Consider the following 72,089-nt stretch of genomic DNA (forward strand, 5'->3'; position numbering starts at 1 on the left):
TTCGTGTGATTTTTAAAGAATATTTTTAGATTTCAATACTCCACACTTAGAAACTTTTTGGAAAAAAATTGTTAATGTTATCCTATGGAGGAAAAACAGGGGTCCCCCAGGGTCAGTGATGCACTCTTGTTACACCCTCAGCTGCACTAGGGCGGCCGGGTGCAGAGTGTTGAGGCTCTTTGTTATCCAATGGGGGGCAGGGGGCCTCCGGTTGGTGGCTGCTGGCAAGCCGGGTACTGGGTTGTGGGAGCAAAGCTCCTAGGGTTTAGGTCAGGGCAAAGGGGGAAACAAATTAGCACTAAAGGGGCACCCTCAGCGCCACTGAGGCGGCCGGGTGCAGAGTGCTGTTTCGACGTCGGGTCCCTGTTGTTTTCAATGGAGGAACTCCGGTTTGCAAAAGCACTGCAGGCAGGGAGACGAAGGACCTCTGGGTGCGACCACCACTTCGAGAGATAAGTTGGGGATTGGCTAGGCACCATCGGTTTTGGCACACAAGGCAGTGGGGTGTCGGGTGCAGGGTTGCCTTTTGGGGTTGAATCTTCTTACCAGCTCCTGGTCGCGGTTAGGAGGGCCTTTGGGATTTAGAATGCAGGCGTCAGTTGGAGGCTTGAGGCAGGTCAGGGGTCACCGGATTTTGGGCAAGGATCGCTGGGATGACCTCCTCATGGTGGTTTTCCACTCGAGCTTGGGCCGGGTTCGGCGGGTGCAGAGTGGGCTGGAATCGCGGTCTCTAGCTTCTGCCAGAGGTTGCAGTTGAACAAATCTGGTGTTCATGGGAGAAGCACTCTTTGGAAGGCAGACAGGTCCTCTGGGGTTTTTGAGGTTGCTGGCTGTAGGATACAGCAGGATTTTGCTTGAGCATGTTCAAGGGGAGATAGGCCCGTAGGGCTGGGGCCCAGGCAGTTGGCCTCTTCAACTTGTTAGCTGGCTGCGCGGCTGTTCGGTCCTTCTTCTTCTTTTCTTCTTGTTGTCAGGCTGGAGCTGAGGAAGCAAGGTTCAGGGTGACTCTAAACACTAGATTATGGGCCATTACAGGTAGGTAGAGGGCAGGCACTAATGGGTCCCTTCCCTGGGGTGGGAACACCCCCTATTACGCCACCCTCCAGTGGGAGTGGGGCAGGGGCCTGTCCCTGGTTGGTTGGGTCCCCCCATCCTCAAGATGGGAGAGACTCGGAGTTCTGCTTCAGCTGAGGGGTGGAGTTGGCAGAGGTGGTCACACCTCTCTCCCTCACTTGTTTTTCCCGCCGGTACTCCCACCCAAAGTGAGGGAGGTAGAACCAGTGGGGACATGTTGCTAAAAGCAGCAAGTGGCCTGGGCAAGCTCACAAAGGAAGCATGCTTTTGAAGCTTCCCTTTCGTGAATTGTGCCCATCTTGGGGGAAGGGACTTGGCACCTCATCCCAGGATGTGCATTGTTTCAAGCCCCCGAGAGCAGCAGAATCGCGACCCAGGGGTCCAGTAGCATGTCTTTTGATGGCAGCCTAGGCAGCCACTCAGTCAGGACACTAGAGGTGGGTTAGTTTTCAGGAGGCAACTCTGAGATGCCTTCTGTGTGCATAATTCATTAAATCCCACACTGGCATCAGTATGGGTTTAATGTGCTGAGAAGTTTGATACCAAACTTTTCAGTGTAGTCATTATGGTGCTTTGGAGTTCGTAATGACAAACTCCCAGCACTCTTAATGGCAGCACTGCGCTTACAATGTCTAAGTATGGACTTAGACACTGTAGGGGTACGGGGCTCATGCACCTGTACCTTCACCACTGGTATAGTGCAGCCAACTAGAGGGGTTGACTGATCAATGCCAGGACAGTGGGTTGTGTACCATATAGATTCCTCACTTTGTTCTGCCCCAAAACACGCAGCCTGCAAAGGCAGTGTGTGAGTGTAGTTGTACAGGACCTCTAAGGGTGGCATAGTAACTGCTGCAGCCCTTAGAGGCCTTTTCTGGCCACAGTGCCCTGGGTACCTGTGGTACCATTTAACAGGGGTTTGCCTGTGGCCAGAGATGCCAATTGGGTTTAGTTTTGGGGAAAGAACACAGGCCCTGAGTACCTAATTGGCAGGGAGCCACGGCACACCCAGTACAAGTGCATCAGTAGTCTGGCAAAAAGTGGGGGTGTTACTGCAACAGAAATCCACTTTTCTACACAGGGTATGCAGGAGACTTCATAGAATCCCTTGATCAAGCCATAACCAGAAATGCATTAGCAATGCAAACATCACCATTCTAGGTTACTTCAACGTACACCTGGACAAGACAGATGTTCTGGGAAAAGTAGATTATCCCTAAAGGAGCAAGGCTAACAATTTTGGAATAAGGTGTCCTTACCTGACCTCAAGGGAATCTTGAATGGCTCTAGACTAGTGCTCACCTCCTGGCTCATAAAAGCGTCTGACAAATCGGCTCCAAGGTTGACCTCTCGGGAAAGAAATGATAGCCCTCTCAGCTTGCTGGTTCTCTCAGGAGCTTGCCTTGGAGAGATCATCATGTAAAAAGCTGGAGTGAGCTTGCCCTCTCGGAAGAGAATTATAGCTGCCACAATCAGGAGGCAGCAAAGACAAACTAGAAACTGCCCCTCAATGCATATCATATAAACACAAAACTATCTCATTGCTCTTTTTACTCCAAATGTATTTAACTCTCCGACAAGAATGGGAAGGAGATCTTTAAGATTGTCTCAGGCATTGTGGACCCAAAGACTACTTCTCTGCTACCTAAGGCCAATCAAGTCCTATGCTTGAGACTTTGTGACTTCTTCGATGAGAAGATCTCCAAAATTCAGGCAAACCTGGGGGGGACTTAACAATTTGAATTATGTTCCAGGGCCTGGAGATATGGTGTAACCTTCATCAGAAATAAAGCTGGCACTTTTCACACCACCCACTACAGAAGATGCAGTTTGTAAACTGCATATCAGGGTCCTCTGATGATCCTTTATCACAACGTACATGAAGGTGATTCCAGACAATATTGCCCACACTTACCAGAAGCTATTCTCTGCCTCTTTTCACTCCGGATTTATGTTGCTCTGGTGCTGTTGGAACTGTAATTTGACATGGTGGACCACAGCTTCTTGCTACATAGGTAGGGACATTGGGGGATGACTGGATCAGCCTTAGGCTGTCTGGGCTTCTTTCTGGACGAATGAGAGCATGTAGTGTGGATGAAGCTATTCCTCGCCAGAGCTGAACCATTTAATTTGGGGGGAAGGGTTCCCACAAGATTCCTCCCTGAGCCCCACACTTTTTCATATATATATGACCCCATTAGCACTTCTGGTCGAATCCTCCAGTATAAAGGTCATGTCATATGCAGAGGACGATATACAGCTCCTGCTCACTCACAATGGGGACTCAGTGAGAGCAAAGGAAACATTTATACTCTGTGTGAAGGCACTATTTGACTGGCTCAGGGTAACAAAATTACAATGCCACCCAGACAAGACAGAGATCCTATTGTTTGGGTTTAACCCTCTTCCAGGATGGAGAAGCCTGGCCACATAGCATCTCACTCCCACCACCCAATTGTGGAGGCTAGAAGCGTGGGCGTTATGTTTGACTCTCAACTTTTCTTTGGAGCCAAAGTTTCTGCAGTAGTAACATCATGATTTTGGATAATTTGCATGCTCAGGAAATTCCTGAACTTTATGCCTCATGATTCACAGGCCATACTTGTCAGAGCACCAATTGTATCTAGGATGGACTACGTCAATGTTCTGTACATGTGTCTCCAGATTATTTGGTTCAGGACGTGCAAGTGGTTCAGAATATGGCGGTCCACCTTCTCTATAAATTACGCAAAAACCTCCCAGTCTCTCATTTCCAAGAGGAACTAAACTGACTACTTGTGTGCAAATGCATCATGTTTAAATCACTCACACTGACCCGTCAATCCCTCCACAACACCGGCCCCTCCTATTTGAATGAGAGGAATATGGAATACAGACCATGAAAGGAACTGCATTCCAGCAACACTGGTTGGCTGCCAGTACCCTGTTTTAAAAACACAATGAAGAGGGGGCTCCTCCGTCACTTTCTTTGCAGCAATCAAGTGGAATCAGCTACCTGGCCATCTGAGAGCAATTACTGATGAAGTAACGTAAAAAAAATGCTGAAAACCTAACTATGTAAACTTAAGGGCAAGTGTGACTCCTGACAGAGTCTGCCCCATCATTCAATGGGTAGCCGAGTGCTATACAAAATTAATTAATTCCTTCATTCACTAATTCATTCAATATATAGCTATGTCTTTTGAAAAGAAATGAATTCTTTTCTCTCTTTCAATTGTGTATTGTCTATAGTATTGATGATATCTGCAGGTACAGGAAGGTTAAGAAAATGCATGGGTCTCCAACCTTTTCTAAAACAGGAGCTACTTTTAATAGATGAACATAGCCCAGTCATAGCCATAGCACAGCTAAAATAATATCTACACCAGATATATGTGACAAAATCGAGTGAAAATATTGCTGTGACAAAATATCATATCCTGAATATTTACTAATATGATAACATAGCTGTGCATATTCATATAAGTATCAAATTAATGTTTCCTAATTTCAGATCTAGGTACCTTGAAGATACATTTATCTTCAAGATAAATAGATGTGGATTTAAGACTACAAACACCTCTGTTTCTCAAAACATATGTTTTTCCATCAGATATGCAGTTTCCATATTGGGTTAAAACATACAAAGACTGTTGTCTTTTTACTGAAAACAAATCAAAATTTTTGCTACAAAAATCATATTTTATGCATGGCACCAAATGGCAACTTGTGATCTTCCTAGAGAGAAAGCATCACATTGACAGATTCTGTTCCTCCTGCCCAGCTACTCATGTCAAGGCAGCAATTGTGCCACGAATTTCCAACACTTCCTGAAACCCATGGATATTATTATTCTGAGAATGGCTACAATTATGTAATAGATGGGCACATTTAGGCTAAGCATACTCACAACAATATAGAAAGAATAGCTGCCATAGTTAGGCCAAGGATGACCAACATATATAAAGATGTACCAACATCATGCCAGGAATAGTCCGAATTATACCAGAGAGGAACCTCTCATTTTTGTGCAACATATACATTTTGTGACACCGGGAACGTCTTCCATGGTGAGAAAGTATTCTTCAAGGAGTGACACAACACCAGCTTCATATAAAACATGCACATATATGCACAGGTAAGCATTCAATCAATCAATCAGGGGTTTATATAGAACGCTACTCACCCGTGATGGTCTCAAGGCGCTGGTGGGGGGAAACGGCTCTGGATCAGTCAAAGAGCCAGGTCTTGAGGTCCTTCCTGAATGTGTGCAGGGTCGGGGGGTGTCTGATGTTCACAGGGAGCACATTCCAGGTCTTGGCTGCGATGTAGGAGAAGGCTCTCCCTCTGGTTTTGTTTCTGTGGATGAGGGTGATCTCTGCTAGGGTGAGGTTGGCGGAGAGGAGGTTCCTCATGGGTACGTGGAAGAATACCTTTGCGTTGAGGTATTTGGGTCTGATATTGTTGAGTGCTTTGTAGGCGTGGGTAAGGAGTTTGAAGGTAACGCTCTTCTCGACGGGGAGCCAGTGGAGGCCGCGTAGGGGTTGGGTCATGTGCTCGTGACGAGGAGTCCCGAGGATGAGTCTGGCTGCGATGTTCTGGATGTTTTAGAGTTTGTGTAGAAGAGTTCTGTTGATTCCGGCGTAGAGGGCGTTGCCGTAGTCCAGTCTTCTGGTTATGAGTGTGTGGGTGATGGTTCTTCTGGAGTCAGAGGGGATCCATTTGAAAGTCTTACAGAGGATGCGATAGCAGTTGAAACTAGTGGAAGTGACAGCCTTGATCTGGCGGTTCATGGAGAGGGAGGAGTCGAGGATGATGCCTGGGTTCCGAGCATGGTCGTAAGGGGTGGGTGGGCTCCAGAGGGCAGAGGGCCACCAGGTGTTGTCCCAGGTGGTGGTGCATGGTGCGAGGATGAGGCCCTGGTCTTCTCTGAGTTGAGCTTCAAGCAGCTGTCTTTCATCCAGGCTGCCACGTTCTTCATTCCTTCCTGGAAGCAGAGTCTGGTTTCTTCGGAATTCTTCATGAGTGAGAGGATGATCTGTGTGTCGTTGGCATAGGATACAATGCTAAGCCCATGCTGTCGGACGATGGCGGCTAGGGGGGCCATGTAGATATTGAAGAGTGTGGGGCGGAGTGATCCCAGTGTACTCCACAGTTGATTTCCGTGGGTTCGGAGAGAAAGGAAGGGAGTCAAATCCTCTGGGTTCTGCCAGAGAGGAAGGATTGGATCCAGTCGAAGGCGGCTCCTTGTATCCCCACGTCATGAAGTCTGGTTGTTAGCGTGCAATGTAAAACGGTGTTGAAGGCTGCAGAAAGGTCTAGAAGGTTGCGGGCCGCAGTGTGTCCCATGTCCAGTAGCATGCGGATGTCGTCAGTGGTGGTGAGGAGGGCGGTCTCGGTTCTGTGGTTGCTGCAAAATCCAGACTGAGAGTCATCTAGGATAAAGTTCTCTTCGATAAAGGTGGTCAGCTGGGCGTTTACGGGTCTCTCAGCGACTTTGGCCGCAAAGGGGTGGAGAGAGATGGGCCGGTAATTTTTCAGGTCCATTGGGTCGGCCGTTGGTTTCTTAAGGAGGGGTTTCACCTCCACCCGTTTCCAGTTGTCTGGGCAGATACCGGATCTGAGGGAGGCGTTGATAGTACCTCCTAGTTCAGGTGCGATGATGGTGGCGGCCCTGTGAAATATGTGCAGTGGGCAGGGATCCTTTGGTGCTCCTGAGTGTGTTTTCTTCATGGTCGCGGTGATGAGTTCGATGGTAGCGGGATCCCAAGACATGATGGTCGGCTTGTTGGCGGCAGTGGGTAGGGGGGTGCTGTCCGTGGCAGGTTCCCCGAAGTTGTTGTAGAGGGCCTTGATCTTCAGATGGAAGTAGGAGTTGAGCTTGTTGCAGAGATCCTGGGAAGGTGTGACGTCCGTGTCTTTGCAGGTGGGTTTTGCGTACTGCTGTATGACGTTGAACAGTTCCTTGGCGTTAGTCACATTGGTCCGAACTTTGTCTCTTATGAAGGTCTGTTTGGCGTCTCCTATGTGCTGGTGCTATTCCTTCAGGGCGCTCTTGTGCATTGTAGCATTTAGTTCTGAAAGCTCTGTCAGAAGATATTTTTTATTTGTGCTGTCGTTTTAGGAATACTTTAACCTTTTAAATGAGCTGGAATCACTAGATAGCAATGTAAAGGTGACTACGGTCAGGGGTGTTATTAGCTCACTGAGCGGCGCCATTTTGAGGGCGGGACACGTACTAGTATCCTGCACCTAGGAGGAGTCCTTCCCTTCTATATCTTCATGGCCGCAGCGTTGATGCACAGTGGACGCACCACTGATGCGCTTAGGGGCTAGCATAAGACAAGCCCATCTAGCACAAGTCGGTGCCAGTTTGGTTAGAAATGGCTGTACCAGCCATGTATACATAGCGTCGCATTCCGTCTAGAGTGTGCAGTGAGGCAGTATCAGAAAACAGTGTTAAGCATTTGATGTACACACTCAGTCAGCAAATGAATTCACACATTCAAAAACTGAACTCTAGACCAATTATTTTTGCATAAAAAGATACTGTTGTTTTTTTTTTAGAACCAAGCAATCCTAGCACAGGTAAGCATTACATCGTTACAGTAATAAGTTGCTGAATGTAGAAGAGTTTAAAAATGCAATAGGACTTGTACTTTGTTTGATTTACAGGGGATGCAGTATATTGCAATACTTGGCAAATACGGTACATTGAAATGAATAGGCTTTTTCAGCAAATTACAGGTAAGTTACTTTTTACGTTACTTTTCTAACTTGGTGCTGGATATCTAGATTCAGCACTTGAACAGGTAACTAAATACGTTTTGGTTATTCGTGTGATTTTTAAAGAATATTTTTAGATTTCAATACTCCACACTTAGAAACTTTTTGGAAAAAAATTGTTAATGTTATCATATGGAGGAAAAACAGGGGTCCCCCAGGGTCAGTGATGCACTCTTGTTACACCCTCAGCTGCACTAGGGCGGCCGGGTGCAGAGTGTTGAGGCTCTTTGTTATCCAATGGGGGGCAGGGGGCCTCCGGTTGGTGGCTGCTGGCAAGCCGGGTACTGGGTTGTGGGAGCAAAGCTCCTAGGGTTTAGGTCAGGGCAAAGGGGGAAACAAATTAGCACTAAAGGGGCACCCTCAGCGCCACTGAGGCGGCCGGGTGCAGAGTGCTGTTTCGACGTCGGGTCCCTGTTGTTTTCAATGGAGGAACTCCGGTTTGCAAAAGCACTGCAGGCAGGGAGACGAAGGACCTCTGGGTGCGACCACCACTTCGAGAGATAAGTTGGGGATTGGCTAGGCACCATCGGTTTTGGCACACAAGGCAGTGGGGTGTCGGGTGCAGGGTTGCCTTTTGGGGTTGAATCTTCTTACCAGCTCCTGGTCGCGGTTAGGAGGGCCTTTGGGATTTAGAATGCAGGCGTCGGTTGGAGGCTTGAGGCAGGTCAGGGGTCACCGGATTTTGGGCAAGGATCGCTGGGATGACCTCCTCATGGTGGTTTTCCACTCGAGCTTGGGCCGGGTTCGGCGGGTGCAGAGTGGGCTGGAATCGCGGTCTCTAGCTTCTGCCAGAGGTTGCAGTTGAACAAATCTGGTGTTCATGGGAGAAGCACTCTTTGGAAGGCAGGCAGGTCCTCTGGGGTTTTTGAGGTTGCTGGCTGTAGGATACAGCAGGATTTTGCTTGAGCATGTTCAAGGGGAGATAGGCCCGTAGGGCTGGGGCCCAGGCAGTTGGCCTCTTCAACTTGTTAGCTGGCTGCGCGGCTGTTCGGTCCTTCTTCTTCTTTTCTTCTTGTTGTCAGGCTGGAGCTGAGGAAGCAAGGTTCAGGGTGACTCTAAACACTAGATTATGGGCCATTACAGGTAGGTAGAGGGCAGGCACTAATGGGTCCCTTCCCTGGGGTGGGAACACCCCCTATTACGCCACCCTCCAGTGGGAGTGGGGCAGGGGCCTGTCCCTGGTTGGTTGGGTCCCCCCATCCTCAAGATGGGAGAGACTCGGAGTTCTGCTTCAGCTGAGGGGTGGAGTTGGCAGAGGTGGTCACACCTCTCTCCCTCACTTGTTTTTCCCGCCGGTACTCCCACCCAAAGTGAGGGAGGTAGAACCAGTGGGGACATGTTGCTAAAAGCAGCAAGTGGCCTGGGCAAGCTCACAAAGGAAGCATGCTTTTGAAGCTTCCCTTTCGTGAATTGTGCCCATCTTGGGGGAAGGGACTTGGCACCTCATCCCAGGATGTGCATTGTTTCAAGCCCCCGAGAGCAGCAGAATCGCGACCCAGGGGTCCAGTAGCATGTCTTTTGATGGCAGCCTAGGCAGCCACTCAGTCAGGACACTAGAGGTGGGTTAGTTTTCAGGAGGCAACTCTGAGATGCCTTCTGTGTGCATAATTCATTAAATCCCACACTGGCATCAGTATGGGTTTAATGTGCTGAGAAGTTTGATACCAAACTTTTCAGTGTAGTCATTATGGTGCTTTGGAGTTCGTAATGACAAACTCCCAGCACCATATACTCTTAATGGCAGCACTGCGCTTACAATGTCTAAGTATGGACTTAGACACTGTAGGGGTACGGGGCTCATGCACCTGTACCTTCACCACTGGTATAGTGCAGCCAACTAGAGGGGTTGACTGATCAATGCCAGGACAGTGGGTTGTGTACCATATAGATTCCTCACTTTGTTCTGCCCCAAAACACGCAGCCTGCAAAGGCAGTGTGTGAGTGTAGTTGTACAGGACCTCTAAGGGTGGCATAGTAACTGCTGCAGCCCTTAGAGGCCTTTTCTGGCCACAGTGCCCTGGGTACCTGTGGTACCATTTAACAGGGGTTTGCCTGTGGCCAGAGATGCCAATTGGGTTTAGTTTTGGGGAAAGAACACAGGCCCTGAGTACCTAATTGGCAGGGACCCACGGCACACCCAGTACAAGTGCATCAGTAGTCTGGCAAAAAGTGGGGGTGTTACTGCAACAGAAATCCACTTTCCTACACAGGATATGCAGGAGACTTCATAGAATCCCTTGATCAAGCCATAACCAGAAATGCATTAGCAATGCAAACATCACCATTCTAGGTTACTTCAACGTACACCTGGACAAGACAGATGTTCTGGGAAAAGTAGATTGGTTCACTGAAGTTGTCGTAGAGGGCCTTTATCTTTAGATGGAAGTAGGAGCTGAGCTTGTTGCAGAGATCCTGGGAAGGTGTGACGTCTGTGTCTTTGCAGGTGGGTTTTGCGTACTGCTGTATGAAGTTGAACAGTTCCTTGGCGTTAGTCACATTGGTCCGGACTTTGTCTCTTATGAAGGTCTGTTTGGCGTCTCTTATGTGCTGGTGCTATTCCTTCAGGGCGCTCTTGTGGTTGTTCCTTGCTGCCGTGGTTTTCTGGTTTTGTCAGGTTTTCTCTAGGTATCCGCAGGAGCATCTGGCTTCTTGAAGTTCTGTGGTGAACAAGGCATCATTCAGAGGGTGCTATTTGGCGGGGAGGCGGAGGGGTGAGTGTTTGTCTGCACGGCAGGAAACCCAGGGGTGAAATTCCCTGGCTGCAGTGTTGGTGTTGGTCATGGCGACAGGGGGGTTTGATGGAGGGTGGTGTTGAGGTGTTCCTCTGTGACCTTGCTCCAGTTCTGTTGTGGCAGGCACGGGGTGGGCTTGGGTGCAGTGGTGGTGTTGAAGGTGAAGTGGACGTAGTGGTGGTCCGTCAAGAGGGGCTGGCTGGTGTGGCTGAAGCAGGTGTTTGTTCCTCCTGTAAAGATGAGGTCAATGGTGTGACCCACTCAGTGGGTGGGTGTGTTGACGAGCTGCTTCAGTCCTAGGTTGGCGAGGTTGTCGAGGAGAGTGATGGAGTTGGGTCGTTGCAGTTGTCGAGGTGGAAGTTCAGGTCCCCGAGTAGAATGTAGTCCGTGTAGGTGATGGCGTGGGGTGCGGTGAGCTCTGCAATGGTAGTTGCGGCCCAGGTGCGCGGTCATGGCAGTCTGTAGATGAGGGTGCCACGTAGCGAGGACCTGGGGCTGGTCTGAATCTGGAAGTGGAGGTGTTCTATGTTGGAGTGGGGGTAATTTGTGCTGGAGGTGGAAAGACGGAGGGGGGTAATGTGTGCGATGGCGAGTCCTCCTCCAGGGAGTGCACGTTGAGACGGATGCAAGTCAGGGTTTCGGTGGTGCTTGCATCAGGAGGGCCTTCAGCGGTCGTGGGAGCTTTGTCGATGGTGAAGGGTCTGTGGAAGGGTCTGCATTAGAATTGCCCATGGGTGGTGTTCGGCGAGGATCTTGCGCAGTCGGTGTCTCCTCAGGGGTTGAGTGCATGGAGGGTGGTTGAGTTGTAGCGTAGTGTAGTGCTTAATTTGCAAAAAATATTAAGTGCAGGTGCTCAATTTTTTTTAGGTGGCCACACCCACTCTTGCGGCTCTGCCCACTTTCTCCATAGGCTCCACCCACTTCCTTTCTTGGTTCCACCCACATCCACAAGCCTCAAAATATCAAAGCAACCTCCTCACATCTTGATTTGCGCAAGAAGCTGAAGACCTGGCTCTTCAGATAAGCACCTCTGGGATCTCACACCTACACAGCTGCCCAAGTGCCTGAATACCCTCTTGGGTGACTAGTGTGATTGAGTGGGTCGATCCCTATAAGTGGCCTATTTATTTCAAATACCCAGATCTCCTCCCAAGAGCTCCCCCTCATCAACGTCAATATTAATTCAATACCTTCGACTTCTGGGGATTTGGGTCAGGAAAATAATTTCTTTGGGGATAGCTGAAAGCAGGACATGGGCTTACTAACTAAGCGAGTCCTGGTCCTCTGAGTGGGGGAAGGCCGCCACAAGGCTTCACAAATACAAATACAAATGGCCCAGTGTCTGGTACTCAGGGTGGGCGGGGTGGGCGGGGTGCATTCTATACTTTAGATCTACACCCAGATTGCACACCGTACACAATTATCTTGACAGGGGTCCCCCAAATCCCCCCTGGTCAACAAGAAAGTTGCCAGAGCCTCATCAACAAATCTGCACATTGTTTTTTTAGGGAACAAATTCGCAAAGAAATTGACCTGGACATATTAGTATGGCAAGGCGGCTGTGCTGGTTGCGCTATATGGCTAAATGTGTGAAGGAGGATTGTGTTTTGCTTAATTTTAGCAAAACTAGGTTCGCGCATTTCGTCTCGAACACATCTCAGAAATTCATCTAGTGAATTGATTGAGGCTTGTCCACTTGTTTTTTTCTATGCTCCCAACCAGGGGACCAACATGAGGCAACAGCCTTCATTGATACGTCAGAAGAGATCCCCCCCAGTCCTCCTAAATTTTCTATTCTAGCCGCTTTGATGCTCTCACTGGTTTGAGTGAAATCAACTGACTGCCCGTATGTGCGGGTGTACAGCTTAAACGAGAAGATCTAGTTTACAACGCATCAGTTTAGATAGAGTCTCAGAGGTTGTTGGCACTGGTAGCAAATCGCCCGCAGGGTAATCTGGTACCATTTTGCACAACCTCATTGGCACTACCAAGAACATAGTTCAATCTGAAAAGTGTTTCCAGCCTTCTACTTCTATCTCTAATGATAAGTCATGAGGAGAGGGGTCCAGCCTAGCAACTATTGTTGCCATGCCTGTTATTAATTCCACATTGGTGAGCATGGCGAATCAGAAACACACTATTCACCCATTTGAAAATATCTCCTGGAATATTGCTCGTATTCGCACAAAATTGTCCAATGAGGTGTGATTAGAGTATATTAGGGGTTTTGACATCATCTGCCTCCAGGAAACGTGGCAAAAGGATAATATTGTGGTGGACGGCTATTGCTCCTTCACCGTCCATGCAACACCCTAGTTGACAGGGAGGGCTAAGGGAGGGCTGGTGCTACTAATTTCTGTAAAATATGGATCTGTACACGATTTTGGCGTTAACTCCTCTGCCGGGTACCAACTAATTTGGATTTCTAACCTGATGCGGGTCACGTTACTGGTGGTGAGCTGGTATTACAACATAGCTGCCATGTTATCACAGCCCCATAAGCAGAAATTAGCACTATCTCAGTGAAGTGGCAGCTTTTATGTATTCTTTGGGTGAGGGATTTTAACTTTACCTCCTGCATACTTAGAACCAAAAGAGTATTTGGGCTGCTGGACATAGAGGACCACACTTATTCGCATTTTATTCATACACCACAGGGCGAGGCCTTAAACTCTAATATTATTGATAATGACCTGGAGATAAGGGAATTTTTATTGATTTTAAGTTCATCTCGAGGAGGTATTTGCCCCTTGCTGGCAATTTTGTGGTGGATCCAAACAAGGCCAATGACCATAATTCTCTCACCATTTCCATTAGCATAGTAGCCCCGGTAGGGAAAGGTGATGGTCTGCTCATTCAATATAACTGCAACAAAGGGGTCAAATAAACACTACTGAATTTGAGGGAAATATTGTGGTAGCAAATGTGGACTCTATTATGAGATTTCTTCAACATGACACTCCCCTAGATAAGGTCACTCCTGCATTTAAACTGGTTTGTGCAGATGTAGCTAAAAGACATACTAGACCCATACAGATAAGGAAACCTCATGAGAGGCGGCGGTTTAATACAGAGTTATCCAGAACCCAAAAGAATCTTAAAATGGCTCTTTATGCCAATCCTCATCATAGAACCCAAATAAAAAGCGCAAAACCGACATATAAAAGTGTTATTTAACCAAAGGAAAGAAGAACTGAGGAGATTAGCTTGGGAATATTTGGAGAAAGCTAGTGTCCTCAAAGACTCTAAAAGTTTTGTGAATGTCATTAATGTCTTTATGGATGAGGTTGGGCATATGGTCTCTCTGATCTTGGGGGATACTTGGGAATCCCATTTCTTGGCTATATTTAATCCATACTGTGTTCAGTTAGAGGAGGAAAGTGAGGATCCACCTTCAGACCTAACCTGGGCTGCCCAAGTTAGTGCATTCTTCACTGTGGATGATGTTGGGGAGGCATTAGCAAAAGGAATCTGTATGAAAGCCCCAGGCCCTAATTGGGTCCCTTTAGATTTGTTAAACCCCTTCGCTGCGGGGGTAATTCCCCCGCGGTGTCGCTGTGCTCGTGACGAGCTCAGCTTGTCAGTGCTCATGCTGTGCTCATGCTGAGCTCGTCACAGACACGCCCACTGATTAATTCTCCCGCACAGGCAGAGAATTAACCGCACATGGGCTCGTCATGAGCACCGAATGTGTTAAAAGTAACCCCAACCTCTGGGCACCCCTGCGGACAAATGTCTTCAAATCAGTGGTGACTGGCCCCTTCCCAGTGTCATGGAAGATGGCCATTGTGTTTCCTGTGTTCAAAAAGAGTAACAGGAGTGATCCTGCCTGCCATAGGCCAATTTCCCTTATTGATGCTACGACTAAGGTTTTGGGGAGGGTCGTCCTTGCACAACTGGAAACCTGAGCGACCAACACAGGGATAATATCAAGGACAGAATATGGCTACAGGAGAGGGTTGGGCACTACAGAGCAGTGCCCCAACCTGTCCCTGATTAAGGGCAAGTACACGAGGGCCAGGAGGGTTTCTATCCACCTGACCCTCATGGACTTTTCCAGCACTTTTGATACTGTTAATCGGGAGAAGATGTGGGCACTAATGGGGACAATGGGTGTTGAAGAAGCTCTGATTTCCCTCTTACACAAGCTGCATACCTCTAACACTGTTGCTATAAGATATGGGGGCATATTATCAAGACTCGGCGATAAAATTATCACCGCTTTATCGGCAGGAAACTGCCGATAAAGTGGTAATAATGGGCTTGATAATATGCTCTATGGAATTCCATTGGAAGCTCATGAGCTTCGATTGGAATTCCATAGAGCATATTATCAAATTCACGAGTTCTTTTGTGTATTTAAACATTCCCACCATAAAAGTTGATCTTTTCTATAACCTGGTCAGATTTAATAAAAGCATTACTCTTTCAATTTTCAGAGATTGCAGTATGTGTGTGAGAATCCCAACAATTGGTTTGTCTTCTTCTTCGCAATATGATCACCAAATGCTCTTGGTGATCTGCACTCTTTCGCTACCCTCTTCTGATTGCTTGGCAAAGCCTTCTTTTGACAGATATAGTTAGGATCAATATTTTCACTAACAGGACGAGGATTTCAGAATTTACCACCCTGTTAATCTAACTAACTAGCCCTTGTGCCCGGGAGACACTATCCCATTGCTAAAGAAAAGTACAAATGCACACTGAGACATCACACTATTAGCTCTCTGACTAATTTGCTCAAGTGCAAATTCATTAATACTGCCGCTGAGGAGTCTAAGATCAAATGCGTCGGTTGGAACATTGTGCACTCACTTCACTGTTCTACTAATTCTTGTGATATATCCAAACTAAAAATGACTAGACATACAACTCCTGCTGTACGTCTTCTTCTGCTTCCCAATTCTTCAGGGGATCTTAAGACACCAGGTAGGACTCTTGTATGGTCTACCAGCTGCTTTATGCCTCACATCTGTTTTACTCAGAACAGTGCACAACTACAGTAAATGAGAGAGCAGGTCCGTTCAGTGAGCCCTGACAGTGACGCTGACAGAGCCACCTACAAATCAACCCCCAACAACAACCACAGCCAGATCAAATCCACAAAAAAGAGGCCCTAACATGTCATATCAATAACCACAACAAGATGGCAACGATTCACAGAAACTTCGACCACCAACTCTCCGACCTCCTCTGCCACCCATCAACCACCACCCCAACCACCCAATCACCGCTTGGAAACAACTTAACATACCAACAACTACCAACCTTATGAACCCCATCCACTCAGGAGAACCCAGCGACCCATGCCCACACTAACTCATCAACCTCTGAAGCAACAAAATCAGCCACCAGCTCACCACCATTTTCAATGCCTCCATAACTACAGCCACTTTTCTCAATGCATGGAAACACGCACATGGTAGACCCCGCCTCAAGAAACATTCAGGAGACCCCAGAGAGCTCCAGAACTACTGTCCCATCTCCCTCCTGTTCCCCGCCAAGGTCCTTGAAGGCCATCAACCTCCATCTAACTGATCATCTGGAAAGAAGCAACCTGCTGGACCCATCCCAATTAGACTTCAGAGCCAACCACAGCACCATGACAGCCCTGACCGCAGCAACATTTAACATCTGAGCCCCACTTGACAGAGGAGATTCAGCCGCCTTCATCCTTCTGGATCTCTTTGCAGCTTTCGACAACGTCTCCCACCACACATTCATTGGTCGACTGTGCTAGATAGGAATCACAGGCACTGTGCTTATATGGATGGCATCCTTCCTGGTGGCCAGCAGATCATGGACCTACCCCCACACCAAAAGAACACTTCATGACATTCCAACAACCCATCAATAATCTTGTTCATACACCACACATCTGCTATTGCTGCTCTGGATACAATCAATCTCCCACCTCGCTGCCAAATCCTGGAACTCCCTCCATCTCCATCTCCATCTTCACCTATTACCCTCATTGAATCACTTCAGGAATGGACTCAAGCCCTGGCTCTTCAACAGATGAAATGAAATGAAAATATCTGCATTGCAGGGCCTGTATATCCCCCATGATGATTAGACACACTATATAAATACTGCTTGATTGATTGATTAATTGAGCTAAAACTGGAACTCCTTCATTTCAACTCACATAATGCAAGTTTCCTCATAAATATGCACCTAAATTGGAAAAGTCTGGGCGTGTGCAGGATGGCAGCAACATTTGGGTGTCAGGGGAAGGAAAAACACTTCTGTCATGCTGCCCACAATGGCTGGTTAGCTGGCCTCCTGTATAGAGCTACAAGGACAAAGCAGGCTCTTCTGTGACAAGTAAACACAATACATCTTAAGGCAGGACCATTCCTCGCAGCACTGACCTAGTGTAAAGCATCTCAATGTTAGCAATAAGCCCAGACCACGTGTTGCAGATTTTGATTGGCTGCTTCCTACCACCAACCCAGTGTGATGCATCTTGAGGCCAACAACTGGCCTAGCTTGATGCATCTGAGTTCAGCACTGGCGCATCTCAGCAGCTTTATAGACCTTGATACAGTACGGTGGATCCCCGTATTGAACTCTGCATTGAAAAGCTCGCCCCATGTCATTCAAAGTGGTATGGTCTAGACTTTCTAAAGGTATCGGTACAATCCTCATTTTCATGACATGGCTGAGAATCTGTGACAGCTGTACATGATGTGTGAAATCCAGAAGGTCATGAAATGAGTTGTTGTGAGTCACATAGGAAAGTCCTATGGTCCTTTTAACCGCCACCAACTTGATTTCCTGAAAATGCTCAATGTAGTGAACTAAAGCTATGTACCAATTGCCTTATGCTTGCTTTTCTGCGGGGTTGAGGCCTATCCCTTCATGAAATATAATAGCCTCACAGTTGCCAACCAAATCTTACTGTAATTGATGTCATGGCTTGAGATGGCGGTACATCTTAAGTCATACCAAGGGGCTCAATTTAAGGATGTGGTGATGCAGCTACTTTGCAACTGGCTAGAGATTCCCTTGCAGTTACAGACAAGAAGATTCAGCCATTGAAGACAAGGCATGCTCTTCTACGTCTCTCAAATGGCCAGATGCACTCCAATGGTACTCATGAGCATTCAAAGCACTCCATGCAGGAGAACAGAACTCTCAACAAACGTACTATTGATTGGAAGTATGATGAGAATTCCCTCTATTCCAGCAGCTGCACTTGTGAATATCACAGATGACCTAGTTTTCAAGTATTGTACTGGCTGGCATAGTGCCACCTCAGCAGGTTTACATTGGAAGACCAGCTGTATGGGCTGCCACCTGCCATGACCTGAACATTTGACTCTAGGTTCATGTAAGAAGAAATATTTTCAAATCATGTTTGAAAGACTGCTGGAGAGGGCCATACCAGGCATTCTTGGTACCCAACACCACAGTGAGGACGCAAAGTCCTGAGCAACGTGTATCAACCGACACCGGAAGTTGAGACTCCGGACACATCAAGAGTTCAGAAACACCTAGAGAGCAAAACTATAACAGGCTGCAGAGACCTATTTTAGAGCAGAGAACAGAGTTGGTGAGGCCCCAAAAGAAGCCTTAGGCCTGATTCACAAAGGGCATTTGCACTCGTGGTCTCCTAGGATCTTAGAGACCTTAGGAATTCAGCTTACTGAGCTGATTGCACCTTTATAATTGACAAATAAGTGAGACAAAATGGAAGGAATAGATGACCAACCCATTGAAGTAACTAGGAGAAGATACTTCCCTTGACCTGGGCAAAATTAACATGGAGCTTAAAAGCTGGAAGATTGTCCTAGTAGTTTCTGTAGTTGGGTGGATACTAGACTTCTGTCTCCTGGAGGGAAATGCTTTTCCAATCCTGATTAATGAAAATAGAAAAATCAAATGTGTATTTATAGACAACCAACATCCACATCGATTTTCAAAAGCTTATAAGCGAATGAGCTTATGTAAATATATGGTGGAATTTGTCACCATGGTAACAATGCAAACCTCACTAACTGTGTTCAGCATTAATTAACCTGAAAGATTAGTCAAAATGAGAAGGTCTCTGTAAATGAACTAAATGAAAGAATGTGGGACGATGAAGCAGTACTAAGTAAGAAGATTAAATAGGAGATAAGATAAGAGAAGGAGAAGAGTCAAGAAACGAATCTATAATTGACATTTAGTTTAGACTTTAACAAGACTGTTGATAATGCAGATTGGAGCAGATGTTATTGTTAGACCTGTCAGCCTTAGGGTAGTCCTAGGGTGGTTTTTCACCAAACATTTTGCCATCACTCCTCTTGTGTTGCTGAATCCATTTTTGTTGGCCTTAGGTCCCTTCACACTGTATTACTGCTAACCAGTGCTAAAGTGCCTGTATTCTCTTCTTTAAACATAATAAAATTGGTTAACACCCATTTGGTACTTTTAATTTTCTTGTAAGTCCCTAGTAAATTTATACTCAAGTACCCAGGGATTGTAAATCAAATGCTACGAATGGGCCTGCAGCACTAATTGTGCCACGCACTTAAGTAGCCTTTCAAACATGACCCAGGCTGGCCATTGAAGAGTGTGTGTACAGTTTTAAACTGCTATTTCTTCCTGGCAAAATGAATCTCTTGTCAGACATTAACCTTTCTTTTTAATACAAATAAGTAACACCGAGGGTGGGTCCTAAACCGGCCATAGCGAGGCTGCATTGTATTCGAAAAGGTGAACATTGCTAAGTTGTACATGTCCTAGTAGTGAAAAGCTCTCACATTTATTCTTCACTATTGCATGGCCTACCTCTCCCAGAAAACACATTGGTTACCTTATTTTATTTAATAAGTGATAACATTTGATTGGGAGTGGCTAGGAAAATCATGTTTGCTTTCTGAAGAATTGTAATTTAAAAATCTCTAAAATGGTAATTTTTATACACAAATAGGAAAAATGCCACTGTTTGAAAATTGGCATTTTCTTGCCTAATCATGTGGTGCCTGCAGCCTGTTCCTGGGTCACAACACTAGGTATATGGCGTAGTGGGTGTGTAGTCACATTGTTGTGTGAAGTGAAGTTTCTAGGTCCTATTTGTGTTACAGGAGGAGGAGTGTAGTGTGCCCCTCCTTCCCATGCCCTGTTTGCTTTATAGTGTATTGTCACATTGTGGTGTGAAGTGGGTGTGTAGTCACATTGTTGTGTGAAGTTGGTGTGCGGTCCCATTTTTGTATGAAGTGTGACCACCCTTTTTTGGTCCTGCTTATGATGCAGGAGGAGAAGTGGGTGTGTAGTTACATTGTTGTGAAGTGTGATTTTTAGCCCAATGCTACCCCTTCCAGCATTATTCTGTACAGGCTGGTCCTGTGTGAATGTATGTTGTTTGCGGAACGGATAGTTGTTTCTGTTTTTGGGTTACCTGCACCTTTAGCAATGTGGTAGCATCTTTTGTCCTTTTTATTTGTGGGACTTGATTGTTTTATTTGTATATTCTATTGTTTCCTTATGAGGGGAAGATGTGTTGACACTTGCTTTCCTGGCTTAAATCCTCCCCAGAGTTCCACGCCACAGTTACTCAGCCAGAGTGTGAGGTAATCTGAAATATGGAGTGTTAGTGGGATACAGTTGGTTATGGGCTTAGCAGCAGGATGCTGCTCCGGGTGGGGCTTAACCATCATATTATTTCATTGGAACTATGATCCACTAAACCTACTATAATATACTCTACTGCCTCCAGACTTTGATTATCATAGTATGGTTGGCAGTTGGCCTTTGTGTTTTCCTCGAAGACAACATCACAATAGAAGGGCTGCATGTTGGCAGGATTGGCCATCTGTGATTTGATAGAATGACAAAGCTGTTATCAACCACACTTCAAAGGCACTGGCTCAGCTCACACAAAATGGACACTGTCCTCAAACAGACTGGGACCAGGCAGGGAGGCAGAACATTCCTGATATCTCTTGGGAAATATCCAGAAGCTTCTTCCACTACAAAGCTTGTACCAGGTATGAAAATTGGAGCCTCAACCCAACTCTGATCACCTGTGGAAGACTCAGAATAAGTGCTGCTCTGCTTGAAGAAGGACTGTCCAGTTGCTCTTCTGCTCTGCTGCCCTGCTGCTCTGCTACTATATGGACTGCTCTGCTGCCATACAGTCTGAGGAAGACGCACTAAATCTACAACATGAATCCAGAGCCACCATTGTCTCCAAAGGCTGGTCAGTTAGCGTCCTGTTCTGAGCCACAGGGATAATGTAACCTGCTGTATCTTAATGCAGGACCACATCTAGCAGCAATGACCTAGTGCCATGCATCTGGATGCCATCAACCAGACCAGATCAACGCATCTCGATGCAGGACCACGTGTTGAAGCTTTTAATTGCCTGCTTTGAAAGCACCAACAGAGTGCAATGTATCTTGATGCCAACAACTGGCCTAGCTCAATGCCTCTCAGTACTGCACTGGTGCATCTCACTGCACCAGCAATTTCATAAACTAATGCAGTATGGTGCATCTCAGTGCCAGACTCCTTATTGCAAGCTCCCATCAATAGCTCCAGTAACCTTGACTCAGTTTGAAGCATCTCTATGTACGTCCTCACATTGCAGCTCCCATCAATGGCTCATCAAGTCCTGTGCCACTCATGACAAAGCAAGGACTTCCCATCTAGACTCACCAGGAATCAATGTACTTCTAGCAAGGGAATGACCTCAGTATGTTATCTGGTCCTTGCTCAAATGTGGTCAGCTTAACCTTGTGACTTTGATCCTGTCCACCACAACCAGATATCCAAAGTTGGCATTCATGCTCTACTGATAGGATTGTTGTCATTTTGGTGTGAACTATTTCATTAATTTTTTATTTTTCTAAATTAGTATGGGACTTTAATATATGCAGCATGAAAACTTTACCAGAGGGTAATCGCAGGTTAATTTTGTCACTTTCTTGGCTCACCCTGCCAAGGATTGTGGCTGTTGCTTGGGAAGGGCTTACACCTTTCTTAACCAACAATCCAATTTCTCAAAATGATCATAGTTATTTAGGACTGGATGAACAATTTTTTGTGACTCTCAAATCGGTCACAAATATGTAAGCAGCAGCAAAAGTGGTGATTTGAAAAGTACGCACGCCATTTACGAATACAAATGTGCGATGCAACCAATTTGTGACTCTGTATGTTTAGTGACCTATACTTGTGAGTCTCAATACTGATTTTTGTATTTGCAAACTAGCAAACCTTAAGTTAGAGGCGGTCGCAAAAACTCCTGTTTCCACATTCAAGTTAGCACAAAATCAAAATAGGTGGAACTGTGTGCAAACTATAAAAGCTGATCCAAATTGCATCAGGAGTTTCCACAATGCCTGCTTTCTATCGGATTCTGAGGAGGATGAGACTATTTACTGTTCAGCAGAGAAGGAGCAGGAGGAAACAGGATAGGCTTTTTAGAACCAGGCTTAACATTTTCTAACAGACAGAGGAGGAAATATGTGAATATTGCAACGATAGTTGATTTAATTGAAATAGTGAAACCTCATTTTGAAAGCTGTACTATGCCTAACAGTTCCATACTCCGTTCCATAATCACTCTTGTGCAAGTGTTGTCCTCATTGTGCCTGTTGGCCTCTGACAGCTAACAGGCTGTGATTGTGGTTGCTGGTGGGGTGTTGCACAGTGTCTATTTGCAACACCCCATCTATGAACTTGTAAGTTCATCGATGCCATGCTCCTAAACATCAACCAATACACATACCTATTCAAGTCACATAATTGAACATTTACCTGATGCCAAATTCCCCCATGTGATATGGTGTGTGGATCGAACACATGTTCCTATTTGTCCTCCAGCCCATATATATTACCGGTTGCAAAATAGTAAAAATACAGATCCCTTCTATACATGAGAACCCATTACTCATATATTTTCAGGTACAGTGGAATACACCAAAGCCTTGAAAGAGGGGCGTTTGATAATGGCTATTCATCCGGTTATGTGACAATGCCGCATATGAATGTTTTCATCAAGTCCAAAGTTTAGACATGCTCATACTTATGTTTTTTGCTTCAGGTGAAAGTGCATATGTGTAATGGCCTTAGATTGAGACACCATACTTAGCTGCCGGAAACTAAATCAAAGGGTTGTACAACTTTGCTCTTTGACGTACCAGGCAGTGTTTGAAAAAACATTTGTCATGCTGAAATCAAGATTTTGGTATCTTCACAAGGGTGGAGGTACACAGCAGTAAGTGCCTGAGACAGCACACAGAATTGTGGCAACTAGAGCCATGTTGCACAACATAGCTACACGGAGCGGATTACCCATCACTTTGAAGGACTGATTTCGAAGGACCCTGAGCCCCCTCTTCTGCAACCTCAAGACCACAGTACAGCATTAGAGGGGAGATCACGATGGGACCACATGGCAACAAAGAATGCAGCACATATAGAAAGAGGAAGTAACAAGGAGAAAGGTGCAGCTCTTTGGCACTTTCCAAGACCTAAAAAGCAAAACCAAAGGAAATGATGGACGGAGCGTTGACAATACAAGCACTCACCCCCAGTCACCTGATCTGGGTTTATTCCATCACCATTCTTTAGCCCACTCTGCCACCCCAGTTCAGACATGGCCATATGTAAATCAGTCTGACCCTGCGCCTCATGGGAGCAGTCCAGCCCGAACTGCCAAGCCATGCCTTCCCTGGACCGGAAAAAAGCTTCCCAGGACCGGTTTCCAAGACCTGCCAGTACTGGCAAATCTGGGAATGCATCAAAATCCATGGGTGCTGAATGGCAACAATTATGCAGGGCCCATGGAACTCCACCCTGTGGTAGAATAACATAACACAGCAATGTGCTGTTACTCTGGATTTATCAATGCACTCAGGGCCAGACAACGTGGCCTTGTGTGGCTTGATAAATCGCAATTTACGGTCAAATCCGACAGTCACCATGTTGCGCAGTGCAAAAAGTGAAAAAGTGACACAACCTTAACATAAATATGGCCCTAACGTTTCGTTTACTGAAAGGAACTGCTGTGATGGCGGTGCCTTTCAAAGTATTAAGAAGACCACAGGGTGGATGCTCATCTGTAAATTGTGTGGCAGTGTACCCTCAGGATGGCAAAGGACACTACTAGTTCTGCCAAACTTTAAATTAGGCCCAATAGTCTTCATGAATAACCACAACATTATTCTTAATTCCAAAATCCAAAAAACAATTGCTGTGCCTTTCCTGCCTTCGAAAATTCTCATCTTCAATATTGGCAAAACATGATCCAAGATATACTTCTAAGAATCCCTACAGTCTCTAGACTTCTTCTCATCACCCCAACCACATTTAGCGAAAACAAAGCTTTTTAGGAACATAGAAAAAGACCAAAATAGACTGAGCTGCATTTCTCTAGGTGTGACATAGAGAATTTATTTATTTATTTTATTTATTTTTTTGCATTTGTAATGCGCGCAGATACCCACAAAGGGTTTCCCGGCGCCATGGCTAAGAGAACAAGACACAGAAAGCAACTGATGACAACAGATCGACAACTATTTATTTAAACAGTTATTTATTAAACAGCCAGGTTTTAACTTGTTTCTTAAAGCTGACAAAGTTCTCCTCTTTGCGCAAGGCTAAAGGAAGGGAGTTCCAAAGAACTGGTCCCAGGTGGGAAAAAGATTTACCTCCCATTCGGGCCAGTTTGAATCTGGGAACCGTGAAGGTTGCTCCGTTTGAAGAGCGGAGATTCCGTACAGGTACGTGGGGCCTAACCAATTTCTGCAGATACCGTGGTGCGGTTCCCGCTCTGATCTTGAACATGTAGGTCAAGGCCTTAAACCGGACCCGGTTCTCAACTTTCAACCAGTGCAGGTCTCTAAGGTGATTCGAGATCCTTGCTGTCCTAGGAATCTTACACAACAGCCTGGCTGCGGAGTTCTGGACCAGCTGTAACCGCCTGGTTACAGCTAAATTGGAGCCCAGATATAGAATGTTACCGTAGTCAAGCCTAGATGTTATTAGCGCATTGACTACGGTCTTCTGGGTATCCACAGGCAGCATCCAGATAATCTTCCGCAGCCATTTAATGATCGTGAAACAAATACCAGCCACTTTATTAGCCTGTTGTTTCATCGATAAAGAATCGTCGATACACACCCCTAGGTTTCTAACCTGGGTAGCTGGACTGGGGAAAGCGCCCAGGGATGGCGGCCAGTGCCTCTCCTGCCACAGATCACGATTTTTTCCCAGGAGAAGAATCTCCGTCTTCTCCCCGTTAAGCTTCAGCTGGTTTGTTGACATCCAGCTGAAGACCTCCTGAAGACCAAGCTTCAGGGTTGAAGGGGATGAAGACTCTGAGTTGGTAAGGGAAAAAATAATCTGTGAATCGTCCGCGTAGGTCATAAGTTCAAGACCTACCCGCTCTGCTAAATCAGCGAGGGGGCGGAGATAAAGGTTGAAAAATAATGGACTTAAAATTGAGCCCTGGGGCACGCCATGGTGTGACGGAAAAATATCCGACTGGGCGTGAGAGGACGAGATCTGAAACGTCCGGTTGCTCAGATAAGATCTAATCCAGTCCAATGCGGTCCCTCCGACACCATCCCCACTTAGCCTGGCAAGCAGTCTGTTGTGCGAGATGGTGTCGAAAGCCGCGCTCAAATCGAGCAGGACGAGAGCAACCGTTTGTCCGTCGTCCAAAAGTCCCCTGATCTTCTCCGTGACTCCCAGGAGGGCAGATTCGGTGGAATGGCCTGCCCTGAAGCCCGACTGGGAATAATGGAGCAAGTTGTTGTTCTCCGTGTACGATGAAAGCACGCCATGGATATGCTTCTCCAGAATTTTTGAGAAAGCAGGCAGCAGAGATATTGGGCGATAGTTTGCAAGAACCTCTGGATCAGCAGATGGCTTCTTCAACAGAGGGCTGACCATAGCGTGCTTCCACGGTGCCGGGACAGTTGCCAGACGGATGGAAGCATTAAGTGTCTCGGCAATAGTTCCTAAAGCACCGTCATCCAGTTGACATAGAATGTTAATAGGGAGGGGATCACGCGGAGAGCCTGATTTGATAGAGGTCGCCAAGGATTTTAAGGTGCCCACGGAAATATAAGGCCAGGAATCCAGTCGATTTCCTGATGGGCTTTCTGAAGGAAGAGCTTCCCTATCCTCCCTCACCGGGGGATTAATGTTTGCAAGAATAGTGTCGATCTTTCCCACAAAGTACGTAGCAAGATCTTGGCATTTTTGAGGGGTCAAGGGGCGCGCGACCGCCGCAGAGTTTGCTCCGGCTAAGTCTTTCACTGTGTTAAAAAGTGTCCGTGCTTTATTGGCAGCCATATTAATGGTCTCCGTTACGTAAAATGCCTTAGCTCTGGAACAGGCCGTGTGATAGAGGTTTCTGGCCTTACGGTATAGTTCCTTAGATTGAGGATCATAGTGCTTGCGCCACTTCCTCTCAAGTCCCTTACACTTAGTTTTTTCCAGCTTCAGTTCTTCCGTATACCAGGGAGCCGGGGGCCGATGGACATTCCCTCTACACCTGGTAACGGGTAGGCAAATATCCACTGCACTCTCTAGCCAGGCGTGGGCTTCCAGCGCATTGATCTCCATATCATCACCTAAAACTGGGGGGGATACCTGTAGAGCATTCTGCAGTTCGGTCAGATCTATCTTTTTCCAGTTTCTCATGGAAATTGGGGGCCGGGCAGAACCTAGCTTCTCAGGTTGTGTAAGCGTAATACTAAAGAGCGTTAGGAAATGGTCCGACCAACAAATAGGGTCGGTTTTTAACCATTTCAGCTCCTGTATATTGGAGATAATGGGATCCAACAGGTGCCCAGCTTTATGCGTGGGGTCCTCATTTCTCAGGGACATATTCAAAGTATTAAAATCTTCCAAAAGGTTGGAAGCGATGCAGTTGGATTTATCCTCAAAATGGAGGTTTAAGTCCCCCAATATAGTCAAATTTTGGGCATTTAGGAAGTAAGGGGAAATAAGATTAACCAAATTTGCAGCCCATACACTGCCGTTACCCGGGGGGCGGTAAATTAAAAAGCCGGAAAACATGAAATTAGGATTCAATGATATTTTAAAAAATGCGGCTTCGCATCCAGAGATATTAACCGTTTCAAAGTCACAATTAAAATCCCTGTCAAAGATCACCGCAATACCCCCGCCGACCTGTCTTTCTCTGTCTACTCTAACAATAGCATAGTTAGAGGGCAGAGCGGCGGCTACATCGGGACCTGAGCCGTCGTGCAACCAGGTCTCTGTTAAAAATATCGCACAAGGTTTTTCTTCCATTAGGAGGTGATGGATGTCAGCTTTGTGTTGGGGCAGTGATCTACAATTCACAGTGTAAAAAGTGAAAGTACGAGAGTTTACAACAGAGGTTAGAGTAGGTGGCCTAAGCTTGTATGGGACCTCTGAATAGGGTTGGATGTTGGTTAGTGCAAAAGCACAATGAGGGCACACATGTGTACCTTTTAAGGAAGGCTTTAGAATGGAACAGGTATTAGTAATGTTAGGGCGCAACGCCCGTATTTGGTCCACTGTAATCCTACCTGTCTCAACATTTCGTGCCCCGTGACCCGTCCTGACACGGACGGGCACAGACGGGCTGGTCTTGGGCTCGTCTTCGGCGCAGTCCGAGGCGCCTACCCTGCGCGCCATCGCTGCGCGCTGGGGCCGACGAGTAGCTAAATACCCTTCAGGAAGCGGAGGTCTAGAGCGCTAACCGCTCGAGGCTCCGTTAGGTGCCGCCCCTGTCCCGCCCTTCACAACCGCGATTGGCTGAGGTGCCGGTTGTTTCAAAACGGAGCGAGAACAGCCCTCAAAAGAAGATGCAAGTCCCTGGTGAGTGCAAGTAAGTGCTCAAATTGACAGGGTGAATAATAAAAACAGAGTACAATCACTACAATGATTTAAAATGTCATTAAAAAATCGAGTTACAACTCGAGAACACAGGGCAAAGTTCACCATTCTGTCTAGTGTGCCTCAGAGATTAAAACGCTTTCAAGTGTTGCAAGGCTCGGCGCCCAGCGGGGAGTAAGCTGCCACCAAAACTCTTACCGCCTTACATCTATATAAGATGTGGTACAGTCATATTTTTTCCTTGCTTCTGAAACTCCTCACTGAGCATTCATTTCAATATATATTTGTCTGCTAATTATCACCTAGAAAGTCATTATTTTTTCATTTTTTTTCATGACACACTGTCATAGGAAAATTATGCTTTTTTTATAAGTTGATATGTTTTGTATTTCTGCAATATGTTTGATAGAGGGAAATACAAGTTTAGGCAAATGTGCAATAAAATAACACATTTATATTCACATGTTACATCACAAATCGCAAAGCTTTTTTCTTATAATAATGCTTAGAAACAGCAAAGAACATCTGTGCATGGGTGTTTTTGTTAAGAGTGTAGCCTAAGACATTCTGAGGTAGCGTCAAATGCATAAAATAAATAATCTGTTGCGAAGGTCAGACATGGATGCTTTCTGTTACTATGTATCTGTTTCTTCAATGAACAATGGCATGATAATTACATAGAATGGCCTTCTTCCCAAATCAAGCGGTCAGATTGAGAAAACCTTGCTTCATTTTGAATGTTGGTGCTAAAATAGTCATTAGCCAGGAAAAAAAACAAGAAATTCCATCAAAAGGTGATCTATACATTTTTATCTGGTATTTTGCCAATTTTAATCATTTTTACATACATTGAAACATTATTTTAAACATAATCTTTAAAACTGCAATCATGCTTTTTCACATCATCTGCATTTGAACCAGGTTGTAGTATTCAATTCAATTGCTTTAAAATATGGTATGGATTGCTTGTGTACATCCATCTATGAAGGATGTTATTTTTCAGTAGCCCACACACAAAATGCTTTTCTAACTGGGTTTTTGGTGGGATTGTTCATTATCAAATATTTATTATCTCCATGTAAATTGTAGGAACTATGTGGGCCACATATCCTCTGTATTTCTAACTGAATCTAATGGAGTGCTAAAGCCCAAGAAAAACCTGTGGGGCTATATGTTAATTTTTTCACCTGCTATCCAGTAGCAACATGCTTGTGCTCCTCCTTTCATGTACTCTTGATTGGCATATTTAACTTACCTAGAAGTCCCTAGTATATGATACCCACAATGTACCGAGGGCCCCTTTAAGTTAAATATCATCAATGAGCTTCTAAGCTCACTGTGCCACCCACTGCAGTGAAATTGCAACCATGAATGTAGACGTTCAATCAGTAGCCTGGCTGTATTGATTTAAGCTGCCAATTCGACTTATCAAAATAAACTCTTCTGTCAGGCCTAAACTTTCTTTTAAATAATAATTCTTCCCTAATTAATGTGCTTTTGCCCATAGAGAAGGGTGCATGGTATTTAAAGGTAAGACATGTAGAAGTTTAATATTCCACATGTCCTTATAGTGAAAAAGCATAACAGCTATTTCGAATGTGGCAAACTTTCGACTTCCAGAGGGAAATAATGGATTGTGGTATAATAAATTATCATGGTAATTTCAGATTGAGAGCAGCTAGAAAAAAAATGTCAAGGACTCTTTTTAATAGTAATACAAATCTAATCGTATGGTGAAGTTGAATTGTATCTAACTATTACAGTAAGGTTATTTTAAAAAATGCATCTTTTGCCTGCTTTAAACCTCTGAAGGCATTTCTGTAAGCTTTCAACTGTCGCTATACAGCTCAATGGGTACCCTGTACTATGCTATGAACTGCTCCCTGGACATTGACAATCAGCCTTGGGTATGGGGAGGTGTTTTTCTCCCCTTTACAAGATGGCCTGTAAATGTGCCCACAATCTTGGTACACTTCAAGGGGCCCTCCCCTTCCACAGTCAAATGTAGTTCACACCTGGGCCTTCCTCTCTATATCCTTCTGGTTGTTCAGGCACCAATCCCAGTGAGAGGGATAGCTGCCCGAGAAGTTATTTAGAGTGACCAAAGGAGTGGGGCTGTGAGCATTCTGTTTGACATTACAGTGTCAAACCAGTGTCAAATTCTACTTCACAGGTCTGCTGGAATTTTGTGTATAACATTTGGGGCATACTTCAAACATTTCTTCATACTCCAAACATTTTTGGGCCCAATTCACAAATTAAACTTAGACCTGAATTCTAACTTTAGACCTAAAGTCCTAGCTTAGATCTAAAGTATGACTTTTGACCCAAAGTCTGACTTTGGACCTGTTGTCTATCTTTAGACCTAAATTATAAGTTTACACCTAGAGTTCCAGGCTCAGACCTGAAGTCTAACTTTAGACATGAAATCTAAGTTTATATGACAGTCTGACAGACATTTAAAGCCAGATGTCTAAAAAAAGACATCTCAGTAAATTGCTCCGCTCCCCGCACAGCTCTGCTCTACCTGGTAGCTGTTGCCCCTGACCTTTCAGTTCCTTAGATCAAGGCCCTTATCCGTGGCAGTCTGGTGGAGAGCATCTCAGCTCAGCTGTTGCACTCTGCCCTGTGTTTTTCTGCTCACAGCCTCTTTGCTCCTCCTCTCCTTTTTCACTTTCCTTTTATCTATCCTTGCTTCACTTTAGCTAATTTCTCCTCTTTCTTGGGGCTTTTTTCCCTTTCTGTGCCCTTGCCACTGCCCGTCCCCCATGGCAAGCCTATCTGTTACCAACTGAGCTTGGATTGCACCCAGAGCCAGAGCCAGAACCAAGGACCCTGGTCCTTGAACAATCCCTGCTATGACTCCAGCACCCTCCATACACTCAACCCTGGATGGTCCACTGCCTTACATCACCAAAGAAAACCCACAACCTATTCACTTGCAACAATTGCCCATCTCCTCTTTTAGCACACCAGACCCGCCTACCACAAGACCCTCAAGAACCTGACCCGACCTCCTCAGATGCATCCTACTGAATACACGGACATGCCATGGAGATCTGGGAACTACACAACTCCACCTCCCTGGATGTCACCTACTTTATGGAAACCTGCATGAACCCCACCTTGGTCTTGGCATTGTAATCGGCATCCCTGATGGTTACAAAATCATCCACCAGAACTGCATCTACTGACCCGGAGGAGGCATCACCATTGTATACAAAAACACCCTCCATCTCACAACCAGCTCTGACGACCACTCATCTAACATGGAGTACCTCCACTTCCAGATCCAGTCCAATCTGAACACCACCCTCAGCGGCACACTTGCCTACAGACATCCCATAGCCAACTTTATTGCTTACCATGCTCTCACCTAAGACTACATCCTCCTCGGCAACCTCAATTTCCACCTGGACAACTTCGATGACCCTACTAGAGAACCTTGCCACCAACGGACACAAACAACTGGTCCCATCTACAACTCACACCCAACCCTATCTTCTCTGCAAGCAGCAACACCTCCAGCAGCCACACCTCCGAGCCCCACTGGACCGATCACTACTGTGCCCACTTCTCCTTCAGAAAACCCAACATATGCCATCACGCCCACTGCAATCTTCACAGAAGCTGGAACAAGGTCACCAGAGACCAGCTCACCACCTCCCCTAGCAAAACCTCACCACTGACATCCACAGGTGGCAACACCTAAGCGCATTCTCCAATGTTGGATCACCACACTGACTCGCCTCAGGAAGCCCTCAGGCAAGCAGCCCTTTTGAAAGCCAGCTTATTTTCCCCTGCACACCTGCAGATGACTCGAGAGAAGATTAAGGAGCAGCAAGATCTTGGCAGACCACGCAGCCATCAAAACCGCTGTCGCCACACACCACCACCTCACCAGAACAACAAAGAAAGCAGCCATACAGAAATGCATCAATGCCATTGAACACAACAGCAAAGAACAGTTAGCCGTGGTCAAAGATTTAGCAAACCCCAGCACAGAGACAGCAGGCGTTTGCCCCTCTCAAGACCTCTGCGACAACCTCACCACTTTTTTCCACTGCAAGGTCAAGGAGATCTATGACAATTTCTCAACCCAAGAACCCACAAACTTCACCTGCATCCTTCACACCCACTGGCTTCAGATCCCAGCAGGCCATGCCCAACTGGATCACCCTCATCTCTGACAAAACACTCAGGATCATGAAGAGAATCGACTCCAGAGCCCCCTGAGATCCCAGCCCTCACCACATCTTCAACAGAGCCAGCACCTCAATCTCACCTGAACTCTACCGCACCATCAGCTGCTCCAATGAGTCCACTACCTAGAATTGATCAGTTCCTTCCTCACTGGTCAAACACTGAAAGTCAGACTTCCACCGTTTAACTCAAAACCCACAGAGATCGATTCAGAGTGCCTCAGGGATTCTCCCTGAGCCTCGTCCCCTTCAACATCTACATTGCCCACTTGCAGCCATCGTCTAAAGCCACAGACTCAACATTTTCTACTACGTTGATGACACCCAGCTGATTCTCTCCCTCACATACAAACCCACAGCAACTTCCAGGATGAGATGACAACTTTTGCCACCTGGATGAAGGACAGCTGCCTCAAGCTTAACTCAGACAAGACTGAAGTCCTCATCCTGGCCTCCACCCCATCCATCTGGGATGACATCTGGTGACCAACAGTGCTCTGAACCAGCCCCCCACCCATGGACCATTCACAAAAGCACTGCCTCATCCTGGACTCCTTGCTCTGCAGGAACTGCCAAATCAATGCAGTTTTGTCCTCCTGCCTCTACACGCTCTCTCTGCTTCATAAGACCTCCAAGTGGATCACCACCTAGTTTAAGTAAATGGTCCACACTTCACGCCGGCACTACCCAGAAATTCCTAATGAAAGTGGAGAACATCCAGCATGCCTCTGCCAGACTCATCCTGAACATCCCATGCTGCAGCAACATTTGTCTGAACTGGGGTGGCAGAGTGGGCTAAAGAACGGTGGTGGATCAAACCCAGATCTTTTGACTGGGTGTGAGTGTTTGATTGGTTCAGATGCTCCGTCCATCACCAGCCCCTTTTGTACCGCAGCAACATCATCGCCAACCTAAGAGACCTATACTGGCTACCTATCAACAAAAGAATTACCTTCAAGCTCCTCACGCACAGCTACAAACCTGGCTCTTCAATGGAACCGCAGATCCCCTTTACCCCCTCAGCACCTTGAGACCCTTATCGGTGAGCGGTCGCGCTTTACAAGATACCTGATTGATTGATTTAAAGATTTATAGGTATATTCTCTTACCTCCAGAGATTTACAGGATTACTGAACAGCACCCAACCCATCTACTAATGCCTCTTAGATCAGAAGCATTGCATTGCTGGACATCAAACCAAGGAATCACTTAAACATCTTCTTACCAATGAAGCTGACAAGGGTCTAATCTGATGTGGCTTAGTTTGGAGAAAGAACAATGGGTTAAAATGCCACCCAGAGAGTTTGCCAGTGGTTGGACTTTTTGCAAGCATCACTTTTGTGTTTGGTGTATTCTGGAGAGACAGTGACCATATTCTGGTATAACTATTTCCAAGCCCCTTGGAGAAGTGTTAGTGAACATTTGCTTGAGGTACTTATTCCTTGAGTGTTTTGATTTCAGGAATTAAACGTTTTTCACTCTAAAGTACTGTGACTTGGTTACAAAAAAATATTGCAAAGGTATGTCAGTTATTGGTGTTAAGCTTAGAGCCATCTAGGACATGTTACTTAAATTCTCTCTAGTGTTTTAAATATCTGGTGCTCCCAGCAGATATTCTTGAAAAACATAAGAGGAGAGACAGAGTGACAGAGACATGTCCTTGGCATTTAAATTTGTGGAAGCTGTCATTCCAATTATTTATGGAGTAAGTAAAAAAATGAATTTTCACTGCTGGAAACTGTTCATGAAAATATCTAAGCCGTGCTATCAACATAGTAGAAGTAATTTTATAAACAGATCCTGCACCTGTGAGGTTGGAACATTTATCATTACAAATCATACTTGAATCTAATGCTGCTTCATAAAACTTAAAAAGTAATTGTTAGGTCTAATCAGAATGTTTATCAAAGCAAATACATTCTTTGTATTAATGATTTAAGAGCTCCCCTGACTTCATTATTTCTGAGGCAATATATCATGGGATTCAGCATAGGGATTATAACTGTGTAAAACACGGATGCCACTTTGTCCTGACCCACAGAGTAGATGGAATTAGGTCGTAGATACATGAAAAGCACTGGAGTGTAGAACATAGTGACACAAACCAAGTGGGAGGCACAGGTGGAGAAGGCTCTTTGTCTACTTTCAGAGGATTGTATCTTTATGATTGTCCAGATAATATAAGTATATGAGATGAGGACAACGGAAAGAGAACCGACTTCCACACAACCAGCAATGGTGAACAGTACAATCTCGTTTACAGTAGTGTCAGAGCAGGAGATCTTCAGCAGGGGAGGAATGTCACAGTAGAAATGGTCGATCAAGTTATCTTCACAGAACATTAGTCTGAACATGCAAAGAGTGTGTATCAGGGAATTAACTGAACCAACTGTGATTGCTGTGATTACTAGAGAAATGCAAACCTTTCTGGTCATTAGAATAGGATAGTGCAAGGGCTTACAGATAGCGTTGTACCTGTCATAGGCCATTATCGCCAGGATAAGACCATCGGTACTTCCACAGGCAATAAAGAAAAACAGTTGTGCCAGACATCTGTGGAAGTCAATCTCTTGTATTTCTGAAAGAAAGTTAGCCAACATGTTGGGGGTTATCACAGTAGAGTAGCAGAGATCCACAAAAGACAAGGCTGTGAGCAGAAAGTACATGGGAGTATGCAAACGAGGAGAGATAATAATCAATGATGTTGTTGCAGGGTTTCTGTACTCACACAGAACTGTGCACAGAGGAGTGGAACCTCGGCAAATTAGGATGTCCCAAAACTTACCTTAGCAACCAACTCACCCCTTACCGAGCTAGCTACAGTGTCTCATTGGATATATCAAACACCCAATGTTTAGACAAACCAGAACATGAACTTACAGTACCTCAGGGTACGTGGGACTCATGAACACTCTTTCGTTATATTATCATTACAAACCAGAACATGGAGTAAAGAAGACACATGTGCATTTGAAAGGTTTATTTACTAATGCCGTCTTCTCAGGCGCAGTATCTTTGATAATACAAGTATACTTATTATCAGTAGCAAAATTATCAGCATAGTTACTAAGACATAAAAAGCGAATGGTGACAGCATGTTAACATGCTGTAATGAATAAGAGTTAACAACACTTATATCTCACCCTCCCTAACACATATATTATATTATTAGCTAAGAAGGTCTCTTTGGGTTGTTTTAGGGCGGGCCCATACCTTAGTGTCCTAGCATGAAGGAATCACATCAGCATACACCAGCTCTCTCTGCATGTGCACCGCATCAAGTGTGTTAACAATTCTCGTGCAAAGCAATATCAATCCCGCCTCAAGTCCAAGTTGGCAAAGGCTGCACTTGTGTTATGACTATGAAGGCGTGAAGATCAGACCTCATAACAATTCCATATCGTGTTGCTCCTGAAACTTCAGCACTCTCCGTGCAGACATGTTTTATTAAACAAAGCAGATATCAGAGCAATAACATATTATTCTCACATTCACCACGGCAAACTACTAGGTTGAAAGCTAAGTCAACAAATGAGGGTCGTGTGCAGAAGTTGCAAGAAAGGAAAAAATGGCGTTTAAATCTCAAATGTACCTATGCTAACTTAACACGATATAAGGATATATAGGAGCTATACAACACCCCCCCATGATCCGAGAACGGACTAAATAAGATAACAGAAGTGCCATCACATGAGAGCAGAATCCATTTATAAACGAGCATGAATAAAAATTCAATTATAAAAACTAATGCTAAAAAATAGCCCACAAGTATAATGTGGCTCAAGCCAATAGGCAAGCAAAAAATAAAATGTCTTGACCAAAAGTCAATAAAATCAAGGAAATGCTATCAATCAGCATGTCAGTTTGAGGCTGTGTCTATGATAAGACTGTATATGAAAAGTAAGCTGCAACAGCCTCCAGGAGGAAGTCACTGTCATCATCCGAAAACAGTTCAGCCATCCAATTTAAAAGATGAAAGGAACATACGTGATCTTCCAGCACCGCATCCTCTATAACCATCAGAGGACAGCTCGGTGGGTTTTCAAGAAAACTTCGTTCCAAGAAATTTTGCGCTGCCGACAACACATCCCAGGGACCCATTAGTCCATGTGCCACCGCCAAGGCCATAATCCTTTCGTCAGAACAAACCAACTCGTGAGCAATGATAGGACTCATCAGTTGATCAAAATCGACGTCAGAAGATATTGGTCCGCAGAGACACAAATCAATGGCCCAAAGGAAATCACAGGTCAGGCAGTGAAATACAGGCTGGACACAGGTGAAATAGGAGAACCGAAAAGATAATCCAAACGCCGTGCTTAGAGTCGCTAACGGCAGTGTGCCATAGTAATCAAGCATGCGGTTGCGAAACCGCGTCAGTAGTAGCTGTGCGTGGCCTTGCACAGGAAGGGCATCCATATTTAAAAAGGCAGAAAACCACCAATGCGCCAGCCGCTAACGCAAGCAAAAACGGAAATCCTCCAAACAAGGATGAAAAAATAGAATGGAAGAAAGCAGGGATGACTCCAAAAATCTTCTCAAAGGAAGTCACGAGACCACCGCTAACAACTTTAAAAAAATGTGCTAGGCCCGTCGTGGAGGACGCGTTAAAGATAGAACGGACCATGGCTCCGAAATGCAAGGGCAAATCAGTGTTTAAAAGAGCCTGAACCTCCGTGCGGGTGTTAGCAATGTGAAGCACGAAAGTTTCACGGGCCGAGCTCAAGGCCACCTCTTTCTGGGACAATAGAGCTCTTATTCTAGCCATGCCGCTGAATTCTGCTCCCAAGGTCGGTATCTGTGGCCAAATGGAAGACTCCCTATGTTCACGTGTGGGAGGATAAAGAACATTTCTGCAGCAAATAACTCGCTCACTAACCGTTACTATGAAAGCTATACCTTTAATTAAACCACAGCAGTTTTCATTATTGAGCATTAAATAACTACCATTCTCTAACAATTTAAACGTGGGGATGATAGCAGGAACTGGCGTGCCCTGTAAAACGCAAGCCATATTCGGTCGGTCCTTGTTACATGAACCGTGTAACTGTATGTGTCTGCACATTAAAGAATGATCTGGCGTCTCGGTACACTCATCCCCTGTTAGATAAACTTCTTGTTCATCCTTGAAACATCTGTATGTGTATGGGAGTGACCAGACCTCATGAAGAAAACCGCTACCTAAGGGTTCAAAACGACCTATTGGCACATATTTCATACAATTTGAAAACTTATATAAAGCAAAAGGCAGCGTTATTAAACCGTGGATAAGCCACGTAGCAGCAGTGGTCTCAGCCACAGAAAAAGGTAAAGATTCCAATCTTTCAATATGGAGCATAGAAAAGGAAGCATCACGCATTGAAAGCAAGCGTTGTTTGTCTGTCAAATTAAAAGGTGCAAATAAAGAGGAAACGTTCATGTATCCCCAGGGAACTTTACCCATTTTTAGAGTCTGTAGTGTCCATGCAAACTGCATGATTGAACGTAATTGATTTTGACCATGGTATAATACAGACACTTCATCATGCACAATATCAACAACAGACGACACAATATTATCTAATGTGTAAATTCTAGAGGAAAGCACGTTAATGCTATTGTCAACCACTGCAAGCACTTTCTCAAGATTTGCCTGATCAATAGCCCTAAGGCGTGAAGCAGCCTCAATCTGTGAGAGTTTCCAAATTTCATTGTAAACGCCATATAACCACCTTTTCGACCTGCCACTAGCTGGGCCCTTAATGAAATCATTCAAATCCACGTCTGCATCCAGTTTGGAAAGGTGATACTTAACCGCAGGTAAAGTTGAATGTTTCAGCCAAGCTTGACACAACTTGCCCACAGAGTAAGAGGTGACAGTATGACTCAAATCAAAACGGGGATCAGATCTAACAGCCTTAAAACCGTCAGTCATATTTAAAAATCTTTTTTGGCAAGAATCAGCACCACGGTGCCAAAGCAGCCAACCCTTGGGATTCATACTGGAAATGTTAAAGGAGGAATTCAGAAGCAGAGCCTGTATATCTTTAATGGACAATTTAGTAAAATTACTCCAATTCTCATATTCCTCCAACTCCGGGAAAGACGGGGTGTTTAACCTTTTAGATGTAGCCAATCCAAAGCATGTGGTTTGGGAAATGGTTTCATTCAAAAACCACATATGATTTGGGATGAGACATGCACGGTGCAAAGCCTCAGTGCCTCGTACCTGCCAGGCCCTTGAGCCCCAAACTGATTTAAGGTCTATGGTATCCTTCCATAACTCATACCCCCCAGTAACTAATTCATCTAGGAAGGCCTTCGAATACAACAATTTTGTATTTGTAAGTCGAACCTTGGACAGTGGCTGTTTCTGAAATTTAAAATAAAAGGACTCGGGATTGGACTGATTAAAGTCAGTGAAATAAGTATACTTTTTAAGAAACGTTTCTGAACTCCCTTGTGTAGGTGCTGGGCAATGTTCCCACTGAGTAAAATTAACCGCATCCCTTCGGGAAGATGTCTTGTGTAAGAAGTGATTGCCATAATGTTGATAACAGAACAATTCACCATAATTAGCAGATTCTAAATATAAATCCTCAGCATCAAAGGCAGCATAGTATTTCAAATCAGAAAACAAACTTTCCACAGCATTAACATCCCAATCATCAGAACGAATGTTTTGTTTAACCACATCCCCCATATTAACTCTCAGTACATGAGGAACATTAACGACTTCCGTTGGACCATGAATCTGAAAACGAACAGCATCCCACGCGATTCCATCCAGAACAGGCCAAGCTGTGATGTTAACCAAAGTCAAGTCTCTTTTTAATCTGTGTGTAGAATGTGAAGAGGAAAGTGGGGCCAAAGTTCCATTCAAATGAGTAATGCAAGTTCTCTCCTCGACATAGTGTCCATTCATAATCCGAAAAAAATAAAACACAAAACCAATTGACATAAAAAGGTAAACTGAAAAAAGGACCAGCCAAATGTATATCCAAGGAGGTATCAAAAAATGTTTTTTAAACAGGCTAGCATATAATGCAATTTTAGAGGGTTTTTTCGAGGCAAGGGAAGCAGAGTCAAATGAAAATCTGGATTCCGTGGCTAAACGAGCTTGCAGGTCAGGCATGGACAAATCAGTGGGGTATGTATAGTCTGTCTCATCAAGGTTAGTTCCTGGTAAATTATTCAATAATGGACTGGAAACAGCAGGTAATTCGATGGCCACCTCAGGTTCATTATTAGAAGCAGTGGGCATAACTGAATTTCTCACAATGGAAGGACAGGAAACAGCCGGTGTCATGCTAAGAAGAATCGGCCACTCTGTGTATCTTGACATTGTCAATAGAAATAAACCTGTTTTCCTTACGACCTGGAAGTGGTGGTAAAATGACTGTTCTTGTGCCCTTCACTCCAAGCACTGGGACCGGAGCTCGATAGGAGGGACCAAACTCTTTCTTGTTGTCGATCTTCTCTCGAACCAGTTCTCCAACCTGGGGTAGCCAGCCAACTACCGGGATCTGCAACGCATCATCCGATGTGGAGGGCAAATGTTCCTTTGCAAGAGCGTCTCTCGTCTTTTGTAGATTCTGTAAAACATTGCAATGTTCATCTGCGTCAAAGGAAGTGGCGCGAACCACCGAGTCTAGACCGTCAAGGTCAGGGACGAACATCTTGATGCCAAAGAGCATTTCGTATGGGGTCCGCCCACCCAGAGACCTTCTAGGGAGATTATTAAGAGCACGCTGCACGCCATAGAGGTGAGCCAGCCAATTTCTGCCAGTGCCTATAACTCGGGCTGTCAAAGATTGCTTTAAATCACGGTTCATTCGTTCAACTACACTATTACCCTCGGGTCTGTAGGGTGACGAAAACTTGACTTGGACCCCCATCGAAGTCATGGCATCCTTATACGCCTTAGAGGCGAAAGCCGGACCCTGATCCGAATGGAAGGTACCACAGGCAAAAATCCCTATAAAGATACGCAAATCTCTGATGACAGTCCGGGAATCAGCGCTGCGATGTGGCCATAACCACACAAAGCGTGTGCATGAGTCAACTGCTACTAAGATGTATTTATACGCAGTATCAGATGAAAATGGACCGCAGTGATCTAAATAAACACAGCCTAGTGGTTTATTAGAAATGTACAACTGAGTCTGAGGCGGACGCGTAGCAGTTGAAGGTTTAATCTGCTGGCATATGTCACAAAGAAGGACATAATCACGCGTCTGTTTGTACAGTCCCCGCCACCAGAAACGTTGTTGTAGGTGCGTTACAGTGGCTGAGACGCCCGCATGCGCAGACGCCACACCTTCATGAGCCGCTGCAATCAAGTCTGTTCTGCGATCCGAGTTGGGAATCAGCCGTTCCCCAACATCAGGAATTGTCACAAAAGGAACCTTTTCGGGACTTAAGTGGTATTTATACTTCGAAGGGAATCCCGAAGGATGTTTACTTCCCTTCTCAGAGGCAGCAATCGCTGCCAAGATGTCGCTATCAATCTTGGTTTTAGACCTAGTAACTGCTGCAACTAAGTATGTAGATACTGCTGATTTCGCTGCTTCATCAGCAAGCGAGTTGCCAAGAGCGTGTACTCCCACGCGCTGATGACCGAGAGTATGAATCACATAAACGAGTGGCAACATAGCCTTAAGCTCTGCCACTCGAACCCAGATCATTTTATGTTTTATTGTGCTACCCTTGGAATCATGAAAATCATTTTGAATCCAAAAGAACAAGTTTTCATTGTAAGACTGGACACAGTAGTAAGAATCACTTACAATTAGAGTAGTAACACTTGGATCTGTGTACTCCAAAGCTAGTAAGAGAGCACGAAGCTCTGCCAATTGTGCGGTGCAATCGCCCAGGGGCAACGTGTGTACCTCCCTGGAAATGAACTCATCATTCAACATAGCACCGACCACAATGGCGCATGCGGAAACGTAGGCATGTTTAGAGCCATGCGCAACCTGCGCCGACCCATCAGTGTAAATGATGCAATGGAAGTCCTCCAAAGGTCGCATCGCCAGAGGAGCAGGGTGAACGAATTCATACTGCAAGAACTCCTGCGACCGTAAGGTAGCGTCAAAAATAAACATGACATCCGAGGATGACAATGACGCAGCCCACTGAATCCACCGAGGGTGCAAAGCTTTTGAATTTGGTACACTGGCTTTCGTGACCGCCTCCAAATGAGGACAGGGTGTTACCACTAGCATGCGTTTCCCCTGTGACAGAGCTCGTTCTTTTAGAATTGCCATCTGTACAGCAGTTAAAACTTTTTCCACTGTGGGAAACCGCATCTCAGCCGAAGTGTACAAGTGTGACTTGTAAGCGATAGGTACTGTGTCACCTTCATTAAAAGTGAGGTAAGTGAAACCCACCGTCCCAGGAATTATTCTTATGACCAGGTTGGTGTGGTTATCACGAGTCAGTAAATATTTAGAAGCGAGCAGATCAGCCTGCAAGGATTGCAAAATGGCTGAATGCTCAGGCAGCCAGCATGATTTTGAGAAAGTTGGTTGTATCAAAGCATACAAAGGCTTGATACGCTGGGCATATTCCGGAATGTAAGTTCTGCCGAAATTCAAAAAGCCCAGTAAGGATTGTAATTTTTTCAGAGTTGTTGGTGCGCGCAATTGTGCGCACTTCTCCAAGAAGTGAGGAGCCAAACCTCTACCTTCATTGTTGAGCTCATAGCCCAAAAACAACACTGTGTGTTCAGCAATGTGCGATTTTGCAAAGTTGAATTTGTAACCCATGTCTGCGAAGTTGCAAACAAGAGAATTTACACGACACAGATGCTCCCAAATATCGTCGTCTGTGAGATATATGTCATCCACATACGAAAAAGCATCAGGGTCGAGTGCCTCCAGAATAGAGACAATTCGAGCGGTAAATACACCAGGACTATTCTTGTAGCCCATTGGAAGACGCCGGAATTGCTTTTGGACTCCAGCGCTTGTAAAACTGGTCCATTGGGAGCTAAAGCTGTCCAATCTGTGGGCATAAAAACCATTGGATATGTCAAGCGTTGTCTTGAAACGCTTACGCACGAGACTATCCACTAGGGCAGAGCCGTGGGTATTCTGTACTGCACAGTTACGGCAATGCGAGTTTAAATGCCGGTAATCCAAAACCAAACGATATGATCCGTCAGGTTTATTCACAGTAAAAAGGGGATTATTCATCGGTGACACACACGTTTCAATAACTCCCTGATATTCCAATTGTTCAAGGATTTCCGCGACGGAAGATTTTGCTTCACGCCGAATGGGATATTGAGGTTGAGGCTGCGGCTGAGACCGCAACGGAATTTCGTGGCAAGGCGACAATTTATCCCAACCACATTGGTTACGGTACAGAGCCGGCGCGAGAGCCCGAGCCCACTCTTCTGCAAAATGCTGCGCATGCTCTTTCGAGACAGTGTTCGCGAAACTGGGTAGGATTACCTCCTCCCCTCGCGGCGCCGCGAGCACAAAAGGTGGGGGCCAGTCAGCCTCCGAAAGTAAAATATCATATGTGGAAGACAGATTCTCCCAAAATACACCTCTAACGGTACGCTGTATGTCACCTTCAATTAACAGGACAATTTCATATAGTCTTTCAGGGGGAGCAAGTCTCGTATCCGCTGTTTCTATCACAACGTAGACATCAGTCGCTGTCACCCTCAGTAGTGGACGCAGCGCCTCTCTGACTATTGTTATCTCCGCCGCGCTGTCCAGCAACGTCAGAGCCCAAGTCAGATTCCGAAGCCGCGTTCTCACTATCTGTGGCATATCGATGCGCTGTTAAGGCTGCGACTTTCTTTTTCGCAAACTGCGGACGCCTAGGCGTAGAATCCTCCTGCTTCACCGCGCCGTCCGTCTGGCGGGACTGACCACGTCCTTGTTGGCCACCACGTCCACGTCCACCCCCTCCTCCTCCACCGGTCTTCGGGGCCGATGTGTCCTGAAAGGAACGAGGAGAGCGTTGATCAGAACCCTGAAAACGATCAGGTGATTTAATCATCGCGCGGTCGCGCAAATCATAAACTTTTTCGGATGGCGCAGGAGCTTCTATTGCAGGAAAAGTACTCTGAGTCTGCATTGTCTGCTTCCCCTGTGTCTGTTTTTTAGGCCAATTTTGTTTCTTGGACTTGGGCTGGGCATCTGTCACTGCAGATTGTCCCTGTGGTTGTTTTTTCTCCTTCACTGGAAAATATTTCAGACCTCTACTTGTGCGGCCAATCGTTTTATAAGCGGCCACCACAATCTTTGCTAACTGGCGGGGTTTGTCGGCATCGGGCAGAGCAGCCAAAGCATTCGACACCTGAAAGTTAACTGCATCTCCTTTAACATTGGAGAGAATGAGATCACTTACAATCTCAAAAGAACCACACAGGCGCATACCCAATTCAACCGCTGCCTCTGGACCGTGATCATTCTGAACACGTCTAACGATTTCAGGCAGGGCAGTCATAGACGGGGTGCCGAAGCACCTTGTATAAACTGCCGCAAATGTTTTTCCCCAGCTGTCACAGTCAGCAAGTTCAGGAGTAATATCCTTCGGTAGAGTAATCGTCAACATTCCATGTTTATCAGCAGGAGTAGAGTTCGGAAAAACCGCTTCCAGTTGATCAAACTTCTCTGCTAGCCAGAATGGGAAGTCATCGTTGTCAACAGGACGCGCACCAAAAACCGAATTTACCATAACAGGATTGAGACGCATTCCGCCTCGTTCCATGGGGGCGGCCGCACCCCCCTGGGGACCACCAGGAAGATGTCGACCGATGTATTGCACTAAAGCACGAATCACGGAAATGGAAACTACATGCAGCCTGCGTATTTCTGCCAGGGTACAAGCCCCGTGATTCGGGTGCGGGGTAAAGCCACCCAACGCAGGCCAATTAGTACCTGGAATTGAGAGTGGACCTAACCTCGCACGGGACATAGAGTGGGGGAGGGCGCCATCAAACCAAACTCGATGCTGCCAATGATCAATAGGTATTTCCAATGCCCTGTATGGCGTATATTCAGCCGGGACATCCGAGGCGGTGTAGGAGTGGTACAAACCAGAATTAGCGTCCACAGCCGGAAACGTAACCCAAGAGTAAAACAACTCGTAAGGAAACGCCGGATCTGCACTTACCACGAAAATCACAGCCATCCCATCTACTGGGACCTGGTACGTCTGAAGATGGTTGCGTATCGCTACGCGACTATGCTGCGCAATAGCCACCGCTGCCGCCATTACAGAATTGGAAACAAGAAAACACAAAGAATACTTTGTAGCACAACTGGGTAGTAATTCAAAGAAACCGTTTGAGTAAGAATCAAGCTTGAATAAAGACCTATTTCAAAAAATAGGTAGGTTTCACCAACACCCCGTTTTCCGGAAACGGATGTGAAGGGGTTAAGGCATGAATGATAAACTACTCGAGTGTCATGATATAAGACCACCGAAACCGTTGGGCGCCATGTTGCAGGGTTTCTGTACTCACACAGAACTGTGCACAGAGGAGTGGAACCTCGGCAAATTAGGATGTCCCAAAACTTACCTTAGCAACCAACTCACCCCTTACCGAGCTAGCTACAGTGTCTCATTGGATATATCAAACACCCAATGTTTAGACAAACCAGAACATGAACTTACAGTACCTCAGGGTACGTGGGACTCATGAACACTCTTTCGTTATATTATCATTACAAACCAGAACATGGAGTAAAGAAGACACATGTGCATTTGAAAGGTTTATTTACTAATGCCGTCTTCTCAGGCGCAGTATCTTTGATAATACAAGTATACTTATTATCAGTAGCAAAATTATCAGCATAGTTACTAAGACATAAAAAGCGAATGGTGACAGCATGTTAACATGCTGTAATGAATAAGAGTTAACAACACTTATATCTCACCCTCCCTAACACATATATTATATTATTAGCTAAGAAGGTCTCTTTGGGTTGTTTTAGGGCGGGCCCATACCTTAGTGTCCTAGCATGAAGGAATCACATCAGCATACACCAGCTCTCTCTGCATGTGCACCGCATCAAGTGTGTTAACAATTCTCGTGCAAAGCAATATCAATCCCGCCTCAAGTCCAAGTTGGCAAAGGCTGCACTTGTGTTATGACTATGAAGGCGTGAAGATCAGACCTCATAACAATTCCATATCGTGTTGCTCCTGAAACTTCAGCACTCTCCGTGCAGACATGTTTTATTAAACAAAGCAGATATCAGAGCAATAACATATTATTCTCACATTCACCACGGCAAACTACTAGGTTGAAAGCTAAGTCAACAAATGAGGGTCGTGTGCAGAAGTTGCAAGAAAGGAAAAAATGGCGTTTAAATCTCAAATGTACCTATGCTAACTTAACACGATATAAGGATATATAGGAGCTATACAACAATGTTATGCCAATATTCCCTAGTAGGGTGATTAAATAAACCAGAGTGAAGAGCACGAAGAGTGGAATCTTGAGGTGTTGGTCTTCAGTGAGTCCTAAGAGGATGAAATCCTTCAGTGACGTCTGGTTTTTTAAATGCATATTTCAAAATGGATTCTGCTGGGCACGAGTAGCATCTGCATAACAATGTCATAATCATTATGCACTGATGGTAAGCTATGTCATATCTAGCAAACAAATGCATCTTTTTATTAAATCTAAATGTGTTTAAAGACCATACAATGGTGTGATAGATTCTAAAGGAAATCAAACTCTGACATGTGGTGTTAAATCCTTTCATTATTTGAATGTACCATTGGCTATGCTGTTTTGAATAGTTACTACTATAGTTTTTTAATGCCCCATAGCAAATATAATAATTTTAACTGCAAATGTATACTTAAAATGTACTGCTCAAAATCTGGCACTTCAAGAGAGAGTGAAATCCTTTATAAGTGGTAGTTTAAAAATTATGATCTACAAGTCCTGGGTGAGTACAAAATAGATTGTGAGTGCCATTTTAATGGGACTAACAGAGAACAATGTGTTTTCAATAAAGTGTCACATAACACAATTGGAATGCTATCACCAGCTATGAATAGATTGTAAGCAAAGGTCTGTAGTATGAACTTTGGGTTAATACAGACATTGCAAGGCATCAATGTATAGCTTACTTATATGCTGAGATAAATTGGAAGGATGGGCAATAGAAATAAAGGAACTTAGGATCGCTTCACCAAAGGCTGTAAGGTCTTAGCAGGTTAGAATCTCCTGCTGTCTGGTTTTAAACAGGGTACTATAAAAATCCTTGGCATCTGTCTGCAACCAGCCCAGCTACCTCCCCTGGTCGGTTGAAGACAATATGCCCAGCGGTGTTCGGTGGTGCTGAGGTTGATTCCCCACCCCTTCAAGCACTATGGCCAAGGGGTTGTGGTCACTGAACGGGCTGTGTAAAATGTTAAAAGAAAATGAGGGCCATCCCAGAAAGGTTGAAACAAAGATGAGTTCAATAACCATAGCACTACCCCTTCCTTTATAGGTTGAGTGATATAAGACTTAAGGGTGTTTATCATCTTATCCAGGGTGAATATGAGATTATAAGTTTGTAAACAACTATTCAATTCTGCACATTCTGAGGTGTGCTCCATGTGCATTCCCTCATTGATCATACAGGTTTTGGGACTGTGTGGAGAATATAGTGAGTTTGGGCACAAATAACAATTAAAATCGCCCACCAAGATAAGATTCTCTTGGGCGAGGCCCTTTCTCCTCAGCGCATCAATAGCACTACTTAAGGCTGAGAGGTTTGAGGGCCCTTGCTTCCCGTTTTTAGCATTATGATAATTGATTACTACCAAGAGAAGTGATGCCCCAACTACCAGTTTAAGGTACTGAAACACTTTGGAGCCCCACTTTATTGTCTATTGCTAAAGGGCTATGAAAATAATTAAGCCCCCACTTGCTTTTCCTGCTCTAGAGCCCAAAGCCGGGCAGAAAAAGGTTTTATAACACGCTCAGAAGAAATTATTTTGAACTTCACACATTTCCTGAAGACAAATACAAGACTTAATAAACAAATTGCACCTTTCATCTGAAAACTTTGCTGATAGGCCAGCCACATTCCATGCAACAAGTCTTTAGTTTTTCCAGGTACCATGACTTAAAATGGGAGTTATATGGCCTGCCGAAGGGTCTCTTGCCCCGTGGGAAGATGACCTGCTAAGTTGATGCTCCAAAGTTAGCGTAGGCCGGACCTCAGTATTTATCACTACCCATGTCCCTGGGGGAAGGTCCGGAGCTGTACTTCTGTTGTTGCTCTCTGGAAGTCAATCTGGGTCGTTAAGATCCACCAGAGGAGCTTAGGCTGAGCCCTGATTGGAAAACTCTGAGAGGGTCTATAGAAGAAGCCCAGCGGTAGAGATGTAATACCGGATTTAGGAAAGGAAGTCTGGGAAGAGCACCTCCGAATATTTCATACTATTTCTGGATATTTGATGGTGATGATCACACAAGATTTCCGAGTGGGCCCTATCCAGCAGACCCTCTGGGCCATCAGGATATGCCAGAGGCCTGAAGTATTACATTTAGTATGTATGCCTAACCAGTGTGAGACCTTATTGATCAATTGTCCCATGGTTTCCTGGTTGGAGGAAGAAAACCCTTGGATCCCTGTCAACACTGAGGTGTAAGGACAACAGGTTGGAGGGAGCTTAATTACTGGTAAAGGTGGGGTTAGTGTTGGCAGAGCCATGGGGCTGGGCAGCTACTACAGAGAAGCAAGTCAGGATGGACTGGCTAGCAGAGGCTAAACCCTTACCACTGGGGTGAGGATCAATGGCCTGAATAGAGGTATTCTGACTTATGGCTGGTGACAAGTCAGAGGTCATGGATTGAATCTGTGGGGGTAGTGAGGGAAAGGCATTATTAACATTCTCTCAAATCTATCACACATGTCTCTTGAGTTCGCCACCAGTTTTGCTATTTTGTCCCAAAGTGGGGTCAATCAATCAGTGAGCATGATATTATTTTTTGCATTAGCGGAGCCCAAAAGTCATCCATGCCCTCGTCCCTGCCCTCCAGTATATTTCCTACATGTTCACCGCCGGGCCCCTTCCTAGTAACTTGTGAATCATCACATTTTGTGGCTTTACACTTCGGTTTGGGAGCTGGAGAGTTCATCCGATCAATGGCAGGAGACGAAGCTGAGGTGGCCAAGTTGTTTTTGATTGAAATGGACACGGCAACACCCTAGAGAAAATTATTTAACAGATCAGGGAACAGGGGGGAAGATAATCACAACAGCAAAAAAGAAAAACCCTCTAGACCTATATTTCTTTTATAACTGGCTAAGGAAAGCTCATAAATAGGGCATCAAAAAAACATTATTCTCCACACATTGTTCCAAAATTTATTTCATATTTTTCCTTCTTCTGTACTTATTTATCTGATCTTTTGCATTAGAAACAGATACACAATACTTATCAAAAAAACACTAAATTTTTGCAAAAATATCACTGTTTCCCATTGGTCAACTATAATACATAAAAGACAATTTATTGCAATTGAGTAAAATTGCAAATGGTAAAACAATATCATTCAACACAACCCCGCATCCAAACACACCTCTAGGTTATCCACAACTGCATCCCTTACATACAATACACACACACTCTACACCCCAGAACAACACCGCATGCACAGACGGAAAGAACCGGGTGATGAAATCAACCCTTGATGACTGTGCTGATAGCTGGGGTGTCACACTCTAACTGGTCAACGTACATTTTGATGGAATGTTTAAGTTAGTAATCCATCTTCTTCAGGACCTGTTATTTTCCAATTTATAACGGGTGGATGAAGGGGGAACTAGTCTGAAGTGACAACGTGGAGACTAATTACTCTTTACTTTTATCATTTTCAAATTCAAAAAAGCCCAGGGAGATATCTTACATTTCTCCTACTATATCTATACAATAAAAACATGCAAATGTACCACTCCTAAGCATTTTCAAGGACTGGTGTTGTCTATAATGTGCATTTAGTGATATATTGTCTTTCACCAACATGTGAGAATCATAGGAGACAAAACATAATCATGAACATCATTACATATAAGACTATAAAGAGTGTGCAAGACTCAAAGTTGTGCTTAAAGTTTATAAAGAACAACATTTGATTGGACAAGGAAAGCTTTGTGTATTCATAGACCTCTAAGGGAAAAAGGAAAAGGGATTAGATCCATTAGACATTCTACAAATGATTTCCTTCCCCTAATTAAAAACATGCTCCTGATAGTCTATCAACAGGACCTATAGCTCATTACCTGTGACTTCTTCAAAGAAGAATTTCTAAACAAACAAGGATGCATATGTCATGTGATCGTTGACGGCGTTGTCACTGCAAAGCCTGGTTTGTCAACATTCAATCTTCCAATTATCCACAACATAATGGAACAGAAGTGCCCATAGATGACGAGTCCTAGCATTATCAAGTAGTCATGAGGGACAAGGGTGTACGCTGCTGCACCCAAGCACATGACATGTTATAGGTAGAGCCCAAGAGAGATAATAGCATGGAAAGAAGGTGAGATGTTTCAACACCCATTCAGATACTTGCTTTCAGACTGGACTGAGAAGAAGAATGAATTTGACCAGTCAGTCAGTCATATTAGCTTTATTTAGATAAAAACATATCTTAAAAGCTATAATACATAGGTTACAAAACAGAATTATTATTAAAAAGACAAAGCAATATCACAATTATTACTAATACTCTATATGACTGAACAGAGAATTCATCTGGACCTTGGTAATAAGATAGTTAAAATAGCATTAAAAGATATGTCCTGGCCCGGGGAGGGAGTATTTTGTGCCAAAAGAAACGTTGATAGTAGAGGATTGCATCAGATGTGGAAAGGCAAATCCTAACGGGAACTTTCCCAACATTCACCGTTGCTTCGTGGGGTGGGGGAAAAGGCACAATAAAGAAAGAAGGAGAGATACATAGTTTTGAGAGGAGTTGAGGGAGAACTGAGGCATTACCTCAAAATCCCAGAGCTGGGAGTGGGCGGCACAGGTAGAACAGCTGTACCTGCAATGGCACAGAAGGTAGCAGCACTGATGGGGTATCACCAGAGAGGTTCAGAAAATATAACGTATGTAGTAGAAGGACCTAAGAAAGTTCACCTCCCAAAGGAAGGACCTGGTTGCAATTCCTCATCTTCTCCCCGAAGTAGATAAACCTAGTGGTCAACAAGGGTTGGTATTGCATCTGGTGAAAGGCATTCACACACATACACACACACCCTCAGAAGCCCTATGCTATTGGCAACACCATCTCTGTAGGTAATAGTAAACAACACACCCTACAGCTTTCTGACTGATACAAGGGCAACCTAGTCACGCCTAAAAGAAGGGATCTTCCCCCTATCCAAAGACTCTATGGACATAGAGGGGTTCTTGAGTACGGTCCCCTTCACAAAACCCTACTGTTGGATGTGGGAGGCGGCCTCATAGAGGGACATTTGCTATATCAGCCTTCATCCCCAACCTACCTCCTTGAAAAATATTTAATAGTCTAACTAAACATAACAATTCATTTCTCAGATGATGGGACAATGACCTGCTCAAACCCTGGGGTTTCCCATTACGACTCATGTCCCTAAGCCACCCCCATCATACAGATGACCCGATGGGGGCACTACCCACCGACCTGACGGCCTGTACTAATGGTGTCCTCAAAATTATCACTTACATTCCGGAACTGTTGGGATAGAAGTTGCAGATACCCAACAAATTCACATCAAAATAGGTTTTGGGTTTTATTTACTTATGAGTACACATTAATGCAAATAAATAGGTTGCTCTATTTTTATATATAAGCACTCTTCTCTATATATGCATATATGAAAATAGGTTTTTCCTACATGGCCAAGGACCTTTTTCTTGCCATGAGTTTTGGATTGGATATATATTTATATCCAATCTAAAATTCTGTACTCGCACTACAGAAAAAAAAGTGCCCACTGCAATTCTGATGCAGTGTTTTTTTCAGTGTGGAGACAAAAACCTATATATTTCAGCCAGAGGATCATGCTCATGGGTAGCAACAGTGTACTAACAGTGTCATAGACAGTGAAAATGTTTTCCAGCATTACAAACCAAGTAAGAAAAAAAACAGGCACCGTCTCTCAGCATGTGAAAATTAGTCAACAGTAACATAATGACAATGGACATAATGGAATTTGCAGGCATGGGTATGCACACAATTGATTCACAATACACAATTTATAAATAATGAAAAAAAATTATCTATATCCCCGAGCATTACAGTTTATAAATGTGTCAAGCCTTACAATTGAATTATGAGTTAAAACTAAATTGCCAGTATTGAAAGTGACAGTGAATTATGGAAGTCCTATGTAACTCAGCTAAGAGACAACAAAGATAGTATTTCCAATTCGTAATTATAGTAAGATTATACATTCTGAAAGTTACATAAGTCCATCCTCCTAGATACATAATTCATAAATATCTAACATGTAGTACTGCTATATCACCACACAGGAGATCAGAGTGATGAACAAAATGTAACCTTGCTAATGGAATTACAACAGGCCGATTTCATTATTTCAAAATTCCAGGTCACATGAGTTCATCCAGATGGTCATGTATGGCATGTACATACACCATTATAGTGCACGCGCTGTGTTACTACATCAGCAAGCATAAAGGCAAAATTTGCGTGAATCCATCCTTAGTGGGTATTTAAACTCAGAATGCTTGTACAACATAATACTAAAGTGGGCTCCATTCATCCTGGATGACCAACAAAATTTAGGAAATGCACACTGAAATTCCTACCTCTTTGAATGAAGTATTTGGTAATATATCAACCCAAGTGGTTGAATAAAGTAGCTGCTCTAATAGAAATAGTTCAATTGATATTACAACTATATACAATATGGTATCCCTGCATCATCAATGTTGTACCAACAATTTCAGGCACAAATCGTAATAACGCCAAGAATGCCAATCATTCAGCCCATGTGGGTAATTCAAACTCCTACACCAATGGAACCTCAGCAGCAAGGATACTAAAACATCTCCATCCTTCTGCTGCTTATAGTTATAGATATGTTTTGCTAGTACAAATACACACACGATTCTGAAGAAAAAAACATAAGCAGAAAAGAGAGAAGGACTTCTTAGCTTCAGAAGGAAGTATTGTGTTATCATCTTGACCATCAGTGTAAGAGAATAACCTATTAAAAAGGCAGAAAAACCAGCCAAATTAACATAATTGTAAGAGAATTGCTCACACACATTTTTTGGACTGGTGCTGCTGTTTTTTGACTATAACCCCAATGCATGTTTCCCATTACCATGAAAAAATGTGCATATTTTACTTACCTATGCGAACTAGTGTATGATACAAAGTGTACCCAGGGCCTGTAAGTTAAACATCCCTAGTGCCCTGTATCATATATTGTGCCACCACTAAAGTGAAAATGCAAAACATGTCTCTAGGTCTGCCCCTGCAGACTGGGTGTGTAGTATTTCAAACTGCCAGATTGACCTAGCAAAATAAACCTCTTACCTTGCCTAAACCTTTTTTTATATTTATAAGCCACCCCTAAAGTAGGTCCCACATGCAATTATGACAGCATGCATGGTGTTTTAAAAAAAGGACATGTGTACTTGCGTTTCACATGTCCTAGAAGTCAGATATCTACAAAGATGTTTCTCATGATGGCAAGGCTGGCTCTCCCAGAGGAAGGCACGGTGATACATTATAACAATGAAACTGCGTAACATTAGTTGGGAATAATAATAAAAAGATTCAAGTACTCTTTCTAATAGTAATTTAAAATCTAACAGTGATCAAATTGTATTTTATGTTACTATTTTGAAAATGACAATTTTAGAAAGTTGTCATTTTTCTGCCTGGGCCAAATGTGTCTTTTTGCCAGTATTCAGTGTCACCAGAATGTTGATGGCTTCCCTATGGTGAGATATAAATTGTTACTAGCCAGTGCACAAAGGGCTTGGGTGTAGGGGATGTTATCTCCCCAAGCTGGATGGCTTGGGGAACTGTTCCCACCCCCTTCCTGAGCTTCAAAGGTTGCCATCCCGGTACCTTGAAGATATAGGTCACACCTAAGCCTACCTCCTTTTGTCTTCATGGCTGGCTTGTCTTCAAACTTAGTTGGGGGGATACCCAGGGCTGGACTTGGAACCAAAACCGGCCCTGGTAAACTGCTCGACCGGTATCCCTGTGGTGAGGGGGGGTGCTGCCAAGCAGTTTGCGAGGGCTGGTTTCGGTCGATTTTGTTACAGGGGGCCGATAATGCTGACCCCGGTAACAAAAACGGCCCCCAGGGGCCCAAAACCGCCCCCAACTCCAGCGGCCCCCTATGGCCTGTCCGGCACTGGGGATACACCAGAACTGGTCTGGAATGACCACAAGGGTTGGTTTGCTCATTACCGTTGCCATATTTCTGAGAGGGCCCATGAGCTCTGTACAGGAGAGGAAAGGTTTGCTATGTTGGTTTTAGGTCGAGAGGAGCACTGTGGGATAGCTTTCAGTAAAACACACAGTAAGTGCAGCAAAATTGGGTAGGGTCACCTCTCAGAACCTTTGCCTAATTCACTGGGGAGTGGCCAGGAGTTTCTTTCAAATATAGCTGGCACTGGGCATAAAGTTGACTTGCTCAGTGCCCTTTTCAGAACACCTCTCGACATGTGGAAGACAGATGAAAGCATGCACCTTCTGTTTTGACCTGTGAGGAGAACCCCCAAGGGTTGAACCTGTTGCCACTTGGACCCAGGAGTGAGAAGTGGACTCCAAAGTTCAGCTTGCTGATCTCCTTTTAAGCTACAGAGACACAAAAGGTGCAAGAAGTAAACTTTCTGGAAGAGCCCAGCTGACCTGTTCTAAATGGATCTGCCTTGGACCCTGCTAGTGGCTTCTCTTGTATGAGTCTTGACCTCTATGCGGTGTTCCTAATGTCCTGGGGCCAATCGATAAGTGTCACAATGTAATCCTCCCGTTTAACCCTAAAAGCTGGTGCTTGAAAACGTATTTATTGCTTTATGCATGGAAAACTGACAAAAGACTGAGAACTAAGTGCCAGCTTATCTGCAGAATGTGCATCGCTGGTGGGAATGACGTTGCTGCAGCTCCTGCTACATTTCTCTCAGGAATAGCAAATCCAATTCAGCTGGTCACATGCTTAGCATCATCTAATGACATTGAAACCTCTCTGGCTAAATCCTGTAGCTTTGCCCCTCCAAAGGAATATGACTTCCAGAAAAGAGACCAAGGAGCTGATTTATAATTTGGTGGTCAAGCGTTCATCTGCCAAATTTGGACCTTAAATCCATTTGTCAGCCTGGCAGAATAACTCCTGTCTGATTCATATATTGAACAGGAAAACCGCTGCCAGTCTTGACAGAGGTGGATCCATCCTTAACACTAGTTCAACTACGCAGACGATGATTAATCCTTTGTCATTGGATAACACCCCTTTGGCGTTTAGGTGATGTGATACTCCCTGCCAAATTTATATGTCTGCATCTGGGCAATCTCTCAGCAGTGTTCTGTTAGAGTGAACACGCTGCGGACCCCTTTTGCCATGGTATAGCCTTACATCTTAAAGATGATATGTAAGTTATCCACATGATAGTAATGTTCTAAGTAATCACACCTGCAGAGCACATTAAAAAACTCACTCCATGCCATATCATGACACTTTGCCTTTCTAAGAAGCAAGCAGAAGCTGTTAGGCATTTTTTGTCCCTATCATTTTTTTCCCTGTTTTTTTTTTCATTTACTCAACAGTCCTTTTATTTCCGACTTTTACTTTTGTTTTACTTTTAAACCATAGCTGGGAGAATAAACTCGACATTGACAGACACAGAATTGACAGTCATGGTGGAAGACATCATTAGGGTAGAGACACACTTGTTTGGAATCATTGTCCAAAGTACAACTATTGCTTAGAAAAAAGCTTGAGCATGGTATTCTTGCGCTTCTTCTCTCTGGAGTTGCAATGCTTGAAGAATCACTGTGAGAGAATACTCATCCGGTGTTGTACGCAGACCAGTTAGGTCTTCTATAGCTGTTTGGGGAGTTAAGGAGGCAGAAGGAGAATGACCAGTCCCATGTAACAAAGTCACGTTTATAATAGAATCCATAAAATCTGGAGCTGCATTCCCCTGAGCAGCGCCTTGAGGTCTTTGTTTTAAACCAGTTACCATTGCTGGATCAGAACCAGAAAGCTGTGATATCAAATGTACTTACCCTTTTGCTGTAACCTATTACCGAAGAGGATTGCTAACCGATGCAAACTTATCAGAGCTGATGCTGCTTTCTCATATGACACTTGTTTGTCAACTAATTTTTTTAATGAGATCTTGGGGCCTTAGGTTTAGTATTGCTTTTTTTGTAGCCAGATGAAATGTCGGCTGATTCGACATAGGACCCCTCATTGCTTATAGCTAAATTGTCCCATCTGGTATTAGCTTTGTGTCGACAGGCCCCACTGCTGGGTTTATTTCCAAGTAAATCAGCAGTATTAGTGGGTGAGGAGCTATCTAAATGTTCAAGCTGTAGTGTTGAAATTACTTTACCCTCTTGACCACTTACCACATCCATGTTAAAACCAATTGGGCTTTCACAAATAGTGCCAGACTGCAGCAATGTCCAATGTCTCTTCTTGCTGACTATAAGTGTGCATTTGGTGATTGGCCGCTGGCTGCCCTGTGACTAGGCTAATAGGTAGCTCCATTAGCCCCTCACTCATCTTGCCACCCCTAGCAGCCTGATCTACTGGTGAAATTGCTAACTTCGATGGCAGCCCATCCATGCATTTAAAAGTATTATCTTTTCACAGATAAGTTGGCTGTGCTACTTCCAAAATAGCTTCAACTACAGCATTCACTGTCACATTATCTCTGGTGCCTGACAGTGCAGCCCGTAATAATGCCTCTACCATCGCAGTCTCCGGTATCAAAGCGGTCAACCTCCAAAGCAGTCAACCTCCATGGTTAATGACCTCAGTAACTTTGGCTGAATGTAGTACCTTCATTATGACCAACTCTGGAGGCTGCAGTCCGTGTTGTGCTGCCCTTTACAGCGGAGGAGTGTGCATCTCCCTCCACACTAGATAAGCCAGCAGTCCCCATAGTCGACGTCGCAGAGCGTGATCCAGCGCAAATACTACACTCAAGCTAGGGCTGATAGCTCACTCTCTCATGGAGGTAAAATGCAAAGAGGCCTCTCTTGCATCAGACATCACGGAGTTACAGGAGCGAGTAGCTGACACAGAGGACTATGTTAATAAATCAGTAAAACTTTAGAAGCACAAGACAACCAGCTTAAGTATATGCAGGGACGTATTGAGGATCTTGAGAATTGTCAATGCCTGAATAACCTTTGGCTGTTTGGGGTTCCAGAAGGCGAGGAGGGCACCGATACCCAGACATACATTGTTCAACTCTTTCAAAAAAGCTTCCCCGATCTGGCTGACTGAGACTGAGACAGTCAAATTAAACTGGCACATAGGTTGGCAGTAGTCTCTGATAAACCCGAAGGACGCTTTCCCAGATGATTTCTTATTTACGTTGGCAATTTTTTATCAACCGTTTTCAATTAAGGCTGGACCTACTTCTCCAATCTGTGTCGATCACTTTTCGGTGTTCACTAGATAGGAGTTTTGTAAAAATATAGGGGACAGGCGATGGAAATTACACCAGTTTATTGATCCATTAAATGCTGAAGGGGCACAGGTTTTCTTGCAGGAACCTGGTTGTTTCAAAATGTCTCAAGATGGCCTAGCGACAGTGGTTTATGGGAACAGGATGCCCAAGAGATTTTGGTCAGATGACATCAGGAGGCCTCCAAATAATTAAATTGTCACTCTTGTATGGGCCTGCCTCCTTTCTCTTTTCCACAATGGCTGTTTTTTTTCTGTAAGGATTCTCTTTAGCTTTGTTTAATTCTTTTTTCCACTGTATTTGACTAGACTTATGGCTGGGCTCCCCTCTGTGTGCAATCTCTCTTGAATGATATCTACTTTGACAGCAATAAGGGGGGTGATTCCTTTCCATAGACACAGAGTCGGTGTCGGGCGGGTGGGAGTGGGCAAGTGTGGGCAATGGGTAAAAGGAAGGGGGTACTGTAAGGATAGGGCAAAGTATCAGGGAAGAGTGACAGCTTTCAGAACTTCTGTATTAGGTACAGACAGCACTAATACAGGTTATACTAGTGTCATTATTTGTATTGCAGGAGAACATATGCTATATGAGAAATGTCTCGCTACAATATGAGGGTAATTAAATGTCTATGCTGGAGCATCTCTGGGCTAAATGCTGGTCATAAATGTCAATTGGTACATGAGGAGCTAAAAATGTTTCGACCTCATTTGATTTTTTGACGGAAACCCAGTTGGAGTATAAAGACCGGGCACTGCCTAATCAGCTCGGATTTCAAATAGTTGTGTGTTTGTCTCAGGGGATGTCGATTAGGGGTGTTGCTATCTTAGCTAGTAAAACACTTATGTATAAAATGTACCAAGTCTTAGCAGATCCTAAAGGGAGATGGGCTATAGCTCAACTTGAAATTTCTACTTTAGTGGACACTATTGGCCTAATGTTGATGACTCTGAGATGCTTATGGCCAGATGTATGAACAGATTTTCCCATAGACACAGAATGGTCAAAACTGTTTGATACATCTGGCCCTTAGTTCTTTAATGCTAACTACATTAGAACTACAAGGGGCATTAATAGTCACAGGGGATTTTATCTGTGTTATGAACCAATCTATAGACTCTACTACTCGGCAAACAACTATAAGGATACCGAAAGTACGGGCATCTATTTTAGAGTTAGCGCACCTACACAAGGGATGTATGAAGAGTCTTACATTGAAATCTCCCAGGTTTCACATAGTATTCACACCCACATAAGCAGTATTAAAGGATAGACTTGGTCTGGGCTCATGATACCTTACTTTAAACAGCTAAGATAGAGGTATGTCCTAAAATGACATTAGATCACAACACTATCTTGTTTTCTTTTCAGCTACAGCCAACTAGTAAATCTAAGCGTTCTTTTTCTTTCCCACGCTATACATTGAATGATGATGGGTGATTCACAGCCTAAGGAAAAACCAACAGAGGGCTTACCTTGGGGAAATAGTGGGACCAAGGATTGGAAGCTCAAGAGTAGATATGCGCCCCTGTCCAACTTTGACGCCTGTGACTGACTACAGTCAGTACACACAAGTACACATAGGAGCAATAAAAGGCAACAGCCCCAAACTATGGTTAATACTGAGAGCCTACAACCTCTTGTCACACAACAGGAGACATAGCTTCATGGAATATGGCTGGTATTGCCCAAAAACTGACCGACACAAATTTCCGAGAAACATTGGCCCCGGACCCTGTTTATTTCAACGGGTTGCAATACCATCTACTTCCGGGAGGGCAAGCGGGGCATCCTGACCTTAATTAGGAATGACTTAGCAGGGGGGGCATGTTAAGGTGCCGTTCAAGAAGGCCACCTAGAGGAGAGGCTCCGCGGCACCGGGATACCTTATCACTTTTAAATGTGCTCATTTCCCCTTTTTACGGACCTGGCACTCCGTTATGTGCACGGACCCTTTGGAGCTACTGGTGAGATCTTTTTAAGGTTTCTACTGCGCTGCATTCCATGACTTCGACATTGCGTCTTCTCACACAATGTTCGCCGCCATTTTAGAATCACCAGCGACTGACGATTAACGGACCTAACGCTTCTGGAATGTATGCTGCTCACGCTGGCTCTTCAAGCAGCCAGTGCATTGGAATTTCACACAGTGCTTTTCATCATTGGAGAATTTTGTGGCAACTTGCTCTACCATCAGCTCACCTACTCATCCTTCAATTGACTGTAAGGTTCTATGGGCAAATTGCGCAAACCAAAATTTGTCTTTAAACCTTCTCAGGGTGTCCAGATTTTGAACTCTTCAGTCTCCCCTATTTCTACTACTGTGGTTCAAATGGCTGGAGCTACGCCCAATCGTTCCTCCTGAACGCAGTCCAAAGCATCCAAGTCTTCTCCTCCTATTACTTCATCCAAACGCTTGAAGCAGGATCCTCCGTCTCCTGATAAATCGTCCTCTCCTATCTCCATGGAAATAATTTTGAAGGAGATTCGCGCTCTACGTCCATTTATCGAGGAAACTAACAATGAAATGCAACTTTTGAAGGAAAAATGGTCATCTATGGACAGTAGAATTGTTGAACAACAGGTATCAGAGATACCATCCCATGCTCAACGCATATCCTCTCTAGAAAAGTCAGTTCTAGTCCTCCAGCAACACACTGAGGATTTGAAAAATAGAAATAGGAGGAATAATCTTCGTATTTACGGCCCACCTGAATCTTTGGAATGTGATGATCCTGTTACTTTTTTCACTTCTTTTCTTCCAAAATTACTGGACTTGCCACCCACAACTTCTCTTACCATTCAGAGAGCTCATAGACTTGGTCCACGCTCTTCTACTTCACCAAAACCACGAGGAGTCATCATCCTTTTCTTGAAATTCACAGATCTTCTCTCAGTCCGTTCCGCTGCTAGATCCAAATGTCAAGTTTCTTGGTTGGGTCAGAGAGTGTTCCTCTCTCAAGATGTCTCCGATGCCACTGCATCCAGAAGAAAGGAATTTCTCAATCTGCGTGCACCCTTGCGTTCTCTTGGAACTAGATATGGCTTGTTTCACCCATGTATTTTCAAGTTTACTCATCAGAAATGCACATGGACTTTTCAAGACCCTGAAGAACTTTATTCATATTCAATCCAATAGATACTTCTTCTTCTCCTAGTGGCTGACTGACTTAACTTTATATTTGTTGTGTATCCTCTTACAATGCTTCTGACGCAGTCCTGCTGGTATTTCTACATTCTAATTTACCTTTGAACGTTTTTGAATATGTTATGATGTTGTTTCGCTTGTTATGTACATTATGGTCTGCATCCCTATTGTTGTTTCCCTATTGTCATTTGTTTTTCTCTTTTTTATATCCTTACACAGGTTCGTGATGTTTGTCCCTTAATTCCATGTGGCGCCTTTCCTTTGACTCTTATGTTCTGGTTCAATTTGGATTCCCACTCCTCCGGTAGTCCGTCTTGTTGAGTGTCGCCATTGCCCCATCTCCCTATTGTATGTCCCCTTCAGGTATGTCATTCTCAGTCGTCCTTTCGGATAAGTACTGTCTCCTCTGCTATTTCACCTCCCCACTTCTCTTTCTTCCCTCTTCTTTCCCTGTTTCCACCTTTCCTTTTTCCTTTGATGCTACTTGTTCTATTTTTCTCTTCCTATTCCTCCTTCTCCCTCTTTTTCAAGTTGTCTATTATATTTCTCTCTTTCTATTACTTTTCTCTTTTTTTCGGCTGTAGGATAAATGTATACCTTTTTGCAATTTATTGTTTTTACCAATGTTGTCTTATTTGACAATTTAGAGTTGTTTCCTGGAATGTAAAAGGTTATATTAACCCCATTAAACGGCAGAGAGTACTTTCTCATTTAGCTTCTTATAACCCTGATATAGTCCTTCTACAAGAAACTCATTTGACTGAAATTGAATCCCTTAAATTAAAAAGGAACTGGGTTGGTACATTTTCCCCCTCCAACAATAAAAAGATCGGAGTTGTCATTTTATGTCATAAGAAATTGAAATGTAAGGTTCTGTTAGAAGAGAAAGATTCCAAGGGTAGATGGATTTTGACCAAATTGCTAATTAATTTGATACCTTTGACTGTTTTTAATGTCTATGGTCCTACTCAACCTGACTGTTGTTTTTGGCGCTCAATTACGAACAAATGTATTCAACATAGAGATGAACTGTTTCTCTTAGGTGGTGACTGCAATCAGATTGTGGACCCCTTCCTGGATCGCAAATCCACAGTTCGCTTCATCCCTCACAAACCACATAAACAATTTCTAGACACCCTTTCACAGTCGCGTTTTGCTGATTCTAGTAGACTCTTACAACCGGATACTTTCGATTATTCCTTTTTCTCTCCTCCCCACGCTTCTTTTTCTCGACTAGACTATATTTTTCTTTCTCAATCCTTATCTCAAAACTTACTATCTTCTTCTATTGAACCCATAGTTATTTCAGACCATTCCTCCATTGTGACTGATCTTGATTTACTTACGCCTCTTCCCAAGCCATCTCGTTGGTGTTTTAATTGTGTGCTCCTCACCGATCCCAACTTCTCTTCTTCTTTTCGCTCTTTTATTAAAGATTTCTTTCTATTTAATTCTGACCCTAGACTCCTGGTGTGGCCCTCCCCGAGTCCTCTCCCCTCGAGGATCGCATTCTGGATGGCCACCTTCCCGATAGCACTATCTCCCTGATTTACAAGAAGCTGATCAATAATCGCGCTGACTTACTTGTTCGACTTAGGGAGGTTTGGGTCGGCGACGGGCTGGAATTAGATGACGAAGATTGGCAATCGGCACTCTCTTCTCCGAAAGAGGTCGCCATCCCTGCCCGTCTCCATTTGGTTCAGCTTAAGATCCTCCACCGGGTGTATGTTACTGGTCCGCGTCTGGTTGTGATGGGTTTTTCCCCGGATGGTCTATGCAAACGTGGATGTGGAATGAGTGCGACGTTTCTGCATATTATTTGGGAGTACCCGGGGGTAGCGGCCTACTGGACTGATGTGCTTGCGGTGATGACAGTTGTGACTGGGATTGCCCTACGGCCTGAGGCCCGACGATGCCTGTTGAATGTGTGGGAACCCACCGACTATTCTGTGGCCCAGACCAGATGGCCGACCTTGGGATACATGATTGCAAAGCGGGACATTGCGCAACTCTGGGGCGCATCTAGACCTCCCGACGTCTCGGTGTGGGAGGACAACATGGACTGGTCCATGTTCCGCGAGAAGACCGTCTATATAGCTAGGGGCAGACCCAGGGCGTGGACCAAGATTTGGGGTCAGTGGAACGAATATCGTGGGAATATTTGTACTCCTCCCTTGGTTGACGCACCCGATGTTACCCTATCTCCCTAGGCTGGTGTTCCCGAGATTTCTTATGCTGTTCTATGATTTGCCTTTCCTCCCCGCTGTCCCCCCCTCCGCCTTGCCGAGTCCTATCGATTGTGATTCCGTGTTCCTGATTAGTGAGTTTCCCCTCCGCCTTCTGGGCTGACTTTGATTAGTATGCATTCGCCTTTTTGTGGTTTGTTGTTTTTTGTATGTATATAACAGAAAATTGTTGTGTCCTGTTCTATACTTCGAGTAACATTTGGTATCTGATTTGTGCCTGACCACGGGAGTGATCATATGACCTTTACATTGCGCCTTGTAGGCCCATCCTTGTAACCATTATTTGATTGCTCAATAAAAGTTAAAAAAAATAATAATAATAATAATTCTGACGCTAGTACCCCTCCTCATATCCCCTGGGATTCCTTTAAAGCTACTGCCAGGGGAATCATTATCAATTTCGTCTCTAGGAAAAAGAAGCATTATCTTCAGAAACGTAAATTCTCCATAGCACATATAAAATCCCTGGAACATAAATGTTATACTTCTTCAGATAAATGCATGTCACCAGATCTTTTACGAGCAAAATTAGATTTCAATAAACTTACCACTAATAATGCATCTTCAATTCTTCTTCGCAGTAGTGCTTGTTAATATGGTGGTCGTAATAAGTTTGGAAAGCTTTTAGCTAATTATCTTAAATCTCGTAAAGATTGCACTCTTATAGAATCCATTTATACTACTTATAATACTCTCCTACATAAAGATAACAAAATACTTGATTAATTTCAACTGTTTTATCAACAGATATATATGCCAGAATCTCCTCCTACTCCCTCTCTTATTCAGAATTATTTTGACAGACTACCTAAACCTTCTATTACAAATCTCAATTTTCCAGACCTTGAACTTGACCTCTCATTACACAAACTTTCCACAGCTTTGACATCCCTCACTAAAGGTTAAACACCTGGCCCTGATGGTTTTCCTGTTGAATCTTATTTACACTTCTCTGATCTTTTATTGCCCAAACTTCTAATGCTCTTTCAATCATTCTATTCCTCTGGTAAAGTGGATGGCACTTTTCAAGACGCCACCATTTGCCTTATCCCGAAAGACGGCAGTGATCCCAAATTTTGTAAACATTATCGTCCAATCTCCTCAGTTAATGTAGATTACAAATTATTGCTAAATTATTTGCATTACGTTTAGACCCATTTATGCCTCATCTTATTGGTAAGGAGCAATGTGGTTTTGTTAAGGGCAGACTCACCTCTGATAATTCTCGGCTTTTTCTTAATGTCTTGAATAAAGCCTCATCTCTCTCGATTCCTCATGCCTCTATTTCTGTTGATGCAGTAAAGGCTTTTGACAGAGTAGATTGGTCTTTTTTGTTGGCTTCATTACGATGGCATGGTTTTGGTACAACATTCATATCCCTCATTTCTTTGTTATATTCTGCTCCCAAGGCCTCAGTTCTTGTAAACGGTCAGCTTTCCTCATCCTTTACCCTTCAGCGGGGAGTACGTCAAGGATGTCCACTTTCCCCACTTCTTTTTGTTTTAGCTCTTGAACCATTCCTGTCCTCCATTCGTAATAATACATCCATTTCTGGTTTTCCCTATAGTAACAATCAACTGAAACTTTCTACATACGCAGATGATATCCTTTTGTTTATTTCCAACCCAGAAGTATCTGTTTCCGCTTTACTATCTGAATTTGATGCATTTTCTCTAGTTTCAGGATATAAGATTAACTCAGATAAGACAGAAATTCTCCCCTTGACCAAAACCTGTCTTCCGCACCTTTTTTCTTCCACTGGCTTTGCCTTGAATAGTTCAAAGATCTTGGAATCTGGTTTTCCAATTCCATTTCTTCTTCAATTAAATTAAATATGTCCGCAGTTTTGTCTCGAATTGATCAATTGTTCTCCTCCTAGAACCCCCTTTTCCTTTCCTGGTGGGGTCGATTAGATTCAGTTAAAATGATGATTGCCCCTATTCTAATTTACATCTTTTCTATGTTACCTGTTCATATTCCTGCCCTCTATTTTAAACTTATTGATTCCTCCCTCTCGAAATTTCTTTGGAAAAATAAAAAACCTAGAATTTCTCTTGCAGCTCTCCTCAAATCCAAACCGAATGGTGGAGTTAAATTTCCAGATTTCCGTCTATACCATAAATCCTTCTCTCTACGCCAAGCATCGCAATGGCTTTCATCAGAACCGTTTCCTTTTTCTCCTCCTTGGCTCCTTATAGAACAAACTTTATTATTACCCTTTTCTTTTGATGAAATATCATGCTTTTCTACCAAATCTCTTTATACTTCATTCCCTTTATTCAAATATACTTCTTCTCTTTTAAGACCCTTGAGTTTTTCGACAACCATCACGCGTGATGCATTTTTAAGCACCCCCATTTGGTATAATTCTCCTATTCTCTTTATCAATAGACCCAATTTCTGGACATCTTGGAGATTAAAAAGTATCATGTGGGTCAATCATCTTTTTGATGGTGTACTACCTTGCCCTTTTCCCCAATTTGAACTGCTGTTCCGCTGTCCTTGTTCTTTTTTTCATAAATGTACTATTCTTATGGAAATAATTCTTGACCGTTATTATTCTCTCCCTCCCTCAGCTTCACTAATTCCTCAATCTCCTCTTTTTGTAGTACTCTCTACTCTCCCTAAAGAATCTCTCATTTATAAATTCTTCTCCTCTCCTGATCCAGACCTTGCAAAAAGTAAATTGGAGCTCGCTTGGGAAGCGGATTTGGATTGTACTTGGTTTGTTGCTCTCTGGGATAAACTCTGGTCCAGAACTTTGAAAACTGCTCGTTTTGCCTCTCGAACTCAATCTTTATTTTATCTATATCATAGTCTTTATCTTTCTCCTCTCTCTCTATCCCGTTTCACACCCTCTTCTGATTCTAAATGCTGGACTTGTGGTACTTTAAATGCCAATCTTCTTAATCTGTTCTTCCTCTGTCCTGCTGTATCTGTATCTGATTTTTGGGAAAAAGTTTGGTCTTACCTCTTTCGCATTTTCACCCTCTCTGTTCCATACTCAATTGATCTTCTTTTTTTGGGTATTCTTTCAGATTCCTTAGATCTGCCTTCACACTCACATGATCTTTACGATCTCATGCTTGCACTCGCATTCCAACACATTTCTCCCAACTGGAAATCTCTTACAATCACTTCCATAAAAGGTTGGTGAAACCTTTATGCCAATTTCATAGGCTTGATGTTGCCTTTGCTTCTTCCTGCAAACCAATCCATAACGTGGATCTTTACTGGTTACCTCTCACCACGTACCTGGATCGATTGGTTCTGAGAAAACCTACTCACATCCATTCAGAAAATGTTAAACACCCTTGAACGACTTTCACTCTCTCCTTGTTTATTTGTTATTTTTTTCAGATTTCATATATTGTATCAACCTTTTTATACTGTATATTTTGTATTGTTAATTTGTATCATTTATTTATCTGCCGTAATTCTTTATAGTATTGATATGCTGTAGCATTATTCTCTCCTCCCTTCCCCTTCTTCCCTCTTTCCCTGTATCTTTAAAATTCCCATAAAATGCTTTTGCTTCTTAGTAGTTGACATTAGCAATGTTACTTCTTCAGACTATGTATTAAAATGATAGATGCTCAATATATTAATACATTCAAGTATTTATTTTAAGATGAACAGAAGAAGCACAGCACGTCTGTTACAAGGTAGATCTTCAATAATCAGTTGAACATAGAATCTGGAACCCAGCATGTAAGATGCAGGCACGCATCATACATTCCAGGCTCCAGAAACCAGAGAACATAGATAGACATAGAAAACATAAATTAAATAAATAAAGAATTCAACACATCTTATCTCTAAACAAAAAGATATTAACTTAAATATCTACTGGGTATTCTTTTGGGTCTAACAATATCTTTAATTCTAGAGGCAATCGATAAATCACTATGTACCAAGTTTTGAGGAAATTTTTTGTAATTGTGTACCAATCTTATCAGGTTATTATCAGGACAAGAGATCTGAGAATTAAACGGCTTTTAAGTATCAGGACACTTAGCCACTCTACGAACATTCCAAACTCTTCCATCTTGAGTGACCACACTATTTTTAAAAACCTTAACCACCTTAATGGGAGGAAAAAATTTGGAAAACACTTTTGCAAGAAAACCAGGTTTTTTAATCCTCACCCACTCTCCTACCACAAAATCATTAACTTTGACATTCATTTTTGAATCAAACGAGATCTTCATTTTTTGTTGTTTATCTTCAACACTTTGGCAATACAATCAAGATCAACAACAGAACTATTTTTGTTTAACTTTTTAATCCACCAGGGACAAATATCAGAGGATGGCTCTCTTCCCTTAAGAAGTCTGAAAGGACTCACATCAGTGACAGAATGAGGTGTGATGCGATATGTCCACAACCTTTTCCTGACAACTTCCAACCAATCACCACCAGAAGAATTCACACTGCTAATACAATCCTTAAGAACTCGGTTGAAACGTTCAACCTGGCCATTTTCCCTAGGCTCATATAAGGACGTAGTATGATGTTTAATACCACAACTCTGAAGGAATTCCTCGATATCGGAAAAAATAAGCTCCGTACCATTATCAGTGATAAATGTTTCTGGGAAACCTTCCCTAGAAAAAATCTCCTTCAAGAAAACAATAATTACTTGAGATGAGGCATTACCAACAAACTTTACCTCAGGCCATTTCGAGTGGTAATCAACCAAAACCAAAGCATAACGAGCATTTAACGGAAAATGTCTGAAAGGGCCAGAGATATCAAATGCTACCTTCTGCCAAGGAAAATTAGGCCAACTCACAGGCTTAAGAGGAGCAGAGGATAGATGAAGCATCTTATCACTACTAATACAGTGTGAACAGTCCCACAACATTCTGTCAATCATTTTATCAATACCAAGCCACCAAAAGTTTTCCCTAACTAGTCGTTTCATATAGGACATACCTATATGACCTTGGTGAGACAATAACAACATTTTCTCCTGTAATGAACAAGGAGGAATTATCTTACCAGCTTTAAACAAAAGACCACCAAACTCTTCAATTTCAGAAGCAACTTGACAAAAAGAAGCCAAATCTGCAGAAATACATTTACTACTCTGCTATCCTTCCCTTACATTGTCAACAATCTGCTGGCACACAACATCCTTACTCAATTCTTCAAACCAGTCTTCTTCACTTAAAGTTAAAAACTCTTGAGAAACACAATCACCAATGGAAGCGACAACATCCACATCTAGTTCAATAGTTGAAACACTATCATCATTACAGGGTAATCTCGAGAGAAAATCCGCTGTGACATTACTCTTCCCAGGTACATAAACAATTTCAAAATCATATTCTTGAAGACGGGAAGACAACCGGGCTATCTGCGCAGTAGAGTTCCATCCACCACCAGGAGATAAAATGCCCACCAATGGTTTGTGGTCCGTCCTCAAAATGAACCTATTTCCCCACACATAATTTCTAACAGCCTAAATACAAGCTAGCAGCTCTTTTTCAATTACTGAGTACCTTCTTTCATTGGAAGACAAAGTCCTGGATGAAAATGCCACACACCATTCATCTTTACCCGAACACTGACTCAGAACTCCTCCAATCCCATACAAGCTAGCATCCACAGTAATAATGCATTTTTTATTAATGCAGAACAATTTTAGAGTAGGAGCGTTGACAATCTCATTCTTAATCTTCTTAAAAGCAAGATCTTGTTTGTCCGTCCAAATAAATTTTGCAGAATTCCTGGTCAACTCTCTAAGCGGTTCCATTTTGTTAGCAAAATTTTGAATACATTTGCTGTAATACTCGCATAACCCTGCAAACGAGAGTAACTTTTCCTTATTATCAGGAGCTGGTGCTTTCATAATGGCATCCACCAGATTTTTCTTTGGTACAACCCCTTCTCCAGAAAGAATATGTCCCAAATACTTGACAGATTTACAAAAAAAATTACATTTGCTAGTCTTAATCGTTAAGCCATACTGTTCCAATCTGGAACATACCTCTTTAAGGTGAGAATGATGCTCAAAATCATTCTTAGAAAAAACAAGTATATCATCTTGAAAACACTTGACAAATAATCCTAGATCTTTAAATATATGATACATGGCCCTTTGAAAGACCGAAGCGGCCGAAGCCAAACCGAATGGCATCCTCCTGAACTGAAATAAGGATGTACGACATTACAACGCGTTCCATTACAACGCGTGCTTTCACAATGCGTCCCTTATAACGCAAGTCGTTACAACGACTTGCGTTGGGGGCATGGATTGAGAATAGTATAATTTACTATTCTAACACCAGTCCCCGTGGACACTAGGGAACGTGTTGGAATAGTAAATATACTATTCTTAATCCTCTAGCGCCCTCCAGCGCAAGTCGTGGTTACGACTTGCGTTGTAATGGACGCGTTGTGAAAGCATTGCGGAGTAAAATCCGCGTTGTAAAGGATGTTCCCCCTGAAATAAACCATGAGGGGTGATAAAGGCTGTAAATTGTTTTGAGTCTTCAGTAAGCTCGATCTGGTGATACACAGACCTAAGATCTAATGTAGAAAACACACATGCACCATCCAACATACATAGCATTTCATTAATATTGGGAAGTGGGTGACAGTCAGTAACTAAATTCTTATTAAGTGCTCTTAAATCCACACATAACCTAATACTTTTATCCGGTTTAATAGCTAAAAGAATGGGCGAAACCCACTCTGAAGATTCCACTTCCTCGATAATGTTTTCTTTCACCATAGTATCTAACATATCTCTAAGCTCATTCCTAATACTAATAGGAACCCCTCTTAGCTTTTGTTTAACTGGAACAGTATTAGGTTTAACCTTGATCCTGTGACTGAAACCATTCAATTTACCTAATTTATCAGAAAAAACGTTTGGAAAAGACTGGGAAAATTCAGTGGACACAGGTAATACATTAGACTCCCCATCAGATATTGCAAGAACTGACACAGGATCCTTTAACCTAGGATTCAATGTAACTCCTAACTTTGCTTGATCTCTCCATCCCAAGACATTCACACCTTTCCATGCAACATATAGTTTGATAATAGCAGAACTACCTTTGATGGTAAGGAGAACCTCCTTGAAACCAATAACGTTGATTTTAGATCCATCAAAATTATAAGCAATGATATCAGGTTTAGATAAAGTATTGCTATCAACTAAATCTCCAAATGATTCTATACCATATTCTTGAGTGATAATAGTCCATGGAGAACAAGAGTCCACCATGGGTTCTAACACCTTCCCCAAGATCTTAACAAGACTTTTAGGAGAAGATAAACTATCAGCTTGTGAAATATCAAATGACTCTTGTACAGATACAACAATACCAGATTCCTTAATATCTGGGTCACTCCTCCCTTCATCATTAATATATGACACATTACCACTAGAATGTTTAGAAGTAGAAAATGACAATTTTTTGGTATCTTGGAAAGATTTGGTAGGAGTTTTGCACATTTTTTAAAAATGCCCACTACGTCCACATTTGTTGCATTGTCTATTAATAGCGGGACACTGCGGAAAAGAAGCAATATGATTAGGATTGCCACATCTGAAACAAAAAAATAGCTTATTCTTACTATCATTCCTATTTGAATAATAATTAGTTTTTGTTTCATGAGGTTTAACAACACTGACTTCATTGCTGGAGGTAGAAGGAGTAGAAGTAGACGTTTTTTCTTAACATTTAATCCACTTATCCGAATGCTCAAGAGCTTTTGCTGTACTGATAGCTGTTTCCAAGCTAGGATCACCTAAAATTCATAACTGTTCCTGAACTTTCTTACTCCTTACGTGCACAATGATCTGATCCCTGATTATTTCATCCGTCATAAGACCAAAATTACAATTTAATGACAATGCCCATAGAGCAGTAAGAAAATCATCAAAACACTCTTTGTAATCCTGAACTCTTGTATACAATTTTAATCTGTTGAGAGCTACACTAGTAATGGGTTTAAATCTCCCTTCAATTCTTGAAACAGCTTCATCATATACATTAGAATCACCACCAGACCTAACAGGTGGGAATGTTCTAAAAACTAACTGTCCTTTTGAACCAAGACAATGTAAAAAAAAATCTTTTTCCTCTCAGCAGACATCCGTTCTCCATCCATTGCCTTGAGATAAGTAAAAAATTCTTCTTTTCATCTAGTCTATGGAATTGGTGGATCACCTTTAGACTGTAAAAACTTTGATGGAGGATCAAATTGCATATTCAAGAGATATATAAAACTTTAAATGTAAAACAAATACCAAAACAAATAATACACAGTTCCTATATATTATCATAAAAAAATTAAAAATAACAACCAGAAATAAAGTTGGATCCAAATAAATGAATCTTCAATGAGATATATGTTTTAAAGTAATTTTCAATATATCCAGTAGATGGCACTCATGTAATGAAAATAAAATGTGTTCTTCTTCCAGTCTTCAATGTATACAAATAGCAGAGTTATAATGCAATGTAAGTCCAACGAATAGTTAAACGATCTTCGAAGAACAGATGAGAAAAGAATTTGTTTAATTGAAAACAGCTCTCAAAAGCGATCGTAAACTGTTTATATTAATGAAAGACGCAAGAAATCCATACGCGTGTAAGAATGTACCTTTTTTTTTTATCCAAAGTAAATGCGCTTCGTGTTTCCTTCTCCGGTAACTTCAGTCAACCAGTTACCATGGAAACCAAAATGGCGGCTCGACGTTATGCCTGATGACACACTAGCGCAGCTAAACGTCTTGCGCGATGATGTAGAGATGATGTATCACGCAACAAGCGTCATAGAATGATGTATACGGTTCGTCTCGAGCCTTTGCCTTTTTACTCACAGAAACGCCGAAAATGTACAGAATTGTACAAAAGCCTCCAAACTTCATTTAAATTCACCAGAGCAAAAGGAGAACAGCATGAAAGGCAATCCGCTTCTTCTCCTCAGTAAGTAATGCCGCTTTAAAATATTCTTCCGTGTATTCTTGAGATTTCTGCTTCTGTGCTTCAAATACATGGCAGAAATGTAATAGAGGTCCCTCGTCGCCAATATTAAAATGATAGATGCTCAATATATTAATAAATTCAAGTATTTATTTTAAGATGAACAGAAGAAGCACAGCACGTCTGTTACAAGGTAGATCTTCAATAATCAGTTGAACATAGAATCTGGAACTCAGCATGTAAGATGCAGGCTCCAGCAACCAGAGAACATAGATAGACATACAACACATAAATTAAAGAAAGAATGCAACACTATGTTTAAGCACTTTTATGTCTTTTTGCTAATGTTTTCTTTTGCTTACCTTAATGTTCTTCAATAAAGCTTTCAAACATGAAAAAGGAATCACTTAGTAGCCAAAGTAAAAGTGACTCCAAAATCAAAACAAAACTTCCTTATTTTGGTAATGGAAATACAACGGGAAGGCACATGGGTTTTAATAAATTTCTATAATAACAGATTTGGCGCAACAATGCACACGAATGTGGGGGAAGTTGAAAAAGCTATCTCTGACATTGCAAATATCAATAAGTCCCCTAATATAAACATCATATGGTTAGATGATTTTAATGTACACCCCTGTAACCATAATGTAAATGTAAATGTGCTGGATTTGTAAAGCGCACAGCTGCCCGTGAGCGTCCCGGCGCTTGCTTAGGGAACCCGTCCTGGTATTCCCCTGTGAGAAACCCCCGGCAGGGTGTCCACAAGGTGAAAGCCAGGCATCCCGCCGCGAGGGGCCGTAGTGGAGATTAAGCAAGCTATTGCCCAGAGTCACAGAGTGTGACCCCGTGAGTTGAGTAGGCACCAGAGCGAGAATTGTCGAGTCCGTGGAACTTTGAGTCCGAGACCCGCCGAGGCGGGGAATCGAACCCTGGTCCACGGTCGATCTCAGCTTCCGGGTCTGCCGCCTCTAACCACTGAGCCACGCTTCTCCACAATATAATGCTGTTTGTGGATTAGAGGATACAAGGAGAAATTCCATCCAACACTTCTCACACAATGATTATCGTAATGGCCTAAACACGTTATTAGTCTCCTTAAATATGGAAATAATCTCTGCACCAGACCGCAAAACAGGTATTTTGCCGGAAACTTTCCAACGAAATGGGGCAGGGTCAACAATCGACTATATACTCTTGACTGCTCCTCTTATCGTAAGGGTAATCAAGGTAGGCACTTTATTTAAGACCTTTAGCGACCACGCCATACTTGTATTGGAACTGAAGACATTAGTACCTGAGAGACAATGCTGCAGCACTGTTGAAACACCAATCGTGGCTAGGAAGAATGGGGTATAGCTCAAATGGACACATATTGATAAAATCAAGTTGGTTTCAAAAATCATAAAAGAGACACAAAAAGACATACAATTATGCTTAGGTCCAGAAGCTAAAACAAGAGAAGTTGTACTAGCTTTTTTGTAACATTTTGGAAAATATAAAAACAG

General features: G+C 43.5%; 1 protein-coding gene across 1 annotated transcript; it reads right to left on the reverse strand.

Annotated features, from left to right (window-relative positions):
• Positions 1-33,510: 33,510 nt before the first annotated feature.
• LOC144761273 (olfactory receptor 5J3-like) lies at positions 33,511-45,125 on the reverse strand. Its single transcript, XM_078646724.1, has 2 exons — positions 44,989-45,125; positions 33,511-34,309 (listed from the first exon to the last, which is right to left on the reverse strand). Exons 1-2 carry the CDS (start codon positions 45,123-45,125, stop codon positions 33,511-33,513), a joined length of 936 nt encoding a protein of 311 aa, XP_078502850.1.
• Positions 45,126-72,089: the final 26,964 nt, after the last annotated feature.

This window comes from Lissotriton helveticus, chromosome 1_1, assembly GCF_964261635.1.
Source record: "Lissotriton helveticus chromosome 1_1, aLisHel1.1, whole genome shotgun sequence".
NCBI lineage: Eukaryota > Metazoa > Chordata > Amphibia > Caudata > Salamandridae > Lissotriton > Lissotriton helveticus.

Coding starts and splice junctions, on each gene's coding strand:
- LOC144761273 (XM_078646724.1), bottom strand. CDS start 45,125: ATGCATTTAAAAAACCAGACGTCACTGAAGGATTTCATCCTCTTAGGA. Junction 34,310..44,988: donor CTAGGGAATATTGGCATAAC/ATTGTTGTATAG, acceptor CCCTGCAACAAC/ATCATTGATTATTATCTCTC.